The sequence below is a fragment of the Pollachius pollachius genome (genome assembly GCF_949987615.1).
Source record: "Pollachius pollachius genome assembly, chromosome: 1".
Taxonomy (NCBI): Eukaryota; Metazoa; Chordata; class Actinopteri; order Gadiformes; family Gadidae; genus Pollachius; species Pollachius pollachius.
In genome coordinates, this window is record NC_136934.1 from 13,723,996 (window position 1) to 13,795,682 (window position 71,687).

A 71,687-nucleotide genomic window follows, 5' to 3' on the forward strand; every position below is an offset into this window, starting at 1 on the left:
TATTCAATACAATGTTATACAATGTTCCCTTTTTGCTAATTAAAGCACAATGAAATGATTAATTCATTTTGGGGTCACTTTGTTCTAGGGATGGGCATTTGAAGAAATTTCCTTGATCGAGCATCGCTAGAGTTATCGATCAATTATCGATTAATCGTTAACTTTTTTCTATAGGCTATATTGAAATTCCCGTTGGTAAAAATACAAAATGTTTTTATCAATTAAATCTTTATTACAACAATAATGTATGGGCCAAAATGAATACAATAGTTAACTTGAAGACCTACATGTTTAACAGTTTTAAAATAATAAATACAGGCATTATAGGTTATAGATGCGGCGCTCGTAAAGTCCGAACAATGGCAAAGGCTCGCAACAAAAAGATGAGCCACGCCACCCATTTACAAACAATTAAATGAACTACTATCTAAAAGCAATACCTTATTGAACATACAAGGCTAAGATTTCACAGTTTCGACAAAATAACGACTCCGAGAGGCACCAAGCCGAAAGAAAAGCGGAGCGAGAGACGACACATTAAAACAAAAAGAGCGACTCACGTTCGGTGGTGACTGTCCCTACTGTCTAACTCCAGCCTACATATTTTTATTTAGAAATATAAGCATGTTAACATGCTCGGGGGTAAGCCGCGAACGCAGCCTTGTTACTGTCAGTCCAGCAGCAGAAAACACCCGCTCTGAAGGGACCGAAGTTGCGGGGATGCAAAGGTACTGTCGCGCTAACTTTGACAGCCTGGGGAACCTCCTCCCATTCACTTTCCACCAGTCGGCAGGGTTGCAATCCAGGGGTGGGGGGGTATCCTTCAGAAAGTTATTAACCTCTGTGTCAATGCCAGTGTCCAGTATAATGGAGTACTGCTCCCCGAGGAGAAGTGCCATAGCGGATGCCTGTGTGGCGGCTGCGGCCGCTCCAGTGTTTGCGCTCCCTTCGTCCACGTGCCCCCCAGCCTGCTCGATAGCCTCCTGGCCTGTCTCCACTGCCTCTCCCAGTTCAACTAATTTCGCATTAGCAACTACTGTCTGTGCAGGTGTCAGAAAGCTCAGGTGCTTGTGACGAGGGTCCAGCATTGCTGAAAGCATGGGGGCCGATGATACAAATTCAGCAGACTGAACCTGAAAATAAATGATGCGGGGAAATCAATAATCAGAAATAATTGTGCATCTATAATGCTAAATGGAAAACGTATCTAGGCTATCCAATAAGAGGCATGTAAGTATAGGCTATGTTGTAATTCTTATTACTTGCAACATTTTTGCTATTGGGCATATTGAAACTTAACTAAATGTAGCTTACATTCATTCGGGTGCTGAGGGACGACCGCACTTTAGTTTTGAACTCGATAACCTTGGGCCCGTCTCCTTCTTTGCGCATCAGATGGGCATTGATGAGTCCGAAGGTGATGGGATAAGTGTTGGAGATGGAGACGTCCTTCTCCGCAGACATGACGGTGGTGGCACACTTTAGTGCTCTCAGCACAGGCTGCATTTCCTCCATCAGCCGCCAATGCTCATCTTTCAGCTCCAGGATTCTGGCGTCCTGGAGCTTGGTCACGGTGCGGTCCGACAGGACAGCAGCAACAGCCCACCGTTGCTCCACCAGCCGATCGAACATTTCACAGACCGAGTTCCAACGTGTTTTACATGATTGAATAAGCCGGTGGCTTGGGAGGGCCATTTGTTCTTGTTTTTTTTGCAGAGTTTTGCTGGCAACTGTGCTGTGGTTAAAGTGACCAACCAGTTTGCCAGCCGCGGAGATTACCCGATTCAGGTAAAGTGCAAAGCCGTCATTTATGGCCAGCTGGAGGGTGTGGGCAAAGCAGGCAACGGAAACCCAGCTGACTCTGGTTGGACGGTTAGCAGTGACTATATTGGCCGCGTTATCATGTACGCAGGCGATTACTCGGCCTTCAATTCCCCATTGCTCCACAGCCCCATTCAATTTCTCCGCGAGACAGTCGGCTGTGTGACGGCCTGGCAGGCTTTCTGTTAACAGGACAGCCGAGTTCATTTCCCAGTCATCGCCGATGTAGTGGCAAGTGATGGTAATATAGCTCTCAGCTGTTAAAGCTGTCCAGCAGTCTGTCGTGAGAGCAACACTCTCAGCTTTGGCCAACTTTTTAAACAACTCCTCTTTTCTTTCTTCATACTGCGTTTCAATGAGTCTGGTGACTGTGCGCCGTGATGGAATGTGATAGGCTGGTTCCATTATATCCATCAGATTCCCAAAACCTTTGCCTTCAACTACACTTATAGGCAGCATGTCTGTCTGAATGAACTTGCAGATTCCTTTAGTAATTTTATCTGCCCGCTGTGAGTTGCAGCTCCTCCTAGCTAGGACCGAGGTGATGGTAGGTTGAGAGGAGGATGAACTGCCGGCCAACAAGGTCGGATGTGCGTTTTTCAAGTGATACATCATAGTAGTCGTCGCGGAATTATACTTGTACACGGCATCACAGTGTGTACAGTGAACGTCTCCGTTTTTTAAATCGAAGTGGTCCCACGCAACACTTCGCTTGGACCGCTTCATGTTTAGGCTAATCTTGCTTTGCTGGCAAGTTTCCAAATGAGCTGCGTCACAAGTCAACTGCCGCTCATTTGGCTGTTACGTTTTTGTCCTTAGAAATAATAAAACATCGCGCCCTGGTGGTTAGATTTGTTATTTCTCCGTCCTTTTGATCGATAACAATATAAATTGATCGACGCATTTCTTAACGATCAATTATCGAGCATCGATTAATTATGCCCATCCCTACTTTGTTCTAAACCAATACAAATAATGCCCACATTATTTTTAGGTATTTCTGTCATCTGCACGCATTATTGAATCGATATCGAAGCAATTGGATCAATATTGAATCGAAATTGCATCGAATAGTGACCTAAAGAATCTAATTTAATTTAATTTAAGTACCTGGCAATACCCCACCCTACATCAGACGCAGTCTTTATGATTCATTATATCATCCGAGACGCACATAGCTTTTGGCCATGATATTAGATATTATTATATAAATAACCATACATAATATTATATTACATAGATATAGAGCTTCAGGAGTCCGCAAACAGCAACAATCCCTTCTCCTCCAAGCTGTGGTTCAGTCTGACAGCTCCTTGGTCAATGGGCAGCAGCTCATTTGCATTAAAGCTACAGACACCAGAAAAAGCGCATTCTGAGGGGACTGAAACAGAGCGGAATAGCGATAGGCAAGATTTTTTTTCCTAAAAGCTATTTCCAGCAAACAGCTTAAAAAAAAACAGCTTCCTGTTTTCTGGAACTCAAATACTATGTTTACTTGTAGGGTTGTCACAAGAACCGATACTTCGGTACCAATTCGATGCCGACACGAAAAAAATAATTCTATACTTGCTTTTTTCTGGTAACGTCAGAACCGAATATACAACTTTTCACGTGGCGAGCCATGTCGATTCTTGGCGGAACTGACGGGGGCAGTATACGCGTGTGAGCAGCACAGAGCAGTCAGCGCCGCTGAAGAAGAAAACCTGCCGTCTTCGAAAAAAAATGGCTTCAGCAGGTGAAACACGTCGGCTCGGCGACAAGACAGGTGCCAAGAGTCGCGTGTGGAAATATTTAGCATTTGAGGCGGATGAATCCGGAGCAATTCTAGACTCAAACAAGCGACATGCAAACAGTGCCTCAGAAGTTTTCAAACGAAAGGAGGAAGCACGTCAAACCTGGTCAAACACCTCATAGACAGGCACCCCGACTTGTTTAGAGAATTCAAGGTGAGTGAGTTTCTGTTTACTATCCCTGTTGTGTCACGTTATACGTTAACCCGAATATGTTCCATTCCGTCATTTGGGCATGAGAGTCAGCTGGGGCGCAGCCGCGCAGGCTTCTACGGGGTCATCCCTATGTTCCCCAGGTCCTATGTTCCCCGGGTGCGAAGGGTTAGGGTCAGGTTTATGGTGAGGGTTAGGGTGAGGGTTAACCCCAACCTAACCCTAACCATAACCAATAAGAGGAGAGCCATTCTAACCAATCACAGGCGAATCAGAGACGAAAAAGGCAGTACTTGCCGCTACCATCCTACGAAAAAATGATTCGCTTGCCGGATCCTATGTTCCCCGGTCACATACAAAGCGGGGAACATAGGACCCGGGGGACATAGGACCCGGGGAACATAGGTACGCTCCCGCTTCTACTCTTGCTCAGTCGCTCCCTCATGTAGATGTTTAACGTAATGTAACGATAAGGTCTGCGTCATTATACGTAAGGTGACATGATGAGATACTGTCTGACAGTCTCTTACCTTATGTTATTTAAACTTAAAGTTTTTTTGTTTTTTTTCCTTTACAGTACCAGTGTGAGCCAGACCAGGAGAAGCAGGTGAAAGTCACACACTAACACAGCCAAAAATCACTGCAGCTTTTGAAAGGCACAGAAAATATGACTCAAATTCAAATGAGGCAAAAAAGCTGAATAGGGCAGTAGCAGAGTTTCTGTGCATGGACCATATTGCATATTTATAAGAAGAACAATACTGTTTGTTTTATATACTTGAAGGCTACACGCCACTGCTGTTCTTTTATGAATGTCAAATAGTTGACTATTGTTGTAATTTATGACCATATTTACAGTATTACAGTAAGCACAGTATTGCTGCTGCTGTTCTTTTTTGAATGTATAGTTACCTGTTGGCAGCTGGTACTGCAATTAGAATTCTGTGCAAAAAGATGTTGAAGCACAGTGGTGTTAAAAACTTGACATTTTGAAGCAGTTTCTATTCTACTGGTCGTCGCAACGGAGACGGCAAGGGCTGTGATTGGTCCTCTAACAAAATCATTTCCTGAATCACTTCTCCGGTTTGACTTTGCACCTTAATTACTTTGTACATTGTTTACTTTGCACCTTAAGGACAAATAAAACACTAAATAAGATTTGAAAAGCTTTGGAAGTTTATTTACAACACTGCTTACATGATTTGTAGTCCACATATAAGATAGATCGGGCGGCGAATTGCATTGAGTATCCAACATCCCGAAGGAGAGCTGCGGAGCGGCTTACGGAGTCGGAGTAGTATACTTTGGCTAAACGGTCCTGGTGGAACTCCGACTTCAAGTTTTAAATTTCGCAGGGCAAAACAAGCCTTTTTATTCGCCATATTAACGCTATGTACGCCACATTTACGAACCGCGGTACACCTCTGTAACCGCACCAAAGTGCCTGCACCGTGAAGGTTCGGTACAAATACGTGTACCGTCACACCCCTACTGAGCATAGAGTAAGTGTTTATTTTTTTACTAACACATTGGCTACAATAGCTTTGAGTCCTGGGGAACATGACAATGTAGTTATCCGAAAGTAGCCGATCTTATTGGCAGAGCATAGGCTACCTTACGTTAGCTTGAAGTCTGCGTAATGCTGTATAGGCTACTGACGGCATAATTTATCTTGCTTTGCTGATGTTGTTCTCTTTCTTTCTTGGACATCAGAGCTAATTACCCAGCACAAGATGGGCAGTACCGTGGCTACCAGGAGACAGTAGATGCTCAAGATGAGCTGTGACTATTTTGACTCTAGCAAACGCACCCTACATGTTTTATTTTTGTAAATAGTTATTATTTTTCATGAATAAAACTTCTAATTCAAGTTGGTTGTTGTGATTTGTTTACTAACCCAAGTGCTGTTATATTAACGTATGCCTAATGTATAAGATAAACACTTATTTCAACTGCGGAGAAAATGTTGAGTACAAATACTTGATATGCTGAGCTACTGTAATTAGCAAATGTTTTTATCCTGTACAGCAATATACAAATGATACGTTTGAAAAAATGAGGGCAGAAGTCTAAACTAGTCAACATGTGTAGACATATGTGTAGACTAGGGTAGACATATCCCTGTGATACACGGGGATATGTCTACACAAAGTTTGCTCGCGCTCACACTCGCGCTAGGACCATGGGTCCTTCCCCCTCCAAACGGAAACAGGCGAGCGGTGCAGCAAGAGCAATGCACTGTGGTAGTTGGAGGATTCCTTACTTTTGAGAAATCCTCGAGACACTTTCTGCCTTTTCTCAGGCTAGGATGAACCGATTTCAATTTTTTTTGTACATTTATAATACATAGAATTATTTACCTCATATAACCTTCATATCTCCACCGGTGAAGTATCCCTTTAATAATCAAAACGCAGCCGCGAAACGTCAATGTCAGAAACTCGCAGACAGGCTAGTAGCGCATGCAAGGGCCCTATCCAACGTTAGCTCGCCCCTATGTTACGTTTATAGTGTATACCAGTCTGTAAAAAATAATAATAGGTGTAAACACGTAAACGTACGGTAATATTTCAATGTTGCACACAGACACAAATTATGAAATGTAAATTTAGCAAGGGAAGAGACGTCACCGTACAAAGCACACGAATAGCCTAAAGCTAGCGTCGCCGTACTGTTAGCTCTATACAGCACGACATGCTATAAAGTGTAAGAAGCTTGCTTTTGTAATGTATCCAAATATAAAGAAGTAAACTCACCGATATATTAAACTTGTTTAACTCTTGAGGGGGGTTGTGTTGGCTTACCTTCTGAGTTCACAGCTGTGTCACCTGCGCCAACCTTAACCACGTGGGACAATGATTTGATGCTCTCGAGAGAGTAGGGTAGATCCAACAAGTGCTGTCGCTTTTGAGAAGACACGGGGCAATTAAAAATCAATAATTCGATTTTCATATATAGGTATATGTTGTGAGTTAAAAGGAAGATAAACAGCAGGATTGAAAAAATATGTTTATGTTTGACGTTATTATTATTATTATTATTATTATTATTATTATTATTAATAATAATAGTTATAGTATAATTCCTAATAAGGAGCATAATAGTAGTAGTAGTAGTAATAATAATAGTATCAATGGTAATATTATTTGTATTTTAAAGGTGCAGTTTACATCTTAATTCTCTAAAAGACATGTTTACATTGAATAGATTTGAACCACATCAAACTACAGACAGAAGCACTGGCATCTAAAAGTAAACAAAATGGTTCCATATTCATGTCATAGATCGAAGCATTCAGGGTTGTTGTTTTTCATTGGATGTAAATGGTGAGTGATCTCAAGAGCTCTGAGGACCACCTCATGGAAAGCAATGGTCATGATGACCTTTAAAGGGAGCGGTGCTACCTGCTTATCTTCAGTCAGTTACCCTTAACTCCCTATCTATGACCTGGGAGCTTCAAACAGTGCTGGTCAATAAGGACAGGACAGATAAACTCCACCTTGTCTGCAAACACAGGCTACAATTAGAGTAGACAAAATGACCTTCTTATCCTGCTGATAGTGACATAATGTAAAACACTATTTATCCATTCTACAAGTAAAGTCTCAACGGGCCTCATACATTTTGGCCTTTATTGTCCTACTTCCGGGGGAAGTGAATGCGGTTCCTGCATAGAGCGCGTAAGTCCACCCCTTCCGGTAGACCCCCATGGGACCTTTGAGATCATAAAATATGAATGGGTTTCAATGGAGAGAAAGTAATTATTTTCTGTCCCAGTCTTTATATGCCCTGGATTACACATATGTTGTTTGTGGATTTAAATGATAATTTTTCATGTCAAGAGTTTGACCGTTTATTGTGCAATTGTTCAGTTAAAGGCTGTAGAGAAATCACAATTGAGAAAGACTACAGGTCTCGTATGTGACGTCACGCTCCCTGCGACTGGCGTGGACAAGACCGACAATCCCCCCTTCGGCATAACTGAAAATCTACACATGCCCCCACTTATAATGGTTTTCATCTTTTTCGATGCTGTTATCCTCCCCTTCGAAAAGAGCGATGTGAAGTGGAGCAGAGAGATCTCCATGTCTGTACAAGAGTGGTGGTGACGTATATCATTCGCGTCGAGAGCAGCGAGGGGCTGTAGTTCACAAAGCGGCCTCACGCAAAACCTAACATTATCTTCCTCGCGATTTTTTTTTGTTTTCTTTGCATGAAAAATTATAATTTAAATCAACAAACAACATATGTGTAATCCAGGGCATATAAAGACTAGGACCAGAAAAAAATTACTTTCTCCCCGTTGAAATCCCTAGCTCTATCGAGCTCGTAAGTCCGCCCTATCCGGTAGACCCCCATGGGACCTCTGAGATCGCAAAAAATGTATGGGTTTCAATGGAGAGAAAGTAATTATTTTCTGGTCCCAGTCTTTATATGCCCTGGATTACACATATGTTGTTTGTGGATTTAAATTATAATTTTTCATGCAAAGATAACAAAAAAAATTCACAAAGAAGTTTGATAATGTTAGGTTTTGTGTGAGGCCGCTTTGTGAACTACAGCCCCTCGCTGCTCTCGACGCGAATGATATACGTCACCACCACTCTGGTACAGACATGGCGATCTCTGCTCCAGTTCACCGATTTTTCCAAGGGGAGGATAACAGCATCGAAAGGGGTGAAAAACATTATAAGTCGGGCTATGTGTCGATTTTCAGTTATGCCGATGGGGAGATTGTCGTTCTTATCCACGCCTGTTGCAGGGAGCGTGACGTCACATACGAGACGTGTAGTCTTTCTCATTGTGTATACTCTACAGCCTTTAACTGAACAATTGCACAATAAACGGTCAAACTCTTTATGTGAAAAATTATTATTTGGACCCACACAAAACATATGTGTAATCCAAGGCATTTAATGACTGGGATCAGAAAATAATACATTTCTTTCCATTGACTCCCATTCTAATTTTCCTCGCCCAGAGGTCCCGTGAGGGGTCTACCGGAAAGGGCGTACTTACGAGCTCTATTCCGCAAAGTTTTTATAACCAAGATGGTCGCCAGATGAATAAGGCTGTTACTATAAGGCTATACGGTTGTTACTTATACTGTAATCTATAAAATGGGCAGGGTAAATGATCATAGCTTGGCAAGGATGGGGGGAAAGAAACCCTGTAAATTCAGATGGACACACTAGAAAAAACATGAATGAAAATTGAAAAGTAACAATGACAATCATAAATGTTGTGCAAGGCCAGGTGAAGAACCATGTTTGCAACAGGTTCAAGCAGTGGCAACCATGGCTTTGGAGAGTATGGTAGTAGTAGCGGGTGGATTTGTATTTGAGCATCGGTTAATCTGTAGGAAGCCGTTATGTCGCGTAGTCATTCAGTAAACGTTTTGTTTTATTGGTAAACAACATATTGATAGTTGAAAAGTGTAGTTAAAGAAAGAGTTTACGCACCGTTATACACACATGCACGCGCGCACACACGCACACAAACAAGCACACACACACACACACATGCAAACACACACACAAACACATACACGTGTGCAAAAACATTTCTTTAATTGGTGTCTATTAGATGTGGGCGTTCTTCAGCACCCCAACGGTTGCATCCCTCACATTCATCCCGGAAGGCTACAGACCTAATTAGGTATCTACCCACTCATGGATGCTACAGTATGCATAGCCATCGCACACACATCGTCACACGCACACACACACACACACACGCACACACGCACACACACACAGACAAACAAACACACAAGCACACACACACACACGCACACACGTAATACTCACAGACATATACCCACTCTCGCAAGCACACATATTCACACACACAAAAACATATACACACAGTCAAAGTGAGGACCCAGTAATGTCAGTCCCATATATCAATAAAATCCATCACACTATTAATACACTGATGATATTAGCACAGGAGAAATGCTTCCACACACCGCACTGCCATCATCATTACCAGACCACAAATACGTGCACTAAGAATTACTCCATTAGCGACTTGCTAGTCTAATCACCTCTTTCCCGTCCACGTCTCTCGTGATTATAGCTGCCGGGACTATTATCCAAGGCGGTGGTCTCTAGCCGTGCCGTGCAGTGGAGAGTGGCATAAATTGCATGCTCTGTATTCACTCAGGCTCTGCTTAGCCGTGCCTCTGTATGCATCAGTGGTTTTGCTGCTACACAGAGGCTCGGTGGCTTCAGGAGGACCTGCACAGCTGTGCTTCAGTTGCGTGCAGGATGCACTCCATATTTGTCCATTTCTTAGCACATTCTGTGTGTGTGTGTGTGTGTGTGTGTGTGTGTGTGTGTGTTTGTGTGCATGCATGTGTGTATGTACATACGTTCGTGTATATATTTGTGTATGATTTGGTGTGTGTGTGTGTGTGTGTGCACTTGTAACCGACATATGCACAGACTGATATACACTCATAAAGTCTCATAATCCCATAAAGCATTCACTTTATGGATATGTTGCTAATCTGGGAGTGTTTACCATTAGCTAAACTGCATGAAATCCAGCCTAGATTTTTTTTCTAACCCCCCTCACACCCACACATGTGTCGTGGTGCTCGATGGTATGCCAATTTACGTCATTGAGTCCATGCTGATGGATCAGCCAATTAAATTTGTTGATGACAGTCCTCCTATGAAATCCTCTGCTCTAACAGTGAGGGACATGTTGGAGGAGATATGGTGCCACATTATCGTGATGGGGGAAAATGCAAGGCAAGCTGTGCATTTGGCTGCGGATCATGTGGTATGAAACAGAAATGGCTGAACTAGTTATTGAGTAGAATATAGCTAAGTTTGTCCCAAAAAGCTACAAACAAATCTCATCAAAATAGTGTCACCAGCTGATAGGCTTCCAATACCAGATGTCCCAAACCTTCATGGAACTGCAAACTTCATTATCATCCTAAAAATGAATATCAGTCAGGTGAGGGAATATATTTATATGTATAGGATTTTCCACTTTCCACTTCCACTCGTAAGATGGTGGTTCCTAGCAGTTGGTTGTTCTTGAAATGTTTTAAAGATTTGTTTACATTCCCCAAATGACATTTTGAGATATGTCCGGGCAGTAAATGCAATTCAAAAGATAAACATTCCTGCAGAACAAAATTAACCTAGATGGTCACATTGAGTTGATACAGAAAACATCTCCTTTCTGATAGACATTATTTTAAACACAACAACCAGAAGACATCCATAATACCCAACTATTGAAAGTATCTATTCCTTTTACCTGAATATTTTTAATGAATACTTCTTTGGACTTTTGCATTCAGCATGACTATGGCTAGAAGTATCAGTAGGCCTACAGTAGAACTTGTGTGCTCTTGTGTAGTGATCACTAAACAATACTGTGATTTATGAACATAATGTATGTAAACAAGGAGTAAATCTCATGAAGAATATTGCAATGTTTTGTCAGGGACACAGAAACGATTCAACCTGTTTAACTAGAGGCTGCTTCCCATAATTTGGTTGCCAGTCTTTAAATAGATTTTTTAATTATGATTAGCAATGTATTTATTTTCCTACTCATCACTGATGAATGGTGTAATTAATGTGAAGCTCATGTGAATGACTAAGAGTTATACAATATTTATCTATCTCTTTCATTGTAAAGCGCGTTAACTGTCCAAACTGTCCAAAACCATGCAACCGGAATGAGATGTTAGGCTTCCTAATAATATTAAACAATCTTCTTCTGCACACCACAATCCAATGAAGTTATTTGCAGGAGGTAAGGGAGAGATAGAAAAAGATTTAAAGTTTGCTGTAGTCACTTGGTCCAGCTCAAGCTGTGTTTAAGATATTATCATACGCAAAACGACACAAACGTTTCCTTGTGCATCATATATATGGTGATTTCCATAGAGTGGAGTTAAATGTGAAGTTTCAATTTAAAATCGTTTCATTGGCCGACCGCTTTGGAGATATTTTTGTAAAGAACGAATGAATGATCAATTAGAATACAGAATGCTCAGATACTTCTGTGGAGCATGGTTTGTCTGCCCTTGTGAACGATACTGGCAGATTTAGAATTAACTGCTGACTGCTTTCACAGTGGGGTCAAGGCGGCTGCAGCCCACATATCAATATGCCCCTTGAACATATTGACATTTCTTGCAGTATGCCATAGCCTATTTAATTCATACCATACCATTGCTTGCTCCATAGGCACCTTCTATGTGGATAATGCCTGTTGACTGCTTGAAAATCTTGCATACATAAATATTGAAATACATGTACATGTATGCATGCACGTTTATATGTTTTTTAAATGTATGCGATAGAGCATGCAAGCAGCTTTTTATTTAACTGTCTAAGGCGGTGACAGGGTTCCTTAAAAGGTCAAAGTTACTAACTTATTTTTACACAAAATATATAGTAATATTGATTAAATAAGGACTGGTGTTTTTTTGAAAGAGCTAACTACACTTAGTGCATACTAGAGCTCAGCTAGAGTTTTGACACATCCATATAAACACTACATCCTGTTTTCCTGTCCATGCCAAAATAAACAGACACACAAACATTCGCCCCCGCGCCCCCTCCACCCCTCAACCCCCCTACACACACACACACACACACACACACACACCCCCACACACACACACACACACACACACACACACACACACACACACACACACAGAAGGTCACATCAACAACAACAGCAGCTCTTCCTTATTAACTTTTCACCACCCTCTCTCTCACACTCCCTTACTCTGTCTGTCACATTGTGTATTTTTTTACACTTACCAGAGGGAATGGCAAAGTGTGAAGCCAAGAAAAAATAGAATTTAGCTAATTTGATGTGTGACCTGCCGATGAGTATGACAATGTCTGATATCATCCTATGAGACAGATAAGTAAACCCAGCGGTGCCCCATTGCCAAAGCTCAAGGCTGTAGGGATGTGACAGAAAGGCCCTTAGAATTGGAAGGACTAGTTGGCCTGAAAATGTAATATTCCTAAGCGTATAAGGAAATGGTTCTTTAGGGGGCAGCGGGGGAGAGCAAGTTTGTTCTGTTTACCCTATTTCAGGACAGAGGAGAGTACGAGAACATGTCCAAACACCATGTCCTGACTATATTATCATATGATTAATATATTAATGAATATACTTCACTTGTTTCACACCCATACAAAAATACACACACACACACACACACGCAGACACACACACACACACACACACACACACACACACAGACACACAGACACACACACACACACACACACACAGACACACACACACACACACACACACACACACACACACACACACACACATACGTGTGCATGTACGTGCTGGCCTGTGTGTAAGAATGACCTTTCTATTCTGGTCAGGCTAAATACAGACATAGACAGCACACTGCTCCGCGCTGCATATTTGGAAGCCATGCTTGCATGTCTCTCACAAACACACACACACATACACACGTGCATGCACACACGCACAGACACAAACACACACACACTCATGCATACACACACACACACACACACACACACACACACACACACACACACACACACACACACAAACAGCAACATAATACATCCAGGAGTTTGTCACTGTGCCAAATATATCAACTCCTCCAACCCACTCCAGTGCTCACCCTCAATGCTGTGATTCAGCCCCTGCTACATCGATCTTGTTGAGACAACACTTAAAACCTGCCTTGATTGTTTCCATATGGACAAGCAGAACAAGGTGCTGATTGGCTGGGGTTTCTCTTTTTTTTTACCCAGGACCTATTGTGTTAATATGCGTCTTGCAGTAATTATAATGTGACAGTTAAGACACACTTTTTACTGACACCAGGAGGCACAATAATGTGTCCGGGCGGTTGCAGACCCTTGAATAATATAATATAGAGTAATTGTGTCCACAGGAAATGCTGATATGAGTCACATTCTAATATAATCATATGACCCTGCTTCAACCATACTTTCCCAAAGTAATTAAGGCTGCTTTTATTGTGATGTGTCCTTGGGCACTTAGAATTCTTCTTTGATCTGATCATCCACTTCCATGGTCCCTTATACTTTTAAGGCTCACATCCCACGCACACACACGCAAACACAGACACGCACCCATGAACGCTCATACACACAAACAAAATCTTTGCGAAGCTATCTCTCCAAGGATTACCTAAGCTACGGTGAGCCACTGTTATTCAATATAACAAGCCCCAAAAAGTTATTCTTTCCTGAATTTGAATAATTCAAGTGCGCTTAAATGTTTATCCAAGGGGCAAATTAGTTGGTTTTATTTTGACTCATTTGGATCTCTGCCCCAGAGATACCAAATGACTGAGTAAGGAAACTTATCTGTATTTATAAAATACAGGAGGAAGTGCAGGAACCAAAGTATCCAAACATATTCGTATTGTTAGCATATTCATCTTACAAAATAGAACTAGAAGGGTCTATGTGTGTTGTGGATTGTTTGTCTGTAAACATCCAGACATCTCTCACCTTATGTATTGCTAGATATCCGTGAATCAATGGTGTGAGCATCTATTTCTCTGTAAATGTCAGATTGTGTACAGTACTATCATGCTACTCAATGTGTTTGGGTTAAAGCACATATTCAGAGTACATACATAAGGTTAATGTCAACAAAAATCACAAAACATGTGGAGAGAGAAGGAAAGAGGGAGGGAATGAGGGAGAGAGAGAATAGAGGGAAAGACAGATAGGGAGAAAGGGAAAGAGTGTTCTGACCTTTTGACAATGTGTGACATTTGGAACGCCACATCAAATTCAGTGTGAATGTTTGTGATATTCGGCCTAGTTCCTGGAGATTAGTAGTGGCTATAGGCAGTCTCTAAAAGCTCTCTAAAGGGGAAGAGGACACTTCTTTGATCACAGAAGGTTTAAAGCTTTCTATCTTTCAAACACACATTTTTTCATGGACACCTAAAGAACTGAGTTAAATTGAATAAGTTGTTTCCCTCCAACATCTATACTAACATACACACAGGGACAGATGCTGACACACTCCTCTGGTAGTGTATAAGGGGATGGAAGGGTGGAATTCTCTTGAACATTTTGCACTCACAAACACACACACACACACGCACACACACACACACACACACACACACACACACACACACCAAGAGCATTTCCAATAGCATTGCCAAGCATTCTGCACTGTTTGCTTTCCACTTGAACTTGTTATATGTTTAACTTGACCAAAATAACAAGAAAGACTCAGTGTCATGCTTGCTTGAACTGCTTTATTTCAAAAACTTTGAGTGGTAGATTGACAGTTGGGGAAAATGGGGCGTTTTTGTAAAGCTCAGACCAAAGCAGAATTATCAAATTGCTGCAAAGAGAGCGAGCTAGAGAGAGAAAGAGAGAGAGAGAGAGAGAGAGAGAGAGAGAGAGAGAGAACACCAAGAAATCAGAATGATGACAGCTTCATAGAGATAGAGATTTGCCAAGGTACAGACTATTGCATCTGCCAACTTGAAGCCATGAGTGTATAGTCCCAAAGCAAGGAGAGCATTAGCAGCATCAATTTATTGTCATATTGTAACAATAGGGCTTGTACATCGTGATTTCACATTGCAATGACCACCGCCATTTTGGGAGCAAAGGAGCATTGGAATGTTATTATGTTAGTAGTTATGTTTTTTTGGTCATTCTTTAGTAATTACTCATAAAGTGATTTCTCATTATGGGGAGACATTGTCGTGTTTAACCAAAGCAGTTTTCACGTGAGACGTGGCAAAACAAAATTGTAATGAGCCTAGGTTACGTTATATCTATGTTCAATTAGGATTTTACAGTATTTCCAACCCTCTTTAGTCCTCTCAATACAAAATCCCCTGGGGCACTCGGATGTACAAGCCCTATAAAGTCACAGAAGAGGAAAGAGCCTTGCGCCTGACATTCGTGACAAAGCATATAGAAGATAAAACCGTAAACAGTTATACATAGAGAAACGGATTCTGAGTCATATATGGCCATCTTCTTCTGTTTGTGTTATTACAATCACTTATTCGCACAGGCTTGTGTTGGTTGAGTCTTAGCCTTAATGTCCTGTTTGAGTCAACCCTAATACTGCATCTGGTTTAAGCAAAAATTACATCATCATGTTTTGGGATTAAACATGAAGATATGAATAGTTCATTTGAAGAATTAATAAGAAAATAATGCTAGCGCTAATAAAGTTTTATCTTGCTGCGCTTGACGTCATTGAATTGCATGTGTATCAGTGTGCTTCTATCTTTGATTGTATAATCTACAGTACCATAACCAAAATAAACAACATCACTTATTGATCATACTCCTTTAAATTCAAAACAAATATGTCCCCAAACTCAAATATACTTTTACTTTCAAAAAGCAAAGACCTTAAAACTTCAGTTTGTATACCAAAAAGTCAAAATCTGTACACGTTGCTTGCTCTTGGATACATTTAACCTTGCCTAGAGTTTTAGAATAAAAGCACAATTAAAAGAGAGAAATAAGGAATAAATATGCAAGTTACAGAATTCCTCCAAATCATTTCAAATAAATAATACATGTAATGTTTTTTTCTAATCCCTCCACCTATCCAAACCCCTCCTCCCTCTCAGCTTCCCTCCCCCTCTCCCCCCACCCCTTAATCATGGAGATCTTTTAAATCAAGTTATTTTGTTGATGTAACTTGGAGCTGCTTCACATAGGTGGGCTAATAGTTAGTTATGTTTTTTGGTCCATTGGTCATAATCCTTCAAAAGCCACTCAATATCGACTAGTAACACCAATCTTTCTGAAGATTGTTCAACATAATAGTGATAATAATCAACATTTTGGATTGGCTGTTGTCCATAAAGCATAACTTGACTGTCTATCTGAGGAAAATATCACTTTATGAGTAGATAAGATTCATCCCAATCATGAAGGTTAATTAGTACATTAGCAGCCGGGGAGGCACTGACAATTTCTTGAGAAGAAGAAATATATATTAGATTTACCACACAAGTAAGCACACATGGTCTGGGTCACGCACACACACACACACACACACACACACACACACACACACACACACACACACACACACACACAAACACACATGCTCCCACATCCACCCATACATACACCTTCACACACCGACAGCCACCCAACCACCCACACGCATACACCTTCATGCACCATCACCAATTCACACACACACACAACTACACCCAGCCACACCCAGCCACACACATTCACCAACACCCCCCCCCCACACACACACACACACACGCACACACCGGCACAGAGACACACACACACACACACACACACACACACACACACGCACACACCGGCACAGAGACACACACACACACACACACACACATACACACACACACACACACACACACACACACACTCAAGCACACGGTCAGCAGAGTTGACAAGAGTGAACTGAAGTGTTACTGCTGACAGCCCTTGTCCCATAGTAAATATGCCAGTGTAGCTTTCACAGTTACAGACCCATTCTTTGTGCAGAAGAGACCCACAGCGTACCAGTTTCTTTGTGAAATGAGTGAGTGTATGTGCATGTGTGTTCGTCTGCAGAAAATCATGTGCTGTAAGGAGGTCCACTGTAGGCAATATGCCAAATAAGTCAAAGTGATTCAGCCAAATAGTAGTCCGATTTCAAGCATTGGATCATTTTGGATGACACAAAAAGTCCACCAATGCACTGATAATTCATGTTTTGTCAGCTCACTGCAATATGGGTAAATGTTCATGATTTCTGCGTAGCGTAGCTCGTCGTGAACCACAAGCGCCCACCCCTCTTAGAGTGCATGTTTTAGGCCGTTCTGCTCAGTAAAGTCCTCCAGAGGCTATACCCACCATAATGGTGTTGCTTTCAAGAGGCTAAACAGTTTTCTTAGAAGGCTAAAGTTCATGTCTTTTTATACACCAAGGAAAAGAAACTTGCAAAGAAAATGTTCCTCAAAAGATGTTTCGTAGAACTCTAATCTTGTTTCGCCAAAATTCAATTGCGAACAATGTCCAATGAACACAATGTATTTCCAGTCTATCACACAACTGCCAATTTTGTTGACGTATGGCTTTAGAGGGTGTTTGTTAAGTGCGGTTAGTTGAGTTGAGTCTTGGAGCACAGAAAATACCTTTGATGTGGATCCCCTTGTCAGATACTAATCTAGCAGTGGCACATGGCCAGCCCCGCAGCGCGTCAGACGAAGATCACCGACGTAGGACAGCCACCGCAAGCCTTGTGGGATCCTCGCGCTATGTACTGATAAATAAGAGGCCTTGGGCTAACATGTATTTCAGTTCACATTCGTTTCCTAGGACACCTTTTTTTTTACATTCTCGAGTCTTCAACCACCAAGGAACATCCGTCTTGACAAACTTGTGGCTGTTGTTCATGCATTGTAATGTATCTGGGCTTGACAACTTTCTTCTGGACCAGCCTTTGTTTTCTGCAAAGTACTGCGTTTACTGATTGCTTGCCAGATGGGTAATTTTACATCATGTACAACTGTCCAATTGCTCATTTACTAGAAATCTTTCCAATGGAGTAAATTAGCTTATTAAATAAAACATAACTCCCTTTTCAGTGTCCCAGCATTCAAATATATGAATTAAACTCTCAATTCAGGTGTAGCAATAGTAAAGTATGATGATGGTGGAGCATTCAATGTATATCTTAATTTAATGTTTTTTTAACTACCCTGCATCTTATGAAAAATGTGCTTATCCAGCCCCTATCATAGGTTGGCAAAGTGGTCCTCTCCTGTTTCTGTGGACAGATTTAACTGCCCAGATTTGAGCGTAAATTTCAATGGATGAACACATTTTAAGGAGCCCTTTTGAAAGACTTTAGTAAAGTTCTATTGATTAGATGGTGATTGTCCTAAGAATCCTGCGTCCCGGGCACGTTGACTCATGAGGGTTGTTGCTAGAAAAATGTACCCTTTGTGCCGTCGCACAGTATTTTCTTGAAGGCTTTCCGAAAGTCCTTGTTGAAGATTGTGTAGATCACCGGGTTAAGGCAGGAGTTGCAGTAGCCGATCCAGAAGAAGAACTTGAAGAGCGGGTCGGGCAGGATGCAGGCCTCCGGGCACACGCCCAGCAGGGAGTACGAGAAGAAGAAGGGGAACCAGCAGACCACGAAGACGCCGATCACCACGGCCAGCACGAAGGTGAAGCGCTTCTCCCTGTTCATCATGGCCTTGCGTCTCGCCGCGCCCGGATTGGTTTCCGGTTTGGACTTCCTCCCCGGCGCCAGGAGCGACCCCTTGGACGTGGCTATCATCTCGCGGTAGCGCTGGATGGTCGCGGGGGAGTGGATCCCCCCCCCTGCGGGGGAGCCCACCATGCTGGTGCTGCCCCGCCGCGTGCTGTGGTTGTGTTCCGTGTCGCTCTCGGTGCTGGAGCTGTCACCGTTGTTGTTCTCTGCCTTCTTGCGCCCCAGGCCCTTCTTACCCTTCTTCCCCCCCGCCTTGTTCTTGGAGGAGTTCGCCTGGGGCGGAGCATTCGCAGGCGGGCGGGCCTGGGTCTTGAGAGGGGTAGGGGAGGGCGGATGCAGGAGGTCGTTGGGCGTGGCGTCGGGGGGCGACGGGGAACCCTGCGGGGAGGGAGAGGCAGTGATCGCCAGGGTCGGGGGCCTCGCGTTGGAGGTCTTCTTCGTGGAGGGCGGCGTGCTGTCCTCCTCGTCGTTGCCGTTGGCGTGCGCGTGGCGCGCGGGCTGGCGCGGCGTGGCACTGCCCACGCCGTCTTTCCGGGGCTCTCCCGGCGGGCACCGCGTTCTCTGCTTGGCGATCTGGTAGATTCGGATGTACACCAGGATCATGATGACGCACGGGGCAAAGAAGGAGCCGATAGTGGAATACAGGATGTACCAGCGCTCGTCGTTGAGCTGGCACTGAGGGCCCCGCTCGCTCCCGGGAGCGCCCTCCTCGCTCTTGTTCAGAGACAGTAGGGGGGGGAAGGAGATGATGGCTGAGATCAGCCACACCACCACGATGGCGGCTTTGATGCGCTTGGGCGTGCGCTGGCTGCTGTAGGTGACGCGGGAGATGGACAGGTAGCGGTCCAGCGAGATGGCGCACAGGTGGACGATGGACGAGGTGCAGAACAGCACGTCCAACGCCAGGTAGATCTCGCACCACAGCGTCTTGAAGTACCAGTAGCCCAGCAGCTCGTTGGCCAGCGAGAAGGGGATGATGAGCGTGGCCACCAGGATGTCGGCGGCGGCCAGCGACACCAGAAACAGGTTCTGCGGACCTCGGAGCGAGCGGCTGGTGAGCACCGCGATGATCACCATGATGTTGCCCACGATGGTGAAGACCACCATGAGGGTTATGGCTGTGGCGAAGACGGCCGTCGCCACCGGGGAGTAGGGGGCGAAGCTCAGGACGCTCTGGTTGCAGGGCACGGACGCTCCGGCGGCAGCGCTGACGTTCCAGACACTCAGCTCCATGGAGCAGCCACTGTCCATTGTTGTGGCCATGGCGGGATCTGACTCCCTCGGCGTTAGAGAAGTCTTAGCAGAAATATAGATATAGAAATATGATGGTTTTTGGTTTTATTTTATGGATACGTTAATCTGTTCACTTATATTACAATTATGACAATATATTAAAATACTATAACAGGCTTTAATAAATGGTATAATTCATCCTACAATTATATTGAAAAAATACACTTTTGATGCAATGAAAATATGTTATATTTAATGCATATCGTGTATTTATACATTTAAGGATTGTAATTACCTTTATTTTTTGGATGTTTTTTGTTAAACGTTAGCTTCCTCGCATCTTCCACGGCAGGTCCTTCGAGTTCGGGTCCATTTTAATCGTATAAATCCTGTGACGTCCAGAGACGGACGAGATTCTACCGTTGCGGATCAGACTGTTCTCACACACTTCATGTTATAGAGAGTTTTGGGTGATCTTCACCGGCTGCAAACTCACAACGACCCACGAAGATGATTTGTTCTTATCCCGTGGGATGTTTCTGGGTTTCAACGTTTTTATGGACGGCAGAATAAAACAAACCATACTTAATACTTAGAACTCGGTGTCATCACGGGAGACGGGGAGTGATGGATAGTAAATGGTAACATGAGCTGCGCCCTCCGTGCGCATTTGCGCTCAACAACACATTGATCAACAGGAGAATGCCCATAAAAAAATTGCAGATATATGTAAGGTAATACCAAGCTATTTATATATTTTTAAGAATAAACTATGTGAATTCCAGTTCCTTCATAAATAAATAAAAAGATTCGCCTAACTCATGCAGAGTCACTCTTCCCCAGGTTGTCGAAACAAATACAAAAGCTTAAGTCTTGGATTCATCAGCACCGCATGACGACCGATATATTACAAAGAAATTGATTGTTTAGAAGGCACATAACTAGTAATCCACTTTAAGCCGTGTGCGCTGATTCCAGGTCCTTTCGGTGCGTAGGGTGTCTGTTTGGCTCTGGCTCGGAGGTTTTTCCAAAGTTCAATGAGATGCCCCGGTGGTTCCAGCGCTCATCGGGCTTCTTCCTCGAGGTGCGAAAGCGTCGCGCTCATTTCCAATTGTGAGCCGGACCACGGGTCTGGAGCGCGTCTCATTCCTCATCACCCCTTGCGCTTCTCTCTAGATCCAGTGATGTCAGTGTGGACGTCATGGGATCTCTTCTCTAGCCCCCACCCCATATCTTTATTTTTCTTTCTTTCTTTCTATCTTTCTTTCTTTCTTTCCTTCTTTCTATCTATCAGTTTTTCATTTTTCCTTATTTTATTCCAGTCTTTCTATCTTCCTTTGATTTTCTCTTCCTGCCTTCCTTCCTTCTTTTCTTTGTTTCATTCTTTCTCCCTTGTTTCCTTTCTTTATTTTGTTTATTCTTTCTCCCTTCCTCCCTCCCTAACCTCCCTTCCTTCCTTCCTTCCTCCCTAACATCCCTTCCTTCCACCCTCCCTAGCCTTTCTCCCTTCCTTCCTTCCACCCTCCCTAACCTCCTCCCCTTCCCTCCACCCTCCCTAACCTCCTCCCCTTCCTTCCACCCTCCCTAACCTCCCTCCCTTCCTTCCTTCCTCCCTAACATCCCTTCCTCCCTCTCTCCCTTCCTTCTTTCCTCCCTTTGTTTATTTATTTAATTTCCGACCTCTCTTTTGCAATCCCAACCCATATTCACTTCATGGTGCGTTGCTTTGAATCGGCCTTGCCTCACTTCCTCATTGAATCCCAGCAGACAACTTGTATTGACACGTGCGAGTGATTTAACCAGGCATTTGCATCCATCAGCTTCACAATAACTCTGAGAGCCCATGCATGGTGTACACCATAGGTTCATTAAAGGACGTGTGGGGTGTTCTGGTTGGACACTCAGTGGGAACGTGGGTATAACGTGGGTATATTATGGGTACCCTGCTCTTGTTTATCTGCACATGACAGCAAACAGTGGGCGGAAGCCAAAAGACACATTGTTATTTTAACTCTCAATGGCTCTGCACATTTGGTTAAGTTTATAATATTCTGTTTATATATAGTAACGCAATATATTTTGAGGATCAACAAAAGTGCATTTTCATCATGAGTGTACTTGTTATTATCTCGTTATTCAAGAAAGATACACATAACTGTAAGCTAACACATGACGTACAGGAAAGGGAATGGATTGAAGGATGATTCATTGAAAACCCCTCCACCTGAGTGCCCTTAGCAACAGGGAGATACCGGCCTGTAGGGCTGTAGGCGCCTCTTTTTATATAGTGTCAAAGAAACACACATGCTCACCAACAAACAAACATGAACAAAAACACACACAACAACACACAAACCAAAATTACGTGCACATACACACACAAACACACACACACACAAATACACAAACACACACACACACCCACAAACAGGCACACAAAAACACACAAACACAATCACAAACACACAAGCACGCACCACTCACATCTGCCCACGCTTACACAGATTCTTATGAATGGTGTGTAGGATGTCTTGCTTGTTTGCGTGTGTTTGCACGCTGCCCCCGCGCAGTGTATGATTCAACAAGAGAAACCTGGCAAGCCCGCCCCTCTGGCCGCCATTGAATTAGGATTCTGAGCATGGCCCTCTCATTACGACCTCCGCCTGGCAAATAACGGTGCTGCATATTCACTCTGGGTCACACATTCAAAATATAAAGGGAAAGAGAATAAAGCTTTTAGCGGGAGAGTGCACTCCAGTCAAGAGGCTGTGTGTGTTTGTGGGCATACTGTGGTTAGTGACACATTGAAAATGGATTCTAGGGGAGAGGGGTGTGCCCCTGAAGCCAAGGTTGTACGGATTAAACACACTGTTCAGTTCACAGCAAACAGCCAGGAGAGTTGCCGGAGTGTGCAGCAGTGGAAAAAAATGTGGATGGCCCCTGTCACATGAGTATAAACATGTGCTTCACACACACACACACACACACACACACACACACACACACACACACACACACACACACACACACACACGCAATATGTACTATATAAAGTACTGAATATGTATGCATGTACACGCGAACCACTGCACAAATTAATTCAGGGCTTGAAAAAAAACTAGAAACTAGATACATGCTGAATACTTAAAGCAATACATAAAAAACGAGTGGTCGTTATCATGAATGTAGCCTGTAAGAGCCATATTTAGTAAATGTCTAATTTGCATTGTTTATGATTATTATTAAGTTTTCAAATTAGAATAGACCCATAAGGCTTCCGTAGAGTCATGACGTCCGAAGTAGTGACATCATGCGGGATACATACCTAGGAGCGACACTTTTTTTTTTACCCTTATTTCGACTTCATGCCTTTATTTGAATTGTTCCCTGTGACGAGTAAAAGGTCCACTTAATTCAAGAGACATGTCGTTTTTGGAGTCAAGCTCATTGCTTCTATAGGCAAGTGTTTGTGAAGACAACACATAACCAAAATGCAAATAAATCATTCATCTGGCTTGTTTTTCATTTTGCATTATTTATTCATCCTATCCTTAACTACTATCCTCCTTAGGCTAAGCCAATGGTTCTCTCATGCCTTTGCCAGAATCAAATCGAATACTAACCTTTGAGCAAACGAATTATATCACTTGTATGGAACATCACTCTCGGGTGAGTTGAATGTAGAGATGTAAATTGTTAGCCGTTTAAATTCCTGAGTAAAATCATTCAGAACATACTGTGTGTTAGTGTGTGCGTGCACATGCTTGGCGTGAGGGTGTTCGTATTAGATACGGATATTTTTCCATGATAGTGGAATGGATAAAAAAATAGATAGATAAATACAACTTTATAAATTCCCCACATTGGCCAGATAGATAGACAAAATAGTCACAATTGTGCAAAAATAAAAAGAAACAGAATACAAGTAAAACATGCTAAGAATATAGTAATAAACAACGACAAAAAACAAAGAAATCTACTTGTGTAATGAGTGCAACAATGCACAGTATTAAAGTGTATTCATACAAAAGTGTCACGTGGGGGGGTCAGTTAGGGAACAAACCTCAGTCTCAGGTTCTGTTGTAAAGTCTAATGGCTAAACTATAATGCTGTTAAGGCATTCCCGTTTAATGTTATATCTCAAATTACAGCCACCCAGAGACATCGATGTAATTGGCAAATCGTGTTGCAGCAGTTAAGCAGCATGGCGTGATCTTGTAGCGCTATCTAGTGAGGAGACTGCATTACTATTTTTCGTATCACAAAAGCTTTCGCTAGAGGACACTGTTGGCTCATGGTGGGCTAGCGACTGAATGTGCGTTTGAATTGAAGGCATTCAAATTACCTAGATCCACCCTTGTGGTTTAGTTTTTAGAGAATAAGATCCGTCAAAAGGGTCTACTTACAGACTCTTTACGCATTTGTGAATGAAATTGGCCGTTTTAAATTTCTTTAAAACAGGTCCACATCAGTTCTTCCCTACGATTGCAAGCCTCAACACTAGATTTTATATTTACTAGATTGCGAAAAAATTCAATAGAAATAGGCCTACACATTCATGGTTTTTGATCATGCATAATCCAATTTGAGGTAGAAGCTTAAGCTACAAAATTATATTACCTATGGCAATGATACGTGCGACAGAAGGCAGTGTAGCAATGGCAGTTTGTAGACATGACTTCAATATCTGGAGGGGAGGGGATTACAAGACATACAAGGAGATCAACTAGCTGAACATAATTGAGTGACCTCCTGACAGGACATAGGCCTACTTTATTTTAAAGTAGCCATCCTAGCGGGCTATGGTTTGGTCACTATTTGGCAGCCTGTATATCTGTTGACACAATGATCAGATAAATAGGAAAAGCAATAGATTCACAGTTTGTGTTTCACAAAAGACAAAGAGCCTGATATTTCTTTTCCCCCCAGCATGTTTTAATATGACGGGACGAGGCGGCTATACAGCACAACTTTCTGACGAATAAAGTGCAGTCACAAATAGTCACTTGGATTTGAAATAAATTAAAACAATAAACATACTCACAATTAAAAACATGCAATTGTGTGTGGAGTTGTTTAATCGTACATTTGGCCAGAAACTCAGACCATCTTCAGGTGTCCATCATTAAACAAAGACAGCCCTTGTAAGGTACATAAGCCAAACAAAATGACTCTCATACACAAACAAACTTTTCTATGAGAGAGAGAGAGAGAGAGAGAGAGAGAGAGAGAGAGAGAGAGAGAGAGAGAGAGAGAGAGAGAGAGAGAGAGAGAGAGAGAGAGAGAGAGAGAGAGAGAGAGAGAGAGAGAGAGAGAGAGAGAGAGAGAGAGAGAGAGAGAGAGAGAGGGCGCGAATTCTATTTCTATAGAAATAACATAATTTCCCCTCTGGGTCAGAGTCCCATGACTTCAATGCGATTCACACTGCAATAGGCCACCATCATCAGCAGTTCTCCGTCATCCAACGGTTGCTACGGGCCTTGAGAAAAGTAGGCCCCCACGTCCACCTATTATGTGCCAACATCCACATAAGCGGCTTTTCCAACTGCGCGAGCCCCTTAGGGAAAACAAAGCAGGCATGGAAATCAACCATTTCTGTACAACCCAACAGGACACACACAGACACACCCCCCGCTCCTCCCATCGTCTCAGCCACGACAGAGGACGTCGGTCTCAAACTGCAGCAGCTGGCCCATGAAGGCCAGGTTTGGGGAGATGACGCGCCGCCGCTGCTGCACAAAGTCGTAGGCCTCCTGCAGGCGCACTTGGCGGGCGTGCATGAGGTAGGCCAGACAGATTGTGGCGGAGCGGGAGATTCCTGCCTGGCAGTGCACCAGCACGCGGCCTCCCCGCTCCTTCACAGAGTCTACAGGGGGGGACGGGGGGGACACAGAGAGGGGTTGATTGTTGTTATTATGATGAGGAGGGAAAGGGATTGGTTGGATTACTGAATGACGCATTAAAGTGCCAAGCTGGGTTTGCAGCGATTAATCGGTCTGAGACTAAACTTGTTCGCCATGATTTATTTCACTTAAGTCGTTAAGCAGTCAATTCAAGGGTTATTTCTTTGAGGCGTGTGTCATTAATTAGCAGGTAGAGGGCAAGGCATCTTACTAGAGCTCTAAAAGGATTCACATTATTAATCCCAGAGAGGGAAATTCAGCAGCATTTATTCACCGTGTTGACGTCTACATTCTAACCTGTGGGCAACACCACAGTAAATCAATCCTCCAGATTTCCCTGGATTAGTAAAAGGTCCTCTCATGCTTCGGAAAGCAGGTAGTCCCCACTGCCGGGGGGGGGGGGGGGGGCGCGCAGAGCCCAGCTGCTCACCTATGAAGGCGATGGCCTGTGAGAAGCAGGCCCGGATGTCTGTGAGCAGGCTGTCCTCCACGTTGAGCCGCAGGTACCGCAGCTCCCCCTCGTACAGGCTGGGGCAGGTGGACGACACGTTCAGCACGGCCGTGATGCCTGCCGCCGCCAGCGCCTCCCTGCGAGACGAGTGCAAGGCGCTGCCCAGGAACAGGAAGGGCAGCAGCTCCACGGGACCCTCCTGCATAGAACACAAAAGGCAGAGGAGTCAACCAAACGCCGTCGGTGAGCTAACCACAAATGCTTTAGTTTTGATAGTTTAAAGGCCAATTCTAGTCACATATGCATGGGAACTTGTGTGATCATGCAAGGTCTCATGGCTTGATTCCCTCTTTGCCAAGTTCGACATGCATCTTCATCATGTTATTCTATTGTACACAACTGTATTATTTATACATTTCCTGTTACACTTCACTCTAGGCAGAAACCTTCATGTTAACTGCTACGCATATATATATATATATATATATATATATATATATATATATATATATATATATATATATATATATATATATAGCAGACTGGATAAATGCCAGCTAAACAATTGAAAGACATTTCCCTCTTGTATGTTGTTATGCTATGACTAACCTGATCATACGAGGGAGTCTTCCGCTCTGGCGCCGTGGGTTCTGAATCCGCTGCGGGGGGCTCGCTTCCCGGGGAGGTGGAACACAGCTCGGGATAAGCCTCAGCGAAAGTCGCAAATCCACCTTACAAAATAATATTTGAGAAAATAAAGTTACATGCCAGACAATCTCATGTCTCAAATTGTTTAGAAATAAAAACGATTGGGTAAAAAAAGTCACGAAAAATACCGAATATAAAAAAGTCGTGCATCATAAAAACATTTGGGTTTAGGTTTCTTCTCCTTAACTTAAAATGTATTCGTTATGATGGAGGCCAGTACCACGGGCCTCAAGACCTAGACCTTAACCTATACAGTCAAAGGTTATTCAAAGAGAAATGTTGGATGGAAAAAAACATTGTGCTTACCTTTTAGGAAACATATCTGCACAGTGCTTCTAGGGACCTCGGCTCTTAGAGCACTGAGCAACATGTTGGCTAGGCTTTCGTGCTTCAGCTGTGCCATGAGGTGGCTGTTGTCATCTACCACCACTACCGGCGAGAATTCCCCGCGGCGTAACTTTCCCACAAGCGTCTTGTCCGCTATCAACCACTCCAGGCAGACAACGGAGCTCTTGGACCGCCGGCGCAGCAGCGAGTTCCAGTGGACATTACTGGACTGCCGTATGTGCGCTTTGGAGAAGGCAAGGAACGGTCTGCAGTCAAGCACCATGCAGCCCTCAGAAGAAAACTGCTCCGAACTTCTGAGAATTGGAAGCAGTTCGTTGCCTGTTATTTCCCACGGCTCATTGTTTGAAATCATGGCGGAAATATAGAATATACCTGCAAAATATACTAAAAATATGAAGTAAGCTTTATAGGCCTATTTTGAGAAAATTGGAAAATAAACCAAAATAAAACGGTCCTTAAAAGTCAGTCAACTGTTTGATTGACTCTTTCAAACACTAATCAAAGAAAATAAGACCCGCTCTAACCTAAAATTTACTTTTTCTTTATTTGTTTTAGTTCCTTGTCAGCTTGAATAAACCTAGCCTAAAATGAGCGTTTCGCTTCTTTCATTGATTACAGCTGGGTAATGGGCGGGTATTCGACGACTGGAAAACCGCGGAGACACCCACTTTTTCCACTGACGCAAACGTCACAAGCGGAAACATCATATTTGGGCAGCTCGGTACACCTATTAAGGGCATTGACATAAATCAGATTTTCCCTAGGCCCATGTGGTTCTCTTGGATTATCCAGTAACTGTGCTCTGTATTTAATTACTTTCTTTCACTATGATTGAACACCCATAGTTTGTATATCTGGAGACGTGATTGGTAAAAAAAGGAACAATTATTCTTCTGTTAGTTTTCAGTATCAGCACATAGAAACGTCACATGAAATGTGTCCAATAAGATGATTAAAGCCAATGCGTTTGTGTGTTTTTGTGTGTGTATACGTGCGTGCATGTGTGTGTGTGTGTGTTGACTATCTTATCGGGCAGACAAACATTTAACATAATGTGATAGTTAACTTGTTGGTGACGTTTCCTAGCCAGGACTCTTGTTTGCATATTGCTATGACAAGTGATGTATAACAAGCAGGTGGTTTTTCTTCTGTTTACCAAAAAGGAAATGGAAGCGTCACACCCTGCTATCACCACAACAACTTATACACAGCCACTCCCCTGTTCTTCATCCCTTCAATGAATCGTGTCCCTTTCACCCTGGCACATTGCTTACGTTTAGCCCGCTAGCCTCAAAAACCGAAATGTTTAAATTTTTGGAAAACTATATTCAAACACATGTATCATATTGAGTTTTTTGGTTAAAATGTGGATGTCTTCATTATCAAAATTGGACTATGTGACAGAAATGCTTCACCTATTACAAAAAAACGCTATTTTGGATCTGAATTTGCACTGTTTATCTACAATCAACTAATCCAAAACAACACAACTAAACAAAGGAACCCAGAATTAAATACCGTTGGTATTTATTTATATTCATCCAGAACATACAGTCTAGAGAATGAATGTGAAAGATGTATAAATGAAATGTGGTCATTTTCTGTAGTGTTCATGTCAAAAAACACGAATTCATCCTCAGAAACAAATATCCTAACTAAACAACAATGGCAAAAATCCAACTGGGATGGATTCATACTCACTGGCTCTGCTCTCAAAGGGATTATTTGGGATTAAGCGGGCTGCTGGGGCTATTAATCCTAGAAAAAAAACATTAAACCTGGAGATTTATCCATCCCGATCTTCTTATCCAGGCCCACGTGGCCCTCGTCCTCGTGTCTCCAATCAGGAGGTCCCCGTAGCTCCTCAGGTTAACTGCGTCAACCACAGCAATGTATTTTTAACTAGTGTGTGTAATTATGTGTAAGTGATGTCAGCCCTCCCTCAGAGAACCTGCTCTCGGGTCCACGTCTAGAATATGTGCCTACAAAATGTGCAACACACGCTTCAACATGATCTGATGAAACTATACTTTTATATTCCCTTTACCAACTGCCCACACTTCAGGAACAAAACAAATCCTTACCTGCTACTTGATAAAACTTGGATAATAGCATCTGCTAAAGGACTCAATCGTAAATATCCCATGATAGGATTAAACCCTTGACTGCAGAGAGTGATAAGCGTTGAGTTGTTTTATTTCGAGAGCTGAAACTTTGTTAATAAACTGACACCATTCTCCTTGCTCTTAGCTCCTTCATCTTCCTCTTCATTGTCAGTCTGGGGACAAAGTTCACAATGTTTATTTTTGCACAGAAGTAAATAAAAACTGATAACTGAAGCCATGTATATAGTAGTGAACAATAATTAGTAAACAAGTTTTGAGGCAATGAACGATGACATATATCTGGCCTTGAATAAGTACATCAGAAATCAGAATACTAAAAGTCTGAACTAGTCTTGCTTTCTGACCCTTCTGTTTCACATCTCTCCCTCTCTCTTATCACTCTCTCTCTATACCCACCACCATTATCTCTCTCTCTCTCTCTCTCTCTCTCTCTCTTTCTCTCTCTCTTTTCCCTCTCTCTCACTTCATCTCTCTCTCGCTCCAACCCTGTAATTTGGTCTCTTACCCAAGGGCCACTGTGAGGCCGATGCTGGCTACCAGGCTGAGGGCGGTCACCATGGCAATGATAGACAGCAACAGGTATCTGGTAAGTGGAAGAGTCGAGGAGGTGTATCTTGGAGGCAGGGTGGGCAACGTGATTAGCTGCATGGGAGTTTGGGTGGGAAGAGCTGTGACTTCAAAGAGGAAAGAAAAAAAAAATCAGAACAAAAATACATTCCATGTCATAAATCAACAACAATCTGTCCTCAATCTGGATTAGGGATCGTTTCCACAAGATACAGACAGCCAGAGAACATAGATACAGGAGCCCTTTTAAAGTTGTGTGACCTAGGGATGCTTTGAACCTGCAACACATTCCCCCCACACTGTACTTTACCAGTGAGAAAGAAGGTGACTGTGGAGAAGACAGTGGCCTTGCGGTCCTGCAGTGAACAGCGATACGTCCCTTGTTCTTTCGCATGCAGCTGATTCAGCACCACCGATGGCTCCTCGGTGACTACCAGGGTTTGGAAATTGCTTTCTTCCAGCTGACACAGGAAATTTTGCAGAGGAACTCAGTGATCCATGAAACTTACCCCAGCAGCTTTACGGTTAAGTCCTTTGAGTATTGTTATATTTGAGCTAAAACCAAACCAAATCTTTCTTTCCGGAGGTGTGAGCTAAATGGGTTCTCACCTGTGTAGATCCAGGGGGGCCGGGGGCCCAGGTAAAGTGGTACTCTGGTGTTCCCTGAATCAGGCTGTGCCAGGGAAGGAAACAGTTCAACACAGCTTGGTCCCCTTCTTCAGCCTCCAAATGGTGCTCTAAAACAAAGATGATAGCCTGTATGTAGTTACATAAATGGGAATTATGGATACAAATAATGATGTAAATTATACACACTTAAACACATCACCATTATCATTTCTCTCTCATCAAACAAACACAATAAATATGAATAAATACATAAGTATAAATATATATGTTTGTTTATAAACATATATGTATACATATATATCTATATGCATACATACATACATACATAAATATATACACATATATATATTCACACACACACAAAAACACACGCGCACACACACACACGCACACACACACGCACACACACACACACACACACACACACACACACACACAGAAGATTTGCATTTTGAAATGTAGTACCAATGGCTTGTGGTTTTCTCTATGCCCGAGGGGGAGCCACAGGGAGAATGAGGGAGGAGTGCGGAGGGATGAGAGAGGGAGACCGACTGGGGGGGGGGGGGGGGGGGGGGTGGACCGAGCAACTCATTCATGGAAACAAGGATGAGTTCAATCATCTCTGTTAACCTTGCACAAAGACAGGCAACAGTGTCTCATATGAGAAAACACATTGACAGACTCGTGACCGGATGCGTGTGTGTGTGTGTGTGTGTGTGTGTGTACACTGCAGATTGCTACAGTCATATCACAAAGACATACAACCTCCCCGCCTACCCCAACTGACCAAGGTAGAGCAACAAGACACACATGACCTACCGCCACAGTCCAGCTGGTGTGGGGGAGAAGGACAATTGTATAACTTGTATTTGCAGGAGGAGCAGTCTATCACCCTTTGATACAGCTGCCCTGTAAAGCATGATGCCACACAGACACACAAACATGAACTCACGCACACACAGTCACGCACACACACAAACATTAATCGACACAAACACTCAGACGCACACACAAACACACGCATGAACGCCCGCACATACAGACAACACACACACACACACACACACACACACACACACACACACATAGACACACACACATTAATCAACACAAACACTCAGACACACACAGACAAACACACACAGTAAACATGTGCTGCCTTTAGCTTTATTTGAACAGCGGATGGTAATGTAATGGAAGATGGAAAAACTGAAATAAAGAACTTACCACACTTGTTAGGGCACAGTCCTAGATGGGAGATGAACACATCATCTCAAGTCAATTTTATACAGCTCTTCTTGTCCTTTCTACTGTCAGCAACCTCACCCAACAAATTACCTTCACGGATGAAAATAACCAAGTGCTTCTCTAAGATTTTCCGGCCCTTCTCCATGATTTGAATGGCGTCAAATGTCCCTGAACCTTGAAATTGCGGAGAGAATCATAATCGTAACTGTATAATTTATTTATAGATAAATCTATGACAAAAACAGCACTAAAAAAAGAAGAGCAAAACACAGTTCAAAGTGAAAGATGGAATACACTTTAATTTATTGATGAAGACAAAAAAGGATATGGGACACTTGTACACACATTGCCCTCAGGTTTGATCCCCCCACGCCCCCACGCCCCCTCGCTCACAAGGTGTAGTTATCATTCCAATTTGTCACAATCAAATACAGCTTTAATGCGCTAATGCTATGGGAACACAAGCTGTCTCCTTGATCTTACCTGTTTGCAGGGTCTTCTTGAAGCGATTGAATTCACTGTGGTACTCAGTGCTTACTCTATAAAAAGTGGTGGGATCTAGGAGCAATAGATTAGACTTTGAGCAGTACGGCAACGTATTAGTATAAAGTATTATTCCTCTGAGTACACCTAACATCAAAGCAATTGCCTAACGTCATGTCTGTTCTCACCAATGACGCCACGGTGTGCCTGGCTAGTCTGCCTGTAGGTGACATAGGCGTGGTCCCTGATCATCGTGAGGGCAATCTGCTTCTCCACGCTGGCAGCAGACAGGAGGAAGTCCTCGTGTAGGAGTCGGGTCTTGCGGTCACACTGCAGACAGGCCCTCCCGGCAGGCATGCGACACAGGCCCAACAGGCCAACCACCAAGAGCTGTGGCCTCATGAATGTCTCTGGAGGGAGGAAAGTTCATATGTTGCATTTAAATTTAGATGTATTGCATTTAGCAGACGCTTTTCTAAAAAAAAACGACTTTTATTTTTAAGTTAAAATGTTGCATTATCCTGGAACAAATTAGTTTTACAAGGACCATCAGGTGTTTTTAAGTGAATTGTTAACCCTTTACAATAAGGGTGTATTAATTAACGAATAATTAACATTTGTTTGTGCAGAAATAAGCATTATTATATTTCATTAGCATAGGGGGAAGGTTTAGGGTTTGTGGGTTAGGTTTAACCTTAACCCTTACCCTTATTAAATAATATACAAACTAATGCCTAAGTTAACATGAACACATTAGTAAACATGACCACCATAAGTTAACTTTTAATTAACTTAGCTAATGTTTATAACACCATTGAATTATGTAAATTAATGGTTTGTTAATGGTTAATTAATGTACCATTATTGTAAAGTATTACCTCTGTTTTTAAGCCTCCTTCTTATAAAATAAAAAAATACTTTTCGAGGACAACACTAACTATTTTAAATAGGAAAATGTATAATGACACAGTAATTCATAATTATTTCCAAAGACTTGTTTGCAGATACTCCCAGAAGGGACTGGCAACAGTCCAGATTGATAGCAAGTAGATTGCAGATTGATAGCAAGTAGCTCGTCTCTGCCACCTAGTGGGAGATCATACGTATCGTGTTTACAACCACATAAAATAAACAATCGAAAAACTTACTTTTGCATAGATTAAATATTCCGTAAAATAAAATTGACCAAATTGACGCATAGATATGTTTGCTAAGATTAGTTTAAACGTAAACAAGGAAACGAACTACAACGTCTTTTGCTATTTGATTTCAAGGGTAACGTTTCCTTGACACACATTTTAAAGGAATAAGTAAATATTCGAGTCCAATGAGAACGACACAATAGTCATGCATTTGAGTGTGGCAAGTGTGGCAAAAGATTGAAAATCAGGTTAAAATGTTGGTTGAAATCAGACCGTATGAAAGGTTGGCGTGAACGGCCGTTAAACTACATTTCCAATAGTTCCACACATACTCATACTTATGGCGTGTTCCTGAATCCTCGAACGCCAGACTTCCGAGTCGAAAGTCGAAGATCTCCCAGCTTTCTTGTGGCATTTCTCGAAGGCACGCCCCCTTTTTGTCTTCGTCTTTCGAAAATCTGAGAGTAGACCGAGAGCAGTGATGACGCTCTCAACAAAATGGCTGCGCCAGTTAAGAGATTTTTTTTTGTATTTGTACCACGTAGGTCATTTTAATGTCGATTTTAAATGCTCTTACGAACTTCATTACATTGCTAATTTATTCCGGTCACCAATTTATACATTGCATGGTCTTGCTGTGCGTGCAATACAATGTAAAGTTGTGTTTTTTTTTTCGGGCTGGTTTGCTAAAGAGGCTAGTGTAGCTAACAATAAACAACGACTAGCCAATTTCATGCCACAATCACAAAGACGAACAGAAGTGACGTCAGACTGCAACTTTGAAGGCTGGCGTCCGAGGATTCAACGGGGCAGGCCAAAGGGGTTGGCTGACAAAGGGGCAGGCCAATCCCCTGGAAGTGTTGTCGGGATCAAGGACACATTTTTTTAAATGCGCACTGTCTTATGCGCAGAACTTTGTTGTCCTCTTGAATCTCACGAAAACAGCAAGGTGAGTTTGGTTTGTCTTTTTGACATAGCGTCTTGTCATGCTTGTTAGTGAACATTTATTTCAAACGAGTTAGTCAACTATTAAAGAGTATAAATGTGGATGATAGGACTTTGTTCTCGGTAACAATGTGTACCAGCTAGTGACTGATTACACTGTACTGTAGCCGATGCAGCTGTTCGACAGAACTACCACAAACAGGTTTGGTCACTCACTACATTTTATGTGTTGACATTTTTATTTTACAGTCTACTAAATGTACAATATGCGCATCATGCGTCGTCTAACCGATAAATGGACTGTAACTATCCATTTTTATCAAAGTTTCAAGTAACGGGACAACGTTGTTTGTACCTCACGACGCTGCTGGCAGTGATTTTGAATAACGTTAATGGGGAAGGAAACGCGACACTGAGATGACAAAGGATCACTGGTCTTCCTCCCACCACGACCGATCTGTACACCTGCAATGGTCACAACGGACTCAAAGCTGCTGCATTGCTGTAACGTTATGCTAATATTCGTAGGGTTACCTTAACGACACAGTTTATTTGCAAAAGGTCTTAATACAAATCTTAGTTGGCATTGCGATATACACGTGGGATTTTTAAACCCAGCAGAAGGTTGGTGTTGTAGCACATCTAGGTATATCATCTGTATCAGCGGTAAATACTTGTCATTGGCGTGTGGAGGACAGTCGGCCTGGAAGGGGTATATTGGTATGTTGATATAAATCATTGCTATAACATAATTTGTGTAATATTGGTAGGGAGAATTCTCATGTACCAGACATACCTTAAAGTTGGGCCCAAATCAAATACAATATTTGGTTTGTAAAAGCAATACTTGTTCCCCTTTTTAGATTGTTTTATATTGTTTATGGTAATCCCACCCAAACAGAAGTAACATGGTTACAGGTTTGTACGGAATGAAAACGGTATTTAAGTTTTGTGCATGTTTCTAAGAAATGTGTATAACAGTGATAAAGTTGCTGACATCCAAGGGAATAACTGAATGGTGTGGTGTTGGCGCAACAACCCTGACCTCAATGAACGAGTATGAGTATTCGAAATGTAATTAAAGCATTGATTATTGATTATAAAGAAGAAAAAAAAAGAGGTGCAACATTACATAATGTTTCTGACACACAAATGCTCACACTGCTGCTATAAGCTAGCCTGAATACAGATGTGTGACATTACTGCAGAGCCTGTACTTTATCTTTCAACCACTTATCGAAAGGGTGACAGTTGAAAAATATTGTTTACTTTTCAAGAGTGCCCTGGTGGTTTCATTGAAACTGACTCACTGCATGTAAAGCACTGTACTTAGAGTGAGATGGTGTGCGCACCCGTTTATTTGGTGAAAGTTAGTTCACCTGATGACTGATAATTAAGGATATTGGCGATTGCTGCATATCACTGTCTTATACTTTAGAGGCACCTACTCAGCTCAAAGTCTGGAAATTATGACCAGCGTATTGATGTGAGTCTATATCTTATAATATAGGGGCACTTACTGAACTCAAAGGCTGGAAATTATGACAGGGCTATTGACTAGGGCTGGGTATTGCCAGGTACCTCACAGTTCAATTCGATTCTTTAGGTCTTCATTCGATTTCGATTTGATATTGATCCAATTGCTTCGATATCGATTCAATAATACGTGCAGATGACAAAAATACCTAAATATTATTTAGAATAACCATTTCATAATGAATTAACCATTTCATTGTGCTTTAACTAGCAAAAAGGGAATACACCATTGTATAGTATTGTTCCTGAGGTAAACTTGCAGCATAAAAGTAATAATCATAACATGGACAAATGTAAAAGGGCATGTGCATATATGCATACTCGCTTCTAGATTTCAGTGACTGAGTATGCTTCTTTTTTTTTTTTCGAAATAGTCGATTTCAAAAAAATTCTGAATCGAAATTGAATCGAGAACAAATAAATTGCAGTGCATTGATGAATCGATATTTTTACCCAGCCCTACTATTGAAATTGGTCTATATCCGGTATTATAAAACAGTTTAACAAACCCTACACTGTTCAGTATGTATTTTCAGAATTTTACAACATTCACACACACACACAAACACACGCACTGTATATATTTTTTCATGGCCCACATGTCTTCTCATTGAAGGACATGACAATAAGTTATTGATAACAGTTGTGTTTGCTGTGTTCTTTTATATATTTTTGGTTAAAAACAGTAGTCTGTATCGTACTACTGTAGATGTGAATCCATGGAATTGGGTCTACGTACCCACAGGGGAGTGACGGCATTCTATCTTCTATATATATTTAGTGTGCTTGATGAGGGATGTCCTGTTTCTGTCTATTTCACTTTTCCTCCTCGTATCTGTTAGTTTAACCGAACCCTTGTTCCTGTCTGGGGTTCCCTTGTAGATGGCGACCCAGGACGCCGGCCCTGTGTGCCCCCTCCGATCTGGACGCTCGCCTACTCCCTCCTAGTCACCTCCTCGGCCCGTCTACTTTGCACTTCTCTGACCGCAGAAACCTCTGGGAATAGATCAACAAAACAAATAAAGAAGAGCAATGGAGGTTAGGAAACCGCTGCAAAAAGAGTAACTCAACTCACAATATGGCAGATGCTACCAAAAAACGTATCCCAGCCTTACTTGTGTTCTTGTTCTTTTGTTCCAGAAGAGCAGAATCCAAAGATCTCCAGATAGACCTCTACTGTCTCAGTCAAAAGTATAACAACTGCTCCCCTCTTCAACCAAACAACCAAACCCCTTACAAAACAATCCGCCCCTAACGCCTAAGTGCGCAAGACCGAGCCACAAGGATGTACCAGATAGTACCAGGGGGTCAGGGGGACCAGACCACCAGTGAAAGGATCACCGGCTCCCCACTGAAGAAGAAGCTTGGTCGGGATGGCCGGCCCCTGGTGGTGGCTGGCGTGCTCGGCTGTGTGTTGGTGCTGGCTGCCATCGTCTCGTGGTGCTACTACACCGCATCGCTCCGTCAAGCCCAGCTGCTGAAGACCGAGTTGCTGAACCTCAACAAGGATGGCTTCGCCATCCGTAACCAGGCCGGGGCGATCATCTTCAGCATGGCCTTTAAGTGAGTGCAGTGCTGGAGCCTGACACAGAGGCTTTTTTATATAATGATTATAATTATGTTGGGCTCCCACGTGTCTTTCATGCCACTCTCACTTCCAGTAAACCAAAGTACAATGTCAATATGAGACTCAATATAAAATATATCTAAAAGGTATCCAACAGAAGGCCTACCTAGGAATTGCATGGATTAGAGGGTGTAATGGTGGCATCCCCTCAAGTGATGGTGCTCACTGCTCAGGGATGTCATGGGTGGAGGGTTTGACTGATCTACATGGCAATGTGCCTGTGTTCAAGCATGGTTCATACGGAGGGTAGACCTGCTGCTGGTAAAGCCTTCTCTTGTATTTTCACTTCCAAAAAAGTATTTTCAACCTTTGTTCAAAACACCAATGAACACTTGAACGACCGAAACAACATGAATTAGACACTTCCCTTGATAAGTCCAACTTTGTTTGTGCATGCAACTCTTCTTGACTACTGTAGTCAAGGTTTGTGGCTATAGATGCAACACATCCTACACAAAATTAGAATGACTCGCACTGAAAGGACTTTCAGTTTGTGCACAATTTGTAGGCTAATCATATTTGCTAATTACTACTGGCTACAGAAACACAAAATACTTCTCACGCTAATCAAGTAGAATATGTGCAACGTCGCTATCCAATACCAGTCCTTTAGCTTTTTTCAGCTCTCTCTATCCACAAATTCAATATCAGTATCCAATATCAAAAAATAATAATCTATCCTTTAAGATGTATCCTGGACGAAGAACACAATTATTTGCTTTTTCTTGAACACTGGTCCGCCTTTTTGTTTTTGAAAGAATATACACCAAAAAGTGTCAGACTTCAGGCAGAGCCGACCCAAAAAGGTGTGAAAGTTTGTGGTGTGGCAGTCTCACAGCTCGCTCTGTGATGCTTTCAGGATATTATTAGGCAGCTTGATGCTAGACAAGATATGATGAAAGGGAAGGGAAGAAGGGTTTTTGCACGTGGTCACATGTATGAAGTGTTCCGGACACTATCACTCTATGTACAATACATCTTCCATTTACTTCATAACATCAAGTACATTATGGGAATAAATAAATATCAATATTTCCCTGCAGAACTTGTTCACATTGAGTGCATTGCAATAATAACTGACTTGGTTCTCTGAACCTCCCTTTAGATCTGGCACTCTCGACTTGGACTCCTGCTCCAAGCAGGGCAGCATTCTGAGCTGTTCTCGCTCCGATTCTGGCAATCTCAATTTCTTTGTCCAGACTGTCGGGTTTGGACAGGTGATGTGTTACCGCGTTCGCTGGGAGGAGCTAGAACACGAGCGCTCGGTGGAACATGCCATGGCCTACAACGACTCCCACTGGTATGGAGGGGCAGAGTCGGCGACACAACATTGGCCTATCAGCATCCAGGGTGAGGAGGAGCCACTCCCCTTCATCACCAGTGACATCTACACTAATCGGAATGCCTTTGGGGGAATCCTGGAACGCTATTGGCTCTCATCAAACGCAACCGCTATAAAGATCAATGATTCGGTTCCGTTTCACTTGGGCTGGTCGGAGAAGGACAGGACCCTCCGGTTCCAAGCCCGCTACGAGGACTCTCCTTACAGACCGCCGGAAGGACAACGGGCCCTGCCTGAACTCAGCTACAGAGTTTGCGTCGGCTCTGATGTCACGTCTATTCACAAATATATGGTGCGTTCATCACAGGCGGACAGCGGGCATAAGTTTTAAGTACTTTTTAAATTCAAGCTGATTAAATCTATCGTCTTACTTTTATTCATTGTATACATGCTTACTTTACGGGTCTTGTATTTGTTTTTTATTGTTCACTTTTCCAATTATCTGTTCAGGTGCGGCGGTATTTCCCCAAGCCCATCCAGGTGCCGGCCTCGGACGTGTTCCAGCACCCCGTGTGGTCAACCTGGGCCCTCTACAAGACGGCCGTCACCCAGGAGAAGCTGCTGCAGTACGCCTCCAACATCACCCGGCACGGCTTCACCTGCTCCCACCTGGAGCTGGACGACCGCTACACCGCCGACTACGGGGAGTTCGACTTCGACCCGCAGAAGTTCCCCAACGCCAGCGGCATGTTCGAGCGGCTGGCGGCCAGCGGCTTCCAGGTGTCGCTGTGGACCCACCCCTTTGTCAACTACGACTCCATCAACTTCGCCGTGGGCGTGGAAAAGGGCTACTTTGTTCGGGAGCCCAGCGGCGAGCTGCCGGCGCTGGTGAAGTGGTGGAACGGCATCGGCGGGATCCTGGACTTCACCAACCCGGACGCCCGCGACTGGTACGCCGCCCAGCTGCACACACTCAAGAGCCGCTACGGGGTGACCTCCTTCAAGTTTGACGCAGGGGAGACCAGCTACCTGCCGCGCCAGTTCAGCACCCTGGGGCCGCTGAAGGACCCCTCGGTCTTCACCCGCCGCTACACGGAGATGGCGCTGCCCTTCCACCAGCGGGCGGAGCTGCGGGTGGGCTACCAGAGTCAGAACATCTCCTGCTTCTTCAGGATCATCGACCGGGACTCGGTGTGGGGGTACGAGCTGGGCCTCAAGTCCATCATCCCCACCGTGTTGACCATCGGTATCCTGGGCTACCAGTTTGTCTTGCCTGACATGATAGGAGGCAACGCCTACCCCAACCGCACCACAGGTGTGTAGTGCGGCTGAAACAAAGTTGACGTGTGTGTGTGTGTGTGTGTGTGTGTGTGTGTGTGTTAACATGCATGCACACACATAAATCAACATTTTTATAATAAAATGTATTCGGTTGTGATGACAGGTGATGGACATGGTCTGCCAGACAGGGAGCTATATATCAGATGGCTAGAGCTGTCTGCTTTCATGCCTGCCATGCAGTTCTCCATTCCCCCCTGGGCCTATGATGATGAGGTGAGGAGAAACCATTGAAAGTTTTTTTTCTAAATGCATTTCTGGTAGGAGATTTAATTTCAGATGTACTAGTGTACTGCAATGGTACATGTCTGGAACAACTTAAATGTATTCATGGTTACACACAACATTTGGCAGGCCAGATAAGGTTTAGCATTAATTCTCACAGGAATTTGATTGTGTTTGTGTTGTCTGTGTATATGATATCTCAGACATTTTCTGTTGCCCGTTGTCCCAACAATGTCCTTGTCAAGAATGACCTTGTGTTGTACTGAGTTTAATGGATAAAACACTCACTTTGTCAAAAACAGGTAGTAGAGATTGCACGAAAGTTCACGGAGTTCCACAAGAACCTTGTGGCACCGAGGGTTCTGGAGCTGGCCGGCGAGGTTCTGAACACGGGCGACCCCATCATACGGCCCCTGTGGTGGATCGCCAACGATGACGAGGCTGCCTACAAGATTGACTCCCAGTTCCTGATAGGAGATGACCTGATGGTGGCGCCGGTGTTGGAGCCGGGCAAGCAGGAAAGGGACATTTACCTGCCGGCTGGAAGGTGGAAGAGTCGCAAGGGGGAATACTTTGATAAAGGGCCCATGTATCTTACTGATTATCCAGTGGACCTGGATGAGATCGCCTACTTCACATGGGTACATTGAAGGCACGGTTAGACAAAAGGGAACACACAAGCACACATACACGCAATACTGAACGGACAGGAAGGGGGAAGGATAGTTGAAATGTTAAAAAAAAGCGAATTGCTGCTGTTATAAACAGTTTATAACCTTGTAATGACTCACTTCATTACTGCTCTCAACCTGCTCTCGCCCACAAACTGCTTCGCCAGTGGTGATTGCAATGCTCTGCCCAAAGTTTTGGTCAGATTCAGTGATTTAAACTTCCAGCCATCATCATGTGCCTTCCACAGCCTTTAATAACACTTTACTGAGATTGTACCATGTTGCCCACTGTCTTCCTGCTTAGCAGCCATCCAAGTCCTGCCCTCTCCTTCAGCCTTTAGCTAGAGAAGTATGGCTGGGGTCGACCTAAGCTGCGTTTTCTTGTTGGGTTTATGTATTATTCCATATAGTTGATTGAATGCTGCATATATTATATATATTTTACCAATTTGTTTTTATTAATCAGCTGCTATGCAAAGGCACGGGAGAAATCAAAACGGTGTTGTATAAAATAGACGAGTTACGATGTTAAAAGATCGACAGAAATTTGGGGGCTTTCTATTAGGAGAATATGTTTTTGCTTTACTTCCAACGTCCATCCAAGAGCGAAACGGGGCAAGAGCTCAATATAACATATCTGAATTTGTTAATAAATAATGTTTGCATATCGCAAACTTGATAACTGTCTGAAGAGGTTATTCATTTTAATAAATCGTTCACTTTGTATTCATCATTATTATCAGGCTTTCTATTTGGTGTTAACAAAATCTGCTTTGAATCATGCATATGTTTAAATCAATGCTCAGAGGAAATGTAAAAGACAACCATGTATTGTTATCCATCCTTAAAAGCAGTATGTAAGTATGTTTGCCTTGTACATCATGGCTGGGTGTTTGACAGCTGACTTGAAAGCTATATTGAATATCACACTTCTGTAATTTATGAGATTAGTTTCATTTTGGGTGTTGAATTGTTTTTGTTTTTATTCCAAACCGTATTACATTTATGAAATGGAATGTTATTTTATGTGCACATTGCTTTGCTTTATCTATTTGTAATCAAACAATGTAACTATACGTCTAACTTTTGCCAAAGCTAGCTATTTGGGCTTGGAAAATGGCTTGTTTGACTTTATTTTTCAGTTCCTCATCCATATTTTATAGGCGTTTGTTTAACAAATTAAACAATGACTTGTTTTGCCTCGTATGTAAATAAGGGGATTTCAGGATTTTCCTCCACCATGATTGTACTTACCTCCATGTGCCATAGAATAAATATCGTAGAAATTCCTCTTCAGAAATGTAGAAACATCCTTACTATAACGACAGTGTTATGTTCCTCTTTCTTATGACAATTGTCATTATTGTACGTCGCTTTAGATAAAGCGTCTGCTAAATGCCCTAAATGTAATCTAAACGCAAACAAAGGATATAGTCTCCAGATAATGAACAGGATTTCAGGTGTCAAGAATGACCTTGTGTTGTACTGTGTTTAATGGACAAAACACTCACTTTGTCAAAAACAGGTAGTAGAGATTGCACGAAAGTTCACGGAGTTCCACAAGAACCTTGTGGCACCGAGGGTTCTGGAGCTGGCCGGCGAGGTTCTGAACACGGGCGACCCCATCATACGGCCCCTGTGGTGGATCGCCAACGATGACGAGGCTGCCTACAAGATTGACTCCCAGTTCCTGATAGGAGACGACCTGATGGTGGCGCCGGTGTTGGAGCCGGGCAAGCAGGAAAGGGACATTTACCTGCCGGCTGGAAGGTGGAAGAGTCGCAAGGGGGAATACTTTGATAAAGGGCCCATGTATCTTACTGATTATCCAGTGGACCTGGATGAGATCGCCTACTTCACATGGGTACATTGAAGGCACGGCTAGACAAGAGGGAACACACAAGCACACATACGCGCAATACTGAACGGACAGGAAGGGGGAAGGATGGTTGAAATGTTTAAAAAAAAAAGGCGAATTGCTGCTGTTATAAACAGTTTATAACCTTGTAATGACTCACTCCATTGCTGCTCTCAACCTGCTCTCGCCCACAAACTGCTTCGCCGGTGGTGATTGCAATGCTCTGCCCAAAGTTTTGGTCAGATTCAGTGATTTAAACTTCCAGCCATCATCATGTGCCTTCCACAGCCTTTAATAACACTTTACTGAGATTGTACCATGTTGCCCACTGTCTTCCTGCTTAGCAGCCATCCAAGTCCTGCCCTCTCCTTCAGCCTTTAGCTAGAGAAGTATGGCTGGGGTCGACCTAAGCTGCGTTTTCTTGTTGGGTTTATGTATTATTCCATATAGTTGATTGAATGCTGCATTGCTTCATATTTTACCAATTTGTTTTTATTAATCAGCTGCTATGCAAAGGCACGGGAGAAATCAAAACGGTGTTGTATAAAATAGACGAGTTACGATGTTAAAAGATCGACAGAAATTTGGAGGCTTTCTATTAGGAGAATATGTTTTTGCTTTACTTCCAACGTCCATCCAAGAGCGAAACGGGGCAAGAGCTCAATATAACATATCTGAATTTGTTAATAAATAATATTTGCATATCGCAAACTTGATAACTGTCTGAAGAGGTTATTCATTTTAATAAATCGTTCACTTTGTATTCATCATTATTATCAGGCTTTCTATTTGATGTTAACAAAATCTGCTTTGAATCATGCATATGTTTAAATCAATGCTCAGAGGAAATGTAAAAGCCAACCATGTATTGTTATCCATCCTTAAAAGCAGTATGTAAGTATGTTTGCCTTGTACATCATGGCTGGGTGTTTGACAGCTGACTTGAAATCTATATTGAATATCTCACTTCTGTAATTTATGAGATTAGTTTCATTTTGGGTGTTGAATTGTGTTTGTTTTTATTCCAAACCGTATTACATTTATGAAATGGAATGTTATTTTATGTGCACATTGCTTTGCTTTATCTATTTGTAATCAAACAATGTAACTATACGTCTAACTTTTGCCAAAGCTAGCTATTTGGGCTTGGAAAATGGCTTGTTTGACTTTGTTTTTCAGTTCCTCATCCATATTTTATAGGCGTTTGTTTAACAAATTAAACAATGACTTATTTTGCCTCGTATGTAAATAAGGGGAAGGATCAGAGGAAATACAGTGCAGCGATAGACAACAGCAGGAGGAAGAAGCTTGATCCGATGCTATTGCTGGTATTCCCAAGGTAACACAAATCGCCTTCGCAGCAAGCTGCGACCTTTTCCAGGGCACACAAACCACTGAATTGACATCCCTTGATCAAGGTTTCCCCTGCAAAACATTAAGCATTATTCTTATTTTTATTTGTATTCTTATTTTTTATTCCAACAAAGTTGGAATAAAAAATTCAACATCCATGGCCATTTCAATATCCGTTTGGTAATACACTAATGTTGCAATTTATAATCTTAAGAACACAAATCAGATACAGTGTGTATTATAAATACTTTAAGGGACGTCTCAGATTTTTTTTTTTTCAAAGAAAAAGGAAAAGTTACCAAGGCGAGCCAGATCCAGGCTGAAACAGCGATTCATGGAGATGGGGCATTCTTTGGCAGGGCTATTCAACCTCCTTAACAAGTGGGCCGAAAAGGAAAACCACTGGGGGTTCAGGGGCCACACAGAGTAAAACTACGTCAATGAATCGCTACAAATAAATCGTACTTAAAATAGTGTTAACTTTATATATATAGTACTACTACATGGAATAAACTTGTCAGACGCATTCCTTCCTTCTTCACTTTTAATCGTATCAGTATAAAAGATTTTGTTCTCACATATTTTGGACAGGTATTTAGAGTTCAACAATGTTTTTTGAATCATCACCAAACAGAACTATTGTACATGTTTGCCTAGTTTGGCTCATCTTGAGACACTCATGCAGCTTCTCATAGGTGATGGAGCAACGTGCCCTTGTTCTGATGGCCAGTTCCTGATTGAGGGGTACTGATACTGGCTAGTATCACCGGCTACACACGGAAACCTGATTTGCATGCAGATGGCTAGAGCTGTCTGTAGATGCATGTGTAACAGAGTTAAAAATGTAGTGTATTATTATATATGATTCTCGCCAAAATAAAACTGCTGTGGTTAATAAGTGTGAATGGGAGCCACCCGTGGCCATATGGTGTACTGCAGATCTGCCGCGTTTAGTTCTGTGCTGCGTTCCTACTCGATCAGAGAAGCCCTTGCTTTTGATCTGATGCTGTATATGTACGCCGATTTCTGATGGCAATGATTTGATTTATTTTCCAAAGGAAAATAAAAGAAAGAAAATTCAACAGTTTCGCCTCCGTCTCCCTGATGCTTGACAATCATTTCACATGCAGATGCGCTAGTGGAAGACTTTTAACCAAGGTGTGGTTAACGCCCCTCTCTATTGCTTTGGAAACGAAACTTAAAGAAGGGTTACTTGTTACTAAACAGGAAAAAGTCCCTATGCACAGCCTTTTGACTCTCAGGTGCTGGTGATGTGCAGTCAACAATAGTATATCAAGTCAAAGAAGGCTATAAGATCATGAAATTAAAGTATGAAATGTCCCAACGTTTAAGACAAAGAGGGTATGATGAAACACTTATTGACCACTTATAAACCTTACACCTAAACAGCACGAAGGTGCAGATTTTTTTTCAGTTCACATAACATCTTTCCAACATGATTGTACTAACCTCCATGTGACAGAATAAATATATTACCTGGGTTGAACCAAACCTTTCGCCTGTTTAGTTTCTAGGTCAGACATATGAAACTAACTTACATCTGCAAATTGACATTTATTTTCTCATTCTTTTTGTTTGTATTGCAACCACTTTTGAATTGCCTTGTCAAAAACAGAAACGGCATCACATATTCTAGGGTCATTTCTTTATGATGTGACAATGGTTAAATGAAACAATCACTGGTAGTATCCGTATAATAGGTCTATTCCATAAACCTCAAAAAAAATAAACGCACAAGTATATTTTGACAATTTAATTTGTGAGGCCATTCAGGTTAGCATATCAATCATTCATACAGTATGCTAGTTACACATGTGTCACTAGTACAGAGAACGTTTTGGAGATAAAAAATAATAGAATAAGCAAGACAAAAAGGTGAACAAATGAAAAAGTTTGTAAGAATGGAACAACATTTCTTAGCAGGTTATTAGGAAGTTATTGAGGAATGCACTAAAGATCTTCTTAGGAACTTGTTTTGGTTAAAAGCATCTGCTTAGGGCCCTAAATGTAATCTAGATGCAAACATAGTCTCCAGATAATGAACAGAACGTCATTATCTGGAGATTCCTTAGTGAATCTGGCCCCAGGTTTCTAGAGTGCATGCAGACCCACTGATCAGAGGAAATACAGTGCAGCGGTAGACAACAGCAGGAGGAAGAAGCTTGATCCGATGCTATTGATGGTATTCCCAAAGTTACACAAATCGCCTTCGCAGCAACCGGTCCCTGGCACGGCACACAGGCGACTGAATTGACATCCCTTGATCACGTTATCCCCTGTAAAACAAGTTAGAATTATTCTTATTTTTCATACTTCCCATTTCAATATCCGTATGGTAATACAGTAATGTTACAACTTACGATTTTAAGAACACAAATCAGGTGTATTAGAATACTTATAGGGTCGCCTCAGAAAAAAATGTTGAAAGAAAAAATAAAAGTTACCAAGGCCAGTGGTGAAACAGCGATCCATGGATAAGGGACATTCAAGGGGCTCGCAGGAGGCGGTGTATCCAGGGGCACACATGAAGCATCTTAATCCCCCAACTACACAGAAACACATTGTCAATGCATCCCCGTAGAGGCAGGGTGAAAGCTTTTTCTCCCCCCCCCCCCCCGACTAAACGGATTAAACCAATAACAAAAAAGTGAGGTGTTCATAAAGGTGTTCTTACCGGTTGATATTGTCAAAGACAGAACGAAGAGAATGCAAACGTAGCCCATCGTGGAAGCAGGAGATAAATGATAGCGCTAGTGGAAGACTTTTATACAAGGTGTGGTTAACGCCCCTCTCTATTGCTTTGGAAACGAAACTTAAAGAAGGGTTACTTGATACTAAACGGGAAGAAGTCCCTATGCACAGCCTTTTGATTCTCAGGTGCTGGTGATGTGCAGTCAACAATAGTAGGGTAGAGCGAGTACGGTTGAGACACTTTTGGCTTTTTACACTACTGCACAAAAACTAGACACTGAAAATAAGTGATATTTGATATGCTGTTCCCTTTGATTGTATACTAAAATAGAATCAATCAATAATACCCCTAATCAATTTAATTTATTCATAATTTGCTCATATACATGAGGTGCGATTTTGTCTCAACCGTACCCATGGTACTATAATAATAGTATAAAATAACTGTATATTAACGAGGTAACATGTGTTGTGTGGGGCAAGCAGCATATGGATATTTTCCAAATAGAATTCTATTCACAAGCCCCTGCCAGTCATAGAATCCTTAATATTGCCACTTCAGCAGAGGCACGTTGTAGTGCAGGAAGCACAGCTTTTCAGCATTCTCTCCCTTGAGGGAGCTGCGCTTCTCCTCATAAATGTTGCCAATGGTACTGAACACCCTCTCACTTGGCACAGAGGAAGGTGGACAGCAAAGGTATCTCCTGGCCAGGCCCGACAGTCCCTTGAAGCGGAAACCGTTGCTCTTCCACCACTCCAGTGGGTTCCCCTTTTTCCGGTCTATGACAGGCTCCCTCATATACCGTTCCAGCTCTTCAATGATCTCCTCTGGTTCCTCGTCCTGAGTGGTTGAAGAGAGCATGCTGTCATACAGACTGTCTAGAACACTGTGGGCCCGTTCCTCCTCCACTCTCTGTCGTTTCGGATCTCCCTCTTCTTCACAGGCAGTGTCTCCTTGTGTTTCTGGTGGATTCCTCTGTGCTTCTTCCATTACCCAGGCTTTGGCTTGACCTAGTATCTCTGGTGACAAGGGCCGCTCCTTGTAGCGTGGATCGAGCAGACATGCGAGCACCACCTCTTTTGCCTCTTTCACCTTAGAGAACCTTTTCTCCAGGCTCTCCAGCATGGTCTTTCTTAGAGTCTTGATTCCTCTGCTGTTTGGTCCCTCTGACTCGAGCAGACACTTCAGCACTGCTACACATGGTATAATGCAGGAAGCAGAGGAATCGGCCATGCTCATTTCAAGTGTTATATCTTCCAGTGGTGTCAGGGTCTCCGCCAGGTTTGCTGCCACATCCCACTCCTCTGCACATGGACATACAAAATGGCCGTGGTCACTAGAATAGGCTGTGATTGCTCTCTTTTGCTCAATCATCCTGGCAATCATATGCAGTGTGGAGTTCCACCTGGTTTGCACTGCCTGGATAATGGAATGGTTAGGAACACCAACCTCTTGCTGAATAACAGAGAGTCGTTGTTGTGCTACCACTGAATGGTTGAAGTGTGTGGCTATTCTTTTTAGTTTCGCCAAAATGTCCCCAACCATCCTTTTGCAAGCATGACCTACACGTTTAAAAGGACCAATTGTTCATTACACAAACTAGTTATAAACTTACCGTGGGGGGAAACTCTGCTCGGTTTATCCAATGAGCTCAGCACATTCAAGCTACATAAGTAGAATGGAGTAGGAGCGCACTCTGCTGGATACTAAGCGCAATAACATTTAAAAAAAAAAAAATCGGTTGTAATCGGCGTCTTTTGGCAGATGTTGATTATTTTCAAAAAGGCTATAATCGGCCGATTAAATTGGCAGCCCGATGAATCGGTTGGGCCCTACAAGAGTCTAGCCAAAATGTGTTTAATCCTTTCCTCCTTACTCATTGGTATTATGAGTTTAACTGGGGTTAAACTGTTACAAAAGGTCTGTGCTTTTCTGACAATAAATCAGCAGACTGTTCAAAAATGCAATATGTTGGATTGATAGATAAATACATAGATTTACCCCCCACCAAAAAAGTCAGAACCTAGACTCGCCCCTGGGCAGCGCTTTTATGACCACTTTGGCACTGGGCCACTCTTGGTGTCTTGCCTGACTCCTGTCACAGCCCGCCCTATCCAGTATCTCGGCAAAGTGTTCTGTGATCACAAGTAGATGGTCCGCTCCAAAGCTGGCCAGCTCTGCCTCCTCTGTGGGCCACTCCCTTGGGTCCACCAACCTTGCAGCCACTAGAAGAATTTTGTCTGACTCCAGGCTCTTGAACCGGCTCCTCAGGCTTTGGATGACCTCTTCAAGGAGTAGGCTCTTCAATCTAACAACATAAGATGTCTTTTTAAATTTTGTTTCAAAGGCAGGGACGCAAATAAAACATTTAACACAGTAACACAACTAAATGAGCCCTTTTATGAACAACAGGCTAATTGAACTGTTAACCGTGTTCTTATTTTTTTAATTTCCTACCTGTTAAATCTATCCCTGCTCTCCTGGCTGAAGCTCTGTAGCTGAACTGCATGGAACTGGCCCTCTGCTGACTCCTGAAGAAAGGTTTCAAGGCTCTCTCCAGCTGTTGTGTGCATGCTTGTAAGCATGAGCAGTGTCGTCTCAAAGGCCTGTAAGGCCTTTGGGAGTGTAACACCGTCCTCCTGAAGCTTCAGACTTAAACTGTAATGGATTACAATGTCACCTATTTGATAAGACTTACTAATACTACACTTTACTTTTCACTCCAAACTATACAGAGGAAAAAGTAATAAGTACACTGACCAGCTCAAAACATGCAGGATATCCTGAACCAGGACCACAAACAGTAGGCGGCTGTAGTCCTTCAGGATCTGGACACACTGTTTGGCTCTCCCGATCATGTCTGCGCTGGCAGATCTAAAATAAGCACAAACAGCGTATCATTGTTCAGTGAGAATATAACGCAGTAATGATAATACAAATTTAAGGAAAATATTGCTTCAGAAAAACAACTTGCATCATCTCAATTGTGTTCTCCATGTGTGCCAACACAGCAGGATAGTCCTTCATTAGGGTCTGAAGAGCTTTTTCAATATGTGGGAGCCACCTTGTTCCCCCCAGATTGGTCGGCTTCCAGATCTTCTGCTGGAGGACCTCACTCAGTGCTTTAAGCTCTCTCCAGGCTTTGGGCAAGTAGTGATACTTCTTGTAGAGGCCTTTGAGGAGATTAGTTACCTGTATGAAGAGGACAAAATAACTATAGGAAATAAAACATTACTGTGTTAAACATACATTAATTAAAAATAATAATAATTCAGTGCTGTGACTCCTACTTTCTTCATTCTCTCATCCCCGTTTATGGCGTCCATGGCTGCCAGTTCTAGTCCATAGGCAAAGCACTGGATGTTGATGAGGTGGGGGACTTCTTCCCGGAGTAGAGTAGAGACCCCCCCGCCTCCCGATCATCACTGGGGCTCCATCCGAACCGAAGCTGACTAACCGCTCCTTCCACTCTGAGAGGCCAACTTTCTGAAATACTTTAGAGAGTGACAAGTTAATGATGTATTTTTTTAAACTACCATTTAATATATTTACATCTATTTATGTTTATGAACAAAGGTTATTTCAAATGAGTTTCAGCTTACCCGCATTAAGAGCTGCAAGGTGCCCAACTGCAGTAGCCTGCTCAAGTTCCTCGACTGCCAAAAAAAAAGTTTTGGGGCTCCCCGTTTTGCAGCATCCTGACGGACACCCCCTCGAGGTCACGGGTGCTCACATCAGTGGAAGAGTCTGCCAGGACACTGAAGAACTTTTTGGCCTTTAGGTTGCTCAAAAATGGTTCCCAAAGGTCATCAAATATGACCATGGCAAACCTTAAAAGAGACTAAATGGATAGCTTTCAGGAATCTTACTATAATTTGATAGCTGTCACTCATTCGATCCAAATTCATTCAGCCACATGTTTTTAAAATCACAGCCACACACACACCTTGAACCTAAGCACCATAACATAGCTCTAATCACACAATTACACAACTAGTATAGCCTATATATATATATATATATCTAAAAAAAGTTTAAAAAAAACACGCAGATCCGGAATTTCCAAAATAAAAGGGGCAAGCAGCACCTCTAAACTGCTCCGCTGGATTAATGAGGAGCCCAGGCTCAAACGTAGCAATACAGATATAAATAAATTTAAAACGGGCCCATTTGGATGTAGCCTCAAAAACCATGATCTAAAGTGGGCTGTAGCTATGCATTTCATAACACGGTTGCTTCTCACAGTTTATTTTTGCTGCGAATTTGACTGACTTATAACAATAGAGCAACTTTACATAAGGCTGACACTGTGCCACCAATGGACAGTAACTTGTACGAGGTTTGCAAACGTGCTGCGGCAAAATTGGGCATCCAATGGCCTGCAACCCCAGATGCTGAAGGGGAGGAGAGGGACCTATATGACGGCAAAAGGCTCCCACCAGCCCAACCGCCGTCTAAGCAGCTCCTACCAGCAGTTCCCGCCTGCATGAAGGAAATGAGCCGCTACTGGTCCAGCCCTTTTAAGAGCAAGCTTCCAACCAAGGGCTGCTCTAAGCTGGAGATCCACGGGATGGGTGAGCTGGGGTTGGCCGAACCCCCAGCTGTTGAGCCTTCAGTGGCGTACCACCTCCACCCAAACCGTCACTCTCTCTCTGCTTCTTCGGGCATCTCTCTGCCTGATAAGATGGACCGCCACACCGCATCCACTTATCGTAGGGTATATAATTATTCAGCACAGTCGGTATGCTCGCTCAATGCCATGACACTGCTGTCTGCATATCAAGCTGAAATACTGGAGGAAATGGGTCGCCAGCTGGACTCGGGGTCACCTAACCCTGCCCTCTGGGATGAGATTTACATCGTGAATGATCTCGTCCTGCGCTCCTCACGGGGCGCATTTCTGGGCTGTGGCCGAGTTATGGGACTTGCAGTCTCAGGTGAGAGAGCGTTATGGCTCAATCTCTCCGGACTGGGTGACACACAAAAAGCTGAGGTCATGGATGCAGCATATGACCCAACCAAGGGTCTGTTTGGTCCAGCTCTGGAGAAGATGAGAGAGACCAGCACTCTCAGAAAACAGGAAGGAGAAGCCTTCGATCTTTGCCTTCCCAGAAAGCAGGCTCCCCGCCGGCCCATGTAATATTACTGCCTGGTGGAATTTGCATGGCTTCGGGAGACATATGCAATACGGGAGTGGTCTATATCTCCCATAGTGAAACACTGAACGAAGTTAGAAAAATAACTTTGGGTTACTTAACGTAATCCCTGGTTCTTTGATAACAGAGTGAGGTGTTTCACCAACACGCATTCCTTGCATTTACACGGAAAGAAACCTGTATACAATGGTGTGAGGAGGGATGGTCGACTGTATAAGTGCAGGGGGCGGGGCCCCTTGGCACAGTCCAATCTGTCTGTCAAGGACAGACGTGGTTTAATTGGAGCTTCCATAGTAGGTCATGCCGAGGCGATTCCCATAGTGAAACACCTCACTCTGTTATCAAAGAACCAGGGATTACGTTAAGTAACCCAAAGTTAACGCCCTTCTCTATTGCTTTGGAAACAAAACTTAAAAAAGGGGTACTTGATACCAGGGGCGTAGGAATGAGTTGAACATTGGGGGGGGGGGGGGGGGGGGAAACCTGATCCGTTAATGGTTTGAACAGAAATATGTCATAAATTAACTACACGGAAAAAATTCACAAATATATTCTACACGTCCCCTCCGTCCCCCCCGGTTCCTACGCCCTTGCTTGATACTAAACAGGAAGAAGTCCCTATGCACAGCCTTTTGATTCTCAGGTGCTGGTGATGTGCAGTCAACAATAGTATATCAAGTCAAAGAAGGCTATAAGATCATGAAATTAAAGTATGAAATGTTTTAGACAAAGAGGGTATGATGAAACACTTATTGACCACTTATAAACCTTACACCTAAACAGCACGAAGGTGCAGATTTTTTTTCAGTTCACATAACATCTTTCCAACATGATTGTACTAACCTCCATGTGACATAGAATAAATATATTGCCTGGGTTGAACCAAACCTTTCGCCTGTTTTGTTTCTAGGTCAGACATATGAAACTAACTTACTTCTGCAAATTGACATTTATTTTCTTATTCTTTTTGTTTGTTTTGCAACCACTTTTGAATTGCCTTGTCAAAAACAGGAACGGCATCACATATTCTAGGGTCATTTCTTTATGATGTGACAATGGTTAAATGAAACAATCACTGGTAGTATCCGTAAAACAATAGATCTATTCCATAAACGTCAAAAAAATTTAACGGACAAGTATATTTTGACAATTTAATTTGTGAGGGCATTCAGGTTAGCATATCAATCATTCATACAGTATGCTAGTAACACATGTGTCACTAGTACAGAGAACGTTTTGGAGATAAAAAATAATTAATAGAATAAGCAAGACAAAAAGGTGAACAAATGAAAAAGTTTGTAAGAATGGAACCACATTTCTTAACAGGCTATTAGGAAGTTATTGAGGAATGCACTAAAGATCTTCTTAGGAACTTGTTTTGGGTAAAAGCATCTGCTTAGGGCCCTAAATGTAATCTAGATGCAAACATAGTCTCCAGATGATGAACAGAATGTCATTATCTGGAGATTCCTTAGTGAATCTGGCCCCAGGTTTCTAGAATGCATGCAGACCCACTGATCAGAGGAAATACAGTGCAGCAGTAGACAACAGCAGGAGGAAGAAGCTTGATCCGATGCTATTGATGGTATTCCCAAGGTTACACAAATCGCCTTCGCAGCAACCGGTCCCTGGCAGGGCACACAGGCGACTGGATTGACATCCCTTCATCAAGGTATCCAATGCAAAACAATGCAATGTATGCAAAACAAGATAGAATTATTCTTATTTTTCATACTGCCCATTTCAATATCCGTATGGTAATACAGTAATGTTACAACTTACGATCTTAAGAACACAAATCAGGTGTATTAGAATACTTCTAGGGTCGCCTCAGAAAAAAATGTTGAAAGAAAAAATAAAAGTTACCAAGGCCAGTGGTGAAACAGCGATCCATGGATAAGGGACATTCAAGGGGCTCAGAGCAGTTGTCTCCAGCGGGTGAAGCATCTTATTCCCCCACAGAAACACATTGTCAATGTATCCCCGTAGAGGCAGGGTGAAAGCTTTTTCTCCCCCCCCGACTAAACGGATTAAACCAATAACAAAAACGTGAGGTGTTCATAAAGGTGTACTTACCGGTTGATATTGTCAAAGAAAGAACGAAGAGAATGCAAACGTAGCCCATCGTGGAAGCAGGAGATAAATGATAGCGCTAGTGGAAGACTTTTATACATGGTGTGGTTAACGCCCCTCTCTATTGCTTTGGAAACGAAGCTTAAAGAAGGGTTACTTGATACTAAACGGGAAGAAGTCCCTATGATCAGCCTTTTGATTCTCAGGTGCTGGTGATGTGCAGTCAACAATAGTATATCAAATCAAAGAAGGCTATAAGCTCATGAAATTAAAGTATGAAATGTCCCAACGTTTTAGACAAAGAGGGTATGAAGAAACACTTATTGACCACTTATAAACCTTACACCTAAACACTAAGATAGTATAGTGACTTTTGTGTCTGAATACTCCACTGCATTAAAGCAGGTCAAACTAATCGTCAATAAACATGTTGTTGTATTTGTTGTCATATTTGAGCATGTAAATTGTTTTGTAGACAATGAAAATGTTTAATGTGTAACTTAATGTGTTAGGAATTAAGCATGTGAACATGCTACAGCGCTGATATATCAGCTAACGCTTTGCAAATGCACTTTTTGTGAGTTTTATTGTATACATGTGCGTCAGAGTGCTACAGGGTTTCCCCGTGTGTTTGTTTGCTAGGAGGGAATGTGGTCCTGTCTTGGACCGTTGACATGCAGTGACACGTTTTTCTTTAGCTCATGCAGATAACAATAAATGAGAAAAGCCATCCTCCATTGTATACATTGCATCTTTCTTTTGTTTGGCGCACATGGCTTATTTGTACACTCGCACAGGACTGGCTGGCTCCCCTTGCCAAAAAAATAGAACATAGCCTTTTTGTGAATCTAAATAAATAGTTTGATAATTTGCAAATGAAAAAAAAATCTATTTTCGATATGTTTTACAATTTAAGCTCACCATGTCCAGTATTCATAATTCAAAACATTTATTCACAAATAGGTTATGTTCGATTCTTTTGGCAAGCGGAGCCAGCCAGTCCTGTATGGAAAGCCAAGAAGGCCATAATCCGGCCCTAGAATGGCGCGATAAAAGGGCTAAACCGGCCGTACGCCGGCCGCAATCCGTACGGAAACGGGCCAGTTTAAACGCTCTAAGCCGCGGTTTAGACGCATTTAGACGCGGACGATTCGCCGCTTTGGCATACCTAATAGCCGCGGCTATTAGGTATGCAAAACCAGCCCCTCCCTCTTTTTTGCGTGATCACTACGTTTGAGAAATGCCAGACTAAAGTAATGCATTGTCGAGAGCTGCAGTGCCTGCCATTTTACGCCGTAACATAAAGCTGTGTTGACTTTACTAGTTTCTCTGCAGTATTATACACTACAATGTATTGACCACCACTAGCTAGTGGAAAATACATTTGTGTATAGTACAGTGTTATATTTTTATATATATATTGAGATGGCAGCGTGCGAAATACCCGTCAATATTCGGGGATGTCCTCATCGCCAGATTGTTGTTGTATAACAGGGAGAGGCAAAGTTGTGCATTACAATGCAAACACGAAAATAATTGGCACCATTCTTGCCCACTCAGAAGAACAATGTACTGAATAAATGCCATGTAAATAGCATATCAGAGACGGGCACACAATCAGCGCACTTGCAAATGAGAGCCTGCGGTGTAAATGACCCATATAATTTTGTTTTATCATATTTTATATTATTGAGATTGGTTTATAGTGCCTTGGATATCACATTTGTTCATTCAAACTTGTATGGTGCCCTAAATGTGTTTCTGATTAATATTCATAGCGAATTTTACTTGCACCTTGTTGTGTGACCTTTATTTTGAAAGGCCACAGAGACGTTTACCTGCCGTCTCTCGGTGCGCGACTCAGACGGAAAGGAAGGTTTAAGAGGTGAACACGTTTGTTCATGCTTAGAACTGTTCACAAAACATATGAAGCATTGTTCATCCCTTTAATAGCACCTAGCTGGAAGGCGAACAGGTATGTGTGTTGATAAACTGTGGAATTAAGTTCTGTTACGTTTTGTTTTTGATATATGTGTAAGAGTATGCATTTTTGGAGTTAGCTAATGCTAGCTAGTGCTATTCACCTCGTGGTGGTAGCTAGCTGTGGGGAAAGCATGGTCATATTACGAGTGCATGATTGTGCCTTTTTATTTGCTTTCAGCTCTTACGGTGTATCTGTGGTGTGGATGTGTGAAAATAAATGGTTGATACCGCACCATGGGCCATCAGTCATCTTTATGGAGTGCATCGCTAATTAAAGTCTGAATAAAGTCCAGCTGGGAATGCTACAGTAAGAGCTAGACCCTTCATCAACCCTGCCACCACGCTGCCAGAGAGGAGAGGTCTACGAAGACGATCCACGGACCCAGGTTGCAGCACGACTAGGGGAGACCGGGGATAGATGTCCCACGGCCGACACCTCATGTAGGGAGCAACTCGGCTCCATTCTACGGGTCTTCTAGACAAAGGGACTTTAAGTCATCGTGCAGCTGGCTTAAAGGTTTGGTGTGACGGTCAGACATTAAAGGTATGGAACATTTAATTGACTGGAAAGGAACGATTCATCTTCACTAAGAACATTCATATTCATCTGTAACGGTTTAAGAAGAAAGAAATTAAGAAGAAAATTATTTCAACAAAAATGGACATTTATTGAATTTTCTTCTACTAAATGTAAAGCTTATAGGACCTTTAAGAAAAAATAAGGTACTCTTCACACAAAGAAAAAACAAGTGAATTTTGTGACTTTGTTTATGTTTATTGACTGCTATGCTACTGTACATTTTCTGATCATCCTTCCTGTTAACTCCAAATAGAAAAAGAAAAAAAAAAGAAAAAGGGGTGTTTCAATGTGTAACAATGTACAGTCTAAATGTTAACTGAATTTTGTATTAATTGGAGAGGTTGATTTCATTTTAACATTGCAGTCAATCATTTAACAATCAGCCTACAGTAATAGGCTCTAGTCCTCTGAGTGGTCTGTATTTATGTCAGATTATCTGCTCCTATCTTTGTGTAGTCTAAATATTAAGGATTCTTCTTCCCGCTGTACAGTCTATAGGCTATTGTAAAGACGAACATTTTATCATATCAATAATGGCAGAATTGAATATTAAAGGAGCAGAGAATCCTACCCCACAGTCAGAGCTAGAGAAACAGATAGATAGCCTACAGCATAAAATAGGAAGGCTTAAAGGGGCTCTTGATGAAACACTGGTGACTACAGAGAGAGAATGTTTAGAGAAGGAAATTCAAAGTAGAGAAGAAACATTAAATAGCCTCCAAGGTCAACTTCAAGAACAGGAAGAGGATAGCCGCCGACGCTCAACTCGAACAAAAATCCTGACTCCAAAAATGCTTGAACTTCAACAAGATGAGGTGAAGAAGAAGGAAAGAAAGATCCTCACAGCGTATGAAAAATGGAAGAGTCAAGCCCGTGAGTCAAGAGAGCAGTTAAAGAAAGACCTCAATGAAAGTGAGCTGGCATCTCTGCTCGATGCTCTGGAGAAAGATAAAGAGTCAGTGGTGAAAACATATTCCGAAGCACTAGTTCACTTCACACCGTCAGCCGTATTGAGAAACCATGTTGACGCATGTGAGGCAGCTACAACAGAAATTAAGAAAATCGCCTACGAGAGGATTGTAGACATCGATTTAGATTTTGATGCAGAACAAGCACAGCGCCGTCTCAAGGAGCTACTGAAAAACGGCTATGCGCGCTCCGTTTATGGATCCACTGTCTCTAGAATGTCAAAGTCAGTCAACGGTTCTGAAGACACTACTTTAACAGCCAAACGCATGAACGCTGCAGCAGAGCTTGCCGTGAAGGAAGTTGAGTTGGAAGGATTTCTGGAGGAAGAGAAACTAAGGGAGAAGATCCAACTTCTAGAAGAGCAACAAAGGACACTAGAGGAGCAACAAAGGAAGCAGCTTGAAGTTGAAAAACGCGCTCTTGAACGCATACAGGCCGAGAAGGAAATCAAGGCAGCTCGGGCCAGACTACAAGTCTACAACCAGGAAGCTCCACAAGAGGGCAGCGTCCACTCCTCAAATAGTCATAGTGGCTCCATAGCTCCAAGTAGACAACCCCCTAACGTCACAGTCTCGTCATCTGAGCTAAATATGTCGTCCCTAGCCAGGGCCCTCCAAGATAGTATGGCCCTAAATAGACTTCCAGTGCCAGAGCCATCAGTATTTAATGGTGACACTATCCAGTTTATTGAGTGGAAAACTTCATTTATGTCACTCATTGACTCAAAGGCCATCTCCTCAGCAGATAAGCTTTATTATCTGAGGAAGTATGTAGGCGGTCCAGCTCGTAAGACACTGGAAGGGACCTTCTATAGAAATGATAGCGAGGCTTACAGGGACGCTTGGGACAAAATGAACCACAGATATGGCCACCCCTTTGTTATACAGAGAGCCTTTAGAGATAGGCTGACAGAGTGGCCGAAAGTCCAACCTAAGGATGCAGAGGGGCTTCGGGACTTTTCAGATTTCTTGAACGCCTGTCAAGATGCAATGTCACATGTGAAAAACCTTGAAATACTGAACGACTGTGAAGAGAACAGGAAGCTAGTCCACAAACTGCCAGACTGGATAGCATCTAGATGGAACAGGAAGGCTACGGAAGCCTTGGACTCAATTCGAGAATTCCCCAGTTTTAAGGACTTCACCACCTTCTTAGCAAAGGAGGCAAGGATTGCCTGTAATCCGATCACCTCACCATATGCCTTCCACAACTCCGAGTCTAGCCCAGCTAAAAGGAATAACAGGGACCCCAAGAGGAACAAGGCGAGTGTTCTGAGTACTCAAACCGAAACCAAAGCCGACGGTGAAAGGCAAAGGCCAGCGAAGGGGAAGGAAAAGCCCCCTTGTGCGTTCTGTCAAGACACTCAACACAGGCTACACGGATGTCCCAAGTTCATCGCCAAGACTCTGGCAGAGAGAAGAGAATTTGTGAAAGAGAACAAGCTCTGCTATGGCTGTACCAAACCTGGCCATAGTGCAAAGGACTGCCGACATAGACATTCCTGCAACACCTGCAAAGGCAAACATCCAACCTGTCTTCACGATGAAAACTATGTAAAAAGGGAACGGTCCAAACCTTGGGAAACCATATCCCCAAGCAACACACATCGAACAGATCCTGCCACGACTGCGATGTCACATGCCGTCACGACTGGACAGTCTACCAACACGTCGATGATTGTGCCTGTTTGGGTGTCATCCAAGAATAACTCACAAACTGAAAAACTTGTCTACGCCCTGCTGGACACACAAAGTGACACCACATTCGTCGACGAGGAAGTGAGCAAAACTTTAAAGGTAGACTCCTGTCCAGTAACACTGAAGTTAACAACTATGATAGGATGTGACACCATTGTGAAAAGCCAACGAGTTTCGGGGCTTCGTATACGAGGTTATGAGTCCCCCATCCACATCGACCTTCCTCCTGCCTACACGAAAAGCTGTATTCCAGTGAACCGCACCCACATTCCTACAAGCGAAACGGCCAGACAATGGAATCATCTCTCCACAATCGTAGACAAGATTCCACCGCTGCAGGATTGTGAGGTTGGTCTTTTAATAGGATACAACTGTGCAAGGGCAATGGCACCAAGAGATGTAATATCAGGAGGAAATGAAGAGCCTTACGCAGTTTGTACCGATCTAGGATGGAGTATAGTTGGATGCTCTTCGCCATGCCTTGACGCTCCAAGTGTGGCAAGACGGTGTTTCCGGATAGCTGTCAAGGAGCTCCCTCCAGTCACCCCTGCAGATGCTATTCGTGTTCTGGAATCCGATTTTAAGGATGCCAAGGAGGATGGGAAAACGGTGTCCCAGGAAGACATCCTGTTGCTGGACAAACTGAAAACTGGCATCAGGAAAAATAGCCAAGGTCACTACGAAATGCCCTTACCCTTTAAGGAGAGACCCAACTTACCTGACAACAGACAGCTTGCCGTCGTTCGTCTCAACCATCTCAAGAGGAAGCTGTCGAGGGATGAAAGGTACAAGGAACAGTACATGAAGTTCGTGGAGGATGTCATAGAAAAGGGTGACGCAGAGGAAGTCCATGATGGTGGGAAGGAAGGAGAAAAATGGTACGTACCTCATCATGGCGTCTACCACGCCAAGAAGCCAGACAAGCTGCGCGTGGTATTCGACTGCTCCGCCAAATACAAGGGAACCAGTCTAAATGATCATCTGCTCACCGGACCCGACTTGATGAACAATCTCAATGGTGTTCTCCTTCGCTTCCGACTACACTCCACGGCGTTGATGTGCGACGTAGAAAGGATGTTTCACCAATTTCATGTGAGCAAGATGGACCAGGACTATCTGCGCTTCCTTTGGTGGAGGAAAGGAGATCTCAGCGCGCAGCCTCAGGACTACCGTATGAAGGTGCATATCTTCGGCGCTGCCTCATCGCCTGGTTGCGCGAACTATGGCTTGAAGTATTAAGCTACCGAGAACAGAGACCTATACCCTCTAGGTTCACAGTTCATTATGAGAGACTTTTATGTCGATGACGGGGTCGCAAGTATGGACAGTACGGAAAAGGCTATTCAGCTCGCTCAAGAAGCCAGAGAACTTTGTGCCCTAGGTGGTCTTAGGCTCCACAAATTTGTGTCCAACGACAGAGCTGTCTTAGAGATCTGAACGTGTATCAGACATTAAAGATCTCAACCTTACCTTTGATGATCTACCTGCAGAAAGAGCATTAGGTATCCAATGGCACGTCGAGTCAGACTGCTTAAAGTTCAACGTCAACCTCAAGGACCAACCTGCAACACGAAGAGGTATACTGTCTATGGTTGCCTCCTTGTACGACCCCTTAGGGTTTGTCGCCCCATTGTCGCCCCATCGGAAAAGGAGTGCTGCAGGAAATGTGCAGACAGGGAACGGGTTGGGATGATCCCCTGACTGAAGAACTTCGTCCACGGTGGGAGAGATGGAAAAATGACCTTACCAACATGGAGAAGATAGACATCCCCCGGAGTTACGCACCTGCAAACTTTGGAAGGGTTACGAGACAAGAGATACACCACTTCTCCGATGCAAGCATGATTGGCTACGGGCAGTGTTCATACCTGAGACTCAGAAATGAAGAAGGAGACATCCACTGTGCCCTAATCATGGCAAAGTCTCGTGTTGCTCCTACGAAGGTCACCACAATCCCGAGATTAGAGCTAACAGCTGCAGTCATCTCAGTGAAGACCAGCAATGTGTTAAAAGAAGAACTTGGATACGCTGATGCCAAGGAGTACTTCTGGACTGATTCTAAAGTCGTTATAGGGTATATTAACAACGAGGCTCGACGTTTCCACACGTTCGTGGCCAACCGCATCCAGAAGATACACCTCAGCACGTCTCAACAGCAATGGAGATATGTCCCCACTGACCAAAATCCGGCGGATCACGCCTCCAGAGGCCTAACCATCAGTGAGCTGATATCATCAGACTGGTTCCAAGGACCTGCGTTTTTATGGGAAAGGGAAATCGGCCTCTCAGAGGAGGTGATCTCGGAACTGCCACTTGGAGACCCAGAAGTGAAAGGCGCTCAGACACTGAGCACAGAAACTACAGAGCAAGACTCCCTTGCAGATCGGCTGTCAGGGTTCTCATCTTGGTCCCGGGCTGTTAGAGCAGTGGCGCGTATCCTTCGACGAATCAACAAAGACAAATCCAATGGTCTCTCTACAGTGGAGGAACGAGAGGACGCGGAGCGCCTCATAATCAAAGATTTACAGAGACATATCCAGAGGAATTGAAGTTTCTGAAGAAAGGCTCTCGGCTGCCACTCCACAACGAGATGCATCGCCTCGACGCCTTTCTGGACAATGATGGTGTGATCAAGGTGGGAGGTAGACTCGGTGACTCAAATCTCCCTCACGCAGCCAAACATCCTGCGATCATTCCGAAGGAACATCACGTCACGAAGATGATCATCGTCCACTGTCATGAAAAGGCTAAACATCAAGGTAAAGGAATGACCATCAACGAAATCAGGTCAAAGGGCTACTGGATATCGGGGATTGGTCGAGCCGTGGCATCTCATCTTCGCCAATGTGTGATGTGTAGAAAGCTCAGGAGACACACAGAAGAGCAAAGAATGGCCGATCTCCCACCAGAGCGTTTGGATCCATCTCCACCATTTACATACTGTGGACTGGACTGCTTTGGACCCTTTTACACCAAAAAAGGACGGCGTGTGTGCAAAAGATATGGCCTTCTCTTCACCTGCTTCTCCTCCAGAGCCATTCATATCGAAATGCTGGAGGACATGTCAACAGATTCCTTCATAAATGGACTGCGCTGCTTCATTGCCATACGTGGTGCAGTGCGCCAGATAAAATCTGACCAAGGAAGCAACTTCCTAGGAGCTAAAAATGAACTGAAGGAAGCTCTTAAGGAAGTTGATATTGACAAACTGGCAATCTTTCTCTCTGAGAATCAGTGCGACTTCATCATGAATGCACCAGGTTCAAGCCACGTCGGCGGAGTGTGGGAGCGTCAAATTAGGACGGTCAGGAGTGTCCTCAACTCGACCCTCTCTCTCTCTCCTGGAAATCTGGACGATGCGTCCCTCCGAGCATTCTTCTATGAAGCAATGACAATAGTTAATAGTCGCCCTCTCACTGTTGAAAACCTCAATGATCCCAACAGTCTTGAGCCGCTTACCCCTAACCAACTTCTTACCATGAAGTCTACCCCAGCTCTTCCTCCCCCCGGCAAGTTCATCAGAGAAGATATGTATGCGAGAAAGAGGTGGCGCCATGTACAGTACTTAGCGGAGCAGTTCTGGAGCCGTTGGCGTAAAGAGTATTTATCCAACATCGCCATCCGGCAACGCTGGCACACCCCGAAGAGAAACCTACAAAAAGGGGATGTAGTGATGATGAAAAATGATGATCTGCCTAGAAATGAATGGAGGTTGGGTAGAGTTTCAGAAACTACAGTGGATAGGGATGGGCTGGTTAGGAGGGTGAAAATCTGTCTAGGTGATAGAAAACTAGGCAAGAAAGGTGAACGTCTCACCAAGCAGTCAGTGCTTGAACGGCCTGTTCAGAAACTGGTCTTGTTACTAGATAGTGACTAGTTAGTTACAAACTAGCACATGCCTTGCATCTATTAAGATGTGTTTTCATTTGTTTTGAAGTACTTGACACTTCTTCCTTACCAGGTCTATGGTCTATGGTTATTTTGAGTTAAAAAATCATTTGTGTTTGCACATGGTTGATTTGACTATATTTGAAACACTAATGATTTGGTGGGAGTGTAAATGACCCATATAATTTTGTTTTATCATATTTTATATTATTGAGATTGGTTTATAGTGCCTTGGATATCACATTTGTTCATTCAAACTTGTATGGTGCCCTAAATGTGTTTCTGATTAATATTCATAGCGAATTTTACTTGCACCTTGTTGTGTGACCTTTATTTTGAAAGGCCACAGAGACGTTTACCTGCCGTCTCTCGGTGCGCGACTCAGACGGAAAGGAAGGTTTAAGAGGTGAACACGTTTGTTCATGCTTAGAACTGTTCACAAAACATATGAAGCATTGTTCATCCCTTTAATAGCACCTAGCTGGAAGGCGAACAGGTATGTGTGTTGATAAACTGTGGAATTAAGTTCTGTTACGTTTTGTTTTTGATATATGTGTAAGAGTATGCATTTTTGGAGTTAGCTAATGCTAGCTAGTGCTATTCACCTCGTGGTGGTAGCTAGCTGTGGGGAAAGCATGGTCATATTACGAGTGCATGATTGTGCCTTTTTATTTGCTTTCAGCTCTTACGGTGTATCTGTGGTGTGGATGTGTGAAAATAAATGGTTGATACCGCACCATGGGCCATCAGTCATCTTTATGGAGTGCATCTCTAATTAAAGTCTGAATAAAGTCCAGCTGGGAATGCTACATGCGGTATGACCGATCTTGTGACATTATTTAACCATCCATCTACAGCTAATACGATCAGACAGATACATCATCGAACACATACGCAAAGCCCACAACAAGCCAAACATCACCACGGCAGGTGCGCTCTCTCTCGCACAATCACGCAATCACTCCAACTACTCCAACTCCAAGGCTAGGCTGTTTCACTAAGACCTCAACCAACCACAACTAACCCTGCAGTAGGCCTACCTATGCACAACAATGCACAACAATCAGTTCTATACATTGCGTCTTTCTTTTGTTTGGCGCACATGGCTAATTTGCACACTCGCACAGGACTGGCTGGCTCCGCTTGCCCAAAAAAATAGAACATAGCATATTTGTGAATCTAAATAAATAGATTTGCAAATGAAAAAAAATCTATTTTCGATACGTTTTACAATTTAAGCTCACCATGTCCAGTATTCAGAATTCAAAACATTTATTCACAAATAGGCTGTGTAGAGTCACTATGACAAGGTAACCACGCAATTTCAAACGGTTGAAAACAGCTTTGACTTAAATGTCCTCTCAACATCACATAGGTATGGACGGGGTTAATGGCGTCCTTGAGCTGAACCGATGGAATCGGATGGAACCGTATGCATCGGGCCCAATGGAATGAGGCACCTGGCATGTTGTTGCGTTTGTTTTGGATACACGGTGCAAGCCTGCATACACGTTCCATGGGGTTTCTTCTCTAAATATAGTCAGATCTTTTCTGTTCTCCTACACAGCCTTAATATCCTTCTACGTCAACCCGTCCCCCCCCCCATGACAACACACACACACACACACACACACACACACACACACACACACACACACACACACACACACACACACACACACACACACACACACACACACACTCTCTCTCTCTCTCTCTCTCTCTCCATCGCTCCTTTCTCCCTCCCTTCCTCCCTCCCTAAGTCCACTATGTGTGTGGATGACCGAGTTACCTTTTGATTTTATTCATTCAATTGGCTGGAAAATACATGAGGGACTTGGAGATAGGGAGGTAGTAGGAGTGTATGTGTGTGTGTGTGTGTGTGTGTGTGTGTGTGTGTGTGTGTGTGTGTGTGTGTGTGTGTGTGTGTGTGGCAAAGTTAGCGGGACTCAGCTAGCATGGCTGACCTAGCGTGGCTAAACTAGCTTGGCTGAACTGGTTTTGTTGAATTACAGCGCTTCCAATAAGTTGGTTCCACAGGGTTGAACTGCAGAAGCATTCAAAAGATGTAGGTGTCACCTAGCCTCATTGTGCTAAGTAGCCACTAAGTATCCACCAGCATGGATAGATCTTGAATCGTGTGACATTCGGGGTGTACTGGGTGAACTGGTGATGAGACCTCTTCTATGCTGACACGTAAGTCAGCCGCTAGTACCTCCATCACAAGCTCCTCCCCTTGGTTGCTTTTAATGTATATATTTCTGTTTGTGCATTTGTGTGTGTGTGATTGCGTGCATGCAGCTTTGGGCGCCGACATGCTTGCAGACTGCTGTGTTATTTTTGGGAGAGCTGTTCCTCTGGAGGGGCCTTTTGAGGGGAGCTCGCACTCTCTGCCTCCCCCCTCTCAGGCTCTGGGAGCGAAACCAGAAGCAGCCACACAGGCCCGCAGCAGCACACGGCCCAGCAGAGCCACGGCCTTGAAGTGGCCCGGCCCCCGTCCCCAGCAGCCACAACACTGAGCTGTGCACAGTTGGCTGCGCAGGGACCACCCGTCCACGCACACTCTCTCTCCTCTCGGTCACTTCCCTTCTCACTGGGCGTGTGAGGGCAATTCAGAGTTTGTTGATGCTGACCTGAAATTGGCCCTAATGGAGCCGGCTCATTAGTGTCTGGCTGGTTCATAGTCTGCTGAGTGTCTCTAACGGGTCAGACGGAGCGGTGAGGGCGAAGCAATGAGAGCAGAACAGAATATGGACATTTAATGTGTGATCACAAGGAAATGCAGAATTACAAATAAAATAGGGGAAGAATGATAATAAGAGGAAGAGAGAGAGAGTCAGAGGGTCACAATCATATCATCAGTAATACGCGGTTGGCTTATCGATGGTGAAACCGTGAAATAGTACGGTTTCATTACTTGTTCCATAAATCATGGTGACTAAGTGTTCCATTAAGCAGAAGAAGCCCCCCTCGTCCTTTTTTCTTTGTCACTCTTTTCTTGTCTTGTCAAAATATTGCACAACATTTCTATGATTTTATCTAAATATGTAGTTAAGGGGAATTTCCTTGCCTGGGTTCGACCCTGTAGATTCACTATGACAAGGTAACCACGCAATTTTTATACTGTTGAAAACAGTTGAAATAGAGAGAGAGAAAGACATAAGAGAGAAAGAGATAAGAGAGAGAGAGAGAGAGAGAGAGAGAGAGAGAGAGAGAGAGGGGAGAAGCCTGCTTCCTGACATCCTCAGCTGGGCGCACATCTGTGTGTGAGGGGTCCGACCCCCCCACGTGTTGAGCTCTGGGGTCTTCTGATTGCCTTTCCTTTCTCTTCCCTCCACTAAAGACCTGCTGTCCTTCCTCAGGAACATGGGGAGCCAGAAAGAGGAGTGTGTTCGAGAGCGAGAGAGAGAAGAGAGAGACAGACAGAGAAAGACGGACAGAGAGAGACAGACCTCCATGGGGATAGACCTGTTCGACCTGCTCTGAGGCCAGGCCCACCATCTCTCTGGGTTCACGTTGTTATGAGACTGGAAGTGAGGACTGTGCTCTATGGTTGACTTGACTGTCTTCAGTGACTGAGTTTGTCAGTGTGACTCGGGAGTCATCCTTCTGTCTGGGGTCGCACGGGCCGCCTGAACGCCACAAATGGTTCCTTCTTTGAGTATCCCGGGGGGGGGGGGGGGGGGTCCTTCTCTGAGCATAACAGGGATGGGGGGGGTCTGCGGGTGCGTGTCTGTGTGGTTGGATGCGTGTCTGTGTGCGTTTTTATGTGTGTTTGTGTACATGTGTTGGTGTTAATGTTAAATGAGAGAATGTGCACCAGGGGCATAGCTAATCATGCTGCTACAATGTTCAGGATTAAACTTTATTTCCTTTATTTTTGTGAGATGGAAAAATCATCCAATCTTAAAGCTCAGGGACATCTAGGCAGTGTTTTCTCTTCACATAAAAAACATGAAATTGAAATTCTAACAATTTCTGTGTATCTTTGATGAAAGCATTGAGTGAAAATAAATTATCGTAGCAATAATTACATTAAATATAACAATAATAGTAACTAGGCGTTTATAAACATTCTATTTACTTCCATCTTTCTTCCATAAAAGTCCATTAATAAAAACAGGTGAGTGTTGTGGAGCACAGTCCAGCATGTGAGAGGAGCCCAGGGGGTTTCTGGGTGCTGTAGTGTTTGGACCGATCTGTTCATCATTAAAGTTTATATACGCTTGCTTCTGAAGCTAGTAGTGTCTAGTACCGCACCACTGAACGGAACACAGTCTCACTCCCTACTCGTCAAATGTGTGACGCATGGCCAAGTATCCCCGGCGTCAAGTTCCGACGAAAGATGTGTACCTTTTGCGTTGTTTTTCGACGTGGGGGTCCGTCAGGTAGACAATCATGTTAATCCCTCACCGTCGGATATAGACGAAAGGAAATCAATGTCCATCAACGGTGATGCCGCCACGTTATGCAACTATTGATTTGTTTGACATGATCTAAAAAAAACAACAACGCAGACCATCAGAGCCATCTACCTTAGGTTACTTTGATCTTGCATAATTTTTATTCAGCTCCGGTGTTGGTAACGCAAGGTAAAACAAATCATAATAATGATGATGATGATGATGATGATGATGATGATGATGATGAAATAATAATTATAATAATTGAATATTTATCTCACTTTGTGCATCTGGGCAACCCAGTTGCCAAAAGCATATGTTGACAGTGTACGTTTTCGTGAACACTGGATTACGTCGCATTTCAACGTAAAATAGCGTGTTACACCTACAGTATCCGCGCGTAGCGCTGTGGAGGCGCCTGAAGAAAGCACAACCAACAAGGTTATAAAATACATAAATTCCTGGTTATGTACAATGCATACATTATAATTATTTGGAAACTTCCCATCGCTGCCAGTACGGTGATGCAGGGTTGCAAACTTCACGGGTTGTTTTAAAAACAGAGTCGTGGGTGTAAACCTCAAAGGCGCGGGTCATGGTTTTCTTGGGTAGCCTACTTTCAAAACCCACCGCAGAAACAGTTGCGGTGTAATATGGATTGTATAATCTTTATGAAAACTCAGAAATGAAAAGTCAGAACTATTAAACACCAGAGGATGGGCGGGGTTGGACAGTGGACGAACACACACACACACTCACACACACACACGCACGCACACACACACACACACACACACACACATACAGACACACACACACACACACACACACACACACACACACACACACACACACAATGCATTTCGCTGCTTCAACAACAAATATTGAATATCAAATATTGCATTCAAAACATTGGCCAAAATGGAATATCTTTTTATTTGGGCTGCTTCTAGGACATTTGGGGTGGATTTTGAACGGTATGTGGGCAGGACGTTTTTTGCAGGACCTGGCAACCCTGCGCTGTTAGGTGCTGAAATGCTCCGGAACAGATCTGGATTCATGACCAAAAAAACTTTTATGCCCCCCCCCCTTGCAATAAATACTATGGCAGAATAAAGAATAAATTCATGCATTATCATTCAACTTGAACATGTGTTTTTACAGTATAGAGTGGTGGAGGGATGACGTATGTTGGCCAACCCGGTAGTGAGCGTCGCCCTGGGTCCCTTGACAACAAGCAACAAACAATTGGATTTTGGATTATTGCAGACAATTTTGCATTTCTGAAGCACCTCCTCAAAAACTGAAAATAAATTAAAATAACCGTGCTCCAAAGAACGAAATGTAAACCAATGCATTCTGAATGGGAGTGTTTCTCCGATTTTTCCATGCTACACAGAACGAAATGTAAACCCATGCAAATAAAGGCTTCATGGTCATAATAATTTAAATATAAATAAATTGAAGCGTGTGTTACGTATTTTAAGCACATGGGCTACCATACATAGCCACTAGGAAGTAGGATCGAACACATAAACCGTAATTACCATACATAGCCACTAGGAAGTAGGATCAAACACATAAACTGTAATTACCATACATAGCCACTAGGAAGTAGGATCAAACACATAAGCTGTAATAGGCTACTTGCACAAGCACTTCCTGATTCGCCGTAATACAGCTCATCAGCTTCCGGTTCCAAGATGGCAACGTTCTACACCCGGTGTTTACAGGAGCTGCCGGCAATAAATATCACAGATGTGCACCGTTTATGTCGGGAAACAAAAACTCCGACGAGCAAATTGGAGAAGGGGTTTAGGTTGTATGCTGCGACCTACATTCACAGCTACGAAGGTAAGAAAACTACTTCTAACAGACGCTAGCTAGTAGCTACTGTCAAAGGCTAGTCTGTCAGTTAACTGTCACTTTCTAACGTGTCTTACGATGCAGTAACAGCAAATTCTAACAAGATTTCTTAACCAGTGTTTTATATCAGCCTTGATGTTTTTGCCTGTTGTGTTGAGTAATATTTGTTTAATTTATAGCCACAGTTTTGCGTATACAAAAGTAACGTTATGTAGCTACCTAACCTTACTTTCCATGTAGTCACTTGTTATAGATAGTGATGATGCGTAACCCAGTACAATTGAAGCTTAATGAATTTGTATGTTACTTCATTCAGTGTCCAATAAAGACAAGCTGACAGGGCAGGTCAGCGTGAGAGCCTTGTGCTACAGGTCGATGAGGAAGAGCGAGGCACCACACAGTTTGAGTGTAGGCAGGATGCTGTGTTCATCCCTGTTCAGTGGGGTTTGTTCGGTTGAGCAGTAGCTAAGTGTAGTCCTCAAGGGCCACCAACTTGAATGTTTATCATGCCTCCCTTTTTTCCGCACACAATAGGCCTTATGCGCAACATTCTTCCGGGTTCTACAAAACAGTGGTCTTGGCTTCCGGTCGTCCGCTGCTCAATAAGCTGAGTTTATTATGGCGACCTTCTACAGCCGGTGTTTACAGGAGCTACCCCGAACAACTATTAGCGATGTGCACAGTATTGCCAAACGGACGTCCAGAGCCCCGGGGACTCTGTTAGACAAGGGATTTAAGTTTTACGCCTCCTCATTTATTCATAATTATGAAGGTATTTACATTTGTAGCTTTTGCTAATAGCGCTCGTTAGCGTTAGTTAACTGTAAGTAGCGTAGTTGTGTGCTTGTATGCTATCAGTTAGTTTAGCAGTATTTTTGCTCACAGACAATTAAGACAATCAGATGAAGACTGCATTTTAGCGATGGGTTTATACTACCAACAGTTGGCCACGATGCCACGCTGGCATCGATCGGCACCTCACCCTCATCCTCATCCTCCTCCTCTTGCCGCTGTGTCCTTTGCCACACGCTTGGCCGAGTGACCGGCAGGTTGTAGTTGTTCCAGGCGAACAACACCGGAATCGCCCCGGGTTTCAAACGGCGTCGGCCACCTTCAACGACATCTTCTGGCATAAAATGCCGACTGCAGACAGTGGTGTGTCTCCTTATAACGAATTTATCACGCCTAATGTTTCGGACCCATATCGCCCTAACTGACTCATCCTTTGGAAACTGGTGGAAACTTACGCTAGAGTTAAATTTCCCCGACACAGAACAGCTCGGCACACAACAAAAACTGCTGTTCAGATGTTGCCGTTTCTGGTATTTTAACATTTTAACATTTGTGAAATTTTAATTTCACAAATGTTAAAATTAAATTTGAATCACACGAAATAGAAAACTAAATACTAAATAGAATACACTAAAGCGAAACTTAGAAGTTATCAGGAGATCACCTACCGCTGCAGTCAACCAGTGTACGGAAGTGAAAAGCGGAAATGATTAGACCCGTTTACACCTGTTTTCCGGTTCGAACGCTGGGCGCTCCGCATAACCCCTATTTAATTTAGTCAAGGTAATGAGTACAAGACTACAACTTTTCAATATTCAAGATATTTATTGTCGTTTGCAAAGCAGAAGTACGGGTACAGTGG

General features: G+C 43.2%; 5 protein-coding genes and 1 long non-coding RNA gene across 13 annotated transcripts; 1 reads left to right on the forward strand and 5 right to left on the reverse strand.

Annotated features, from left to right (window-relative positions):
- Window positions 1–18,740: 18,740 nt before the first annotated feature.
- On the reverse strand, window positions 18,741–20,669 carry adra2b (adrenoceptor alpha 2B; the record flags this gene model as incomplete). Its single annotated transcript, XM_079757256.1, has 2 exons — window positions 20,560–20,669; window positions 18,741–20,327 (listed from the first exon to the last, which is right to left on the reverse strand). The coding sequence occupies exon 2, from the start codon at window positions 20,292–20,294 to the stop codon at window positions 18,741–18,743; it is 1,554 nt and encodes a 517-aa protein (XP_079613382.1). The 5' UTR covers window positions 20,295–20,327; window positions 20,560–20,669.
- Window positions 20,670–25,638: 4,969 nt separating this feature from the next.
- dusp2 (dual specificity phosphatase 2) lies at window positions 25,639–28,203 on the reverse strand. The gene is made up of 4 exons (XM_079757048.1): window positions 27,633–28,203; window positions 27,228–27,349; window positions 26,598–26,817; window positions 25,639–26,130 (listed from the first exon to the last, which is right to left on the reverse strand). Exons 1-4 carry the CDS (start codon window positions 28,024–28,026, stop codon window positions 25,913–25,915), a joined length of 954 nt encoding a protein of 317 aa, XP_079613174.1. The 5' UTR covers window positions 28,027–28,203; the 3' UTR covers window positions 25,639–25,912.
- A 1,688-nt stretch (window positions 28,204–29,891) lies between these two features.
- Window positions 29,892–34,284, reverse strand: izumo1 (izumo sperm-oocyte fusion 1; the record flags this gene model as incomplete). The annotated part of the gene is made up of 10 exons (XM_079734223.1): window positions 34,209–34,284; window positions 32,917–33,138; window positions 32,729–32,803; window positions 32,336–32,419; window positions 32,225–32,245; window positions 31,817–31,906; window positions 30,977–31,104; window positions 30,678–30,828; window positions 30,306–30,474; window positions 29,892–29,952 (listed from the first exon to the last, which is right to left on the reverse strand). Exons 2-10 carry the CDS (start codon window positions 33,128–33,130, stop codon window positions 29,892–29,894), a joined length of 993 nt encoding a protein of 330 aa, XP_079590349.1. The 5' UTR covers window positions 33,131–33,138; window positions 34,209–34,284.
- A 448-nt stretch (window positions 34,285–34,732) lies between these two features.
- On the forward strand, window positions 34,733–42,690 carry LOC307071626 (myogenesis-regulating glycosidase-like). 3 transcript variants are annotated; one of them, XM_079730671.1, is made up of 7 exons: window positions 34,733–34,819; window positions 37,234–37,412; window positions 37,492–37,914; window positions 39,084–39,612; window positions 39,771–40,575; window positions 40,705–40,814; window positions 41,126–42,690. In XM_079730671.1, the coding sequence occupies exons 3-7, from the start codon at window positions 37,637–37,639 to the stop codon at window positions 41,471–41,473; spliced, it is 2,070 nt and encodes a 689-aa protein (XP_079586797.1). In that variant the 5' UTR covers window positions 34,733–34,819; window positions 37,234–37,412; window positions 37,492–37,636; the 3' UTR covers window positions 41,474–42,690. The 3 variants fall into 3 exon arrangements, with proteins under 3 accessions (XP_079586797.1, XP_079586796.1, XP_079586798.1); XM_079730670.1 differs by having other exon boundaries at window positions 37,234–37,389; XM_079730672.1 differs by having other exon boundaries at window positions 37,234–37,389; window positions 37,495–37,914.
- Window positions 42,691–46,464: 3,774 nt separating this feature from the next.
- Window positions 46,465–53,450, reverse strand: LOC307077851 (zinc finger BED domain-containing protein 4-like). Of its 6 annotated transcripts, none has more exons than XM_079739328.1 (9): window positions 51,021–53,450; window positions 50,709–50,912; window positions 50,393–50,610; window positions 50,179–50,292; window positions 49,876–50,076; window positions 49,634–49,726; window positions 47,401–48,722; window positions 47,171–47,272; window positions 46,465–47,002 (listed from the first exon to the last, which is right to left on the reverse strand). In XM_079739328.1, the coding sequence occupies exons 2-7, from the start codon at window positions 50,742–50,744 to the stop codon at window positions 48,659–48,661; spliced, it is 726 nt and encodes a 241-aa protein (XP_079595454.1). In that variant the 5' UTR covers window positions 50,745–50,912; window positions 51,021–53,450; the 3' UTR covers window positions 46,465–47,002; window positions 47,171–47,272; window positions 47,401–48,658. The 6 variants fall into 5 exon arrangements, with proteins under 6 accessions (XP_079595454.1, XP_079595453.1, XP_079595455.1 ...); XM_079739327.1 differs by having other exon boundaries at window positions 49,034–49,726; XM_079739324.1 differs by having other exon boundaries at window positions 47,401–49,726.
- Window positions 53,451–53,741: 291 nt separating this feature from the next.
- LOC307077882 lies at window positions 53,742–54,701 on the reverse strand. The gene is made up of 3 exons (XR_013811960.1): window positions 54,651–54,701; window positions 54,441–54,521; window positions 53,742–54,236 (listed from the first exon to the last, which is right to left on the reverse strand). It is a non-coding gene; the product is annotated as an uncharacterized lncRNA (long non-coding RNA).
- Window positions 54,702–71,687: the final 16,986 nt, after the last annotated feature.

Coding starts and splice junctions, on each gene's coding strand:
- LOC307077851 (XM_079739325.1), bottom strand. CDS start 48,963: ATGGTTGGGGACATTTTGGCGAAACTAAAAAGAATAGCCACACACTTC.
- LOC307071626 (XM_079730671.1), top strand. CDS start 37,637: ATGTACCAGATAGTACCAGGGGGTCAGGGGGACCAGACCACCAGTGAA. Junction 39,613..39,770: donor CGTCTATTCACAAATATATG/GTGCGTTCATCA, acceptor TTATCTGTTCAG/GTGCGGCGGTATTTCCCCAA. Junction 40,815..41,125: donor CCTGGGCCTATGATGATGAG/GTGAGGAGAAAC, acceptor TGTCAAAAACAG/GTAGTAGAGATTGCACGAAA.
- dusp2 (XM_079757048.1), bottom strand. CDS start 28,026: ATGATTTCAAACAATGAGCCGTGGGAAATAACAGGCAACGAACTGCTT. Junction 27,350..27,632: donor GCAGATATGTTTCCTAAAAG/GTAAGCACAATG, acceptor TTATTTTGTAAG/GTGGATTTGCGACTTTCGCT. Junction 26,818..27,227: donor AGACTCCCTCGTATGATCAG/GTTAGTCATAGC, acceptor TGTTCTATGCAG/GAGGGTCCCGTGGAGCTGCT.